The sequence below is a fragment of the Silene latifolia genome, chromosome 11 (assembly GCF_048544455.1).
Source record: "Silene latifolia isolate original U9 population chromosome 11, ASM4854445v1, whole genome shotgun sequence".
In the NCBI taxonomy this organism is placed as follows: Eukaryota; Viridiplantae; Streptophyta; class Magnoliopsida; order Caryophyllales; family Caryophyllaceae; genus Silene; species Silene latifolia.
In genome coordinates, this window is record NC_133536.1 from 80,896,355 (window position 1) to 80,968,443 (window position 72,089).

General features: G+C 37.8%; 1 protein-coding gene and 1 non-coding gene across 2 annotated transcripts; one reads left to right on the forward strand and one right to left on the reverse strand.

The window, feature by feature from the left end:
- Positions 1–26,013: 26,013 nt before the first annotated feature.
- Positions 26,014–26,120, reverse strand: LOC141616494 (small nucleolar RNA R71). Its single transcript, XR_012530839.1, has one exon. It is a non-coding gene; the product is annotated as a small nucleolar RNA R71 (small nucleolar RNA).
- An 8,269-nt stretch (positions 26,121–34,389) lies between these two features.
- Positions 34,390–35,532, forward strand: LOC141613587 (uncharacterized). Its single transcript, XM_074432329.1, has one exon. The coding sequence runs from the start codon at positions 34,390–34,392 to the stop codon at positions 35,530–35,532; it is 1,143 nt and encodes a 380-aa protein (XP_074288430.1).
- Positions 35,533–72,089: the final 36,557 nt, after the last annotated feature.

Below are 72,089 nucleotides of genomic sequence, written 5' to 3' on the forward strand. Positions count from 1 at the left end.
GGATTTGTATTGGTATAATTATTCCTCTTTAATTTCTTAATCGTATTTACTATTATTTTGCTATCTCTCTTTTATTGTTTCATCATTACTCTATTTCAATCATCATTAGTTTTGTTATCATGTTGAATTCTTATTATTTATATGTCGTTGTTGTTGATTCAATAATGATGCATAGCTAATTCCCTTCTGCTAAGACTAAAGGGGATCCATGATTGTGAAGGGATAGTAATCGATTTATTAGGTTAATGCTGGTGTAGTCCTTGTTGTTAACTGCTGCATTTATATGTATCTGTTTAATTGAGTCGACACAATTAGGCATTTTTATCACAGTAAACCTTGACCTGGACCGAAAGGTTGGAAAGGGTGAGACTTGTAGCGAACAATAGGGCACTATAGTGAGGGCGAAAGCTAAGCTATTTGTGCTTTAGGGCGAATTGAGACCGAAAGGAGATATTCACTGCTCCTTAGACCATACTTGCATTGACCTGAGACCTAGATTACTTGACCGAATGATTATGGTAAACCGTCTGTCTTAGCTGCTTTCTCTACTTGGTTAATCTTTATTCTCTTGTTCTTTCTTCTCTATCCTTATCATTAGCTTAGAACAATACAATTAAAACCCCCCAATTTGGTTACCGTGACGAACTTAGACAAAGCTGACATTTTCCCATCTCCCTGTGGAGATCGATCCGACTTCCCTAGCTATATTAGTTAGAGCCAGTTGGTTATTTTTGATAGGTATACGACTGCCCTGTCAGAAACCATGAATTAGTGCTGCTAGCATCAAAGGAATCAGCTCAAAATCATGACGTCTGGCATCAAATTCAGAACCCATAAATCTCTCAAGCTCAAATGAATAAGGGGTTTCCCACAAATCGAATTGTGAATTAGTTCTCCGTCACCACAGACTCGCACAACCAAGCCGTGACCACCATGGCTCCGTATTTCAACCGTCACCACCAGTTCAGGTGAACCCATATACGCAACCACCATCAAATAACCCAACCCATTATTCGAATGTGGTACCTAAACCCAATACCGATAGACAACCTCAATCTCGTCCACCAAGGGCGATTTAATTGACCTGATTAATGAACACAACACTTTCAACGAAAACGCAAATGGGCGATTTAATTGACAACGAAGGCGATTTAATTGTTCTTCAGGGGCCATTTGGAATGGATTCAATAATCATTGTAGTTTTGTTTTGTCTTTATGAGGAAGTGGTAGAGTTGTATTTAGTTTATTAGTTTATGAGAGAAATAAGAGGGAAAGGTAAGCATATGAGGGGAAAGGCAAGGAACTTAACGCCGTTATAACAGAAAAATAAATAAGGGTAGATGGTGCACTAAACTGAAAGTTCAGGGGCACCATGTGCACATTCTTAAAGGCAGGGGTACCACGTGAATTAAGCCAAACCTCAAGGGCACCACGTGAATTATCCCTTTTTTTTCTACTTTTTCGTGTCTTTTATAATACTATATTATTTAATAATCATTACTTTTGTTTTGATTATTCAAATGCATTCGCGATCACTGTGTACATACATACTCGTTGTTAGGGATAAAAATTAATATTTTTTATCACCTGTGACGTGGCCGGCATTGATTGGAGGAAAACAATTAAAGAGGACTGGTGACGTGGCGCGACAAGAGCCATAGGATTAAGATGGGAGAGAAACACAAGTGGGGGATTACTTTGTCAAAGCCCACGTGAAAAATCAACAACATCTCCTATTCTTGTGGGGTTGACCAAGTATCTAGGAGCAGAAGCAGGGAGGAAGTTCTTGACTCTAGACCTGACTTCGACAACTATATAAAGCAAAGGAGGAGTAAAGCAAAGGGCATCACACAATACTTCAACGCATTCAACACTCTACTACTCAACATTCCGTCTACACTTAGCAATATCTCACTAGCAAAATAAGTATTGTATTTCCTTACTCGCGTAATACCGTCTTGATTATAGTGCCAAATTGGTGGGATTCCGACTCCCTCCGCGGTTGTTCCCACATCGGGTTTTCCGCGTCACCAAAACTTCTCGTGTCAACATTTTATTTCATCGTTCATCCGTTCATTAAATTCGTCATATATATATATATATATATATATATATATATATATATATATATATATATATATATATATATATATATATATATATATAGCTTAGGCCGTAGATTAATCACTATCATCCATTAATTAAAATTAATAGTCGGTAAATTTTTATCAAAACAGATTGACGCCCACCGTGGGGCATAGTGATCATTTTCTATAGCCAAATCTCGCAAGATCGAACCAGCCGTCACCATGTCCGGAACCAGCCAGAATCCTTCCAGCAGCCAGAGTATGCCAGCTCTGTCCTCTGGAGCAAGACTCTCCCCTGCTTCTGCAGGATTAGTAAGCGCTCCTCCAACATCCAGCCAGATGGTTCCCGTCAGCATATCACCCATAACCATGCCTCTGCCTCTGCCTCTGAAACCGCCACATATATCCAAGGCGGTAGGTGATACCTGTCGATGTGAGTACCAAAGATAAATTTATAATCCAAACTACTACTATAGATAGCGGCAGTCAGGGTCGAACCACAGAGAGGCGATGCAATTAATAGTTGTCTAATTTTAGTCCAAAGTAACAAATGTATGGGGGTTTGTTTTGAATAGTTCTATAACTAATGTAAATAAATGAGCAGTAGATAAAAATAGATGGAAGCAAATATTAAAGGGATGCTAAGATGGTCGGTTCACTGTAGTTTCGACGGCGACAACTCTAGGTAAACTGTCTTAAACATGTTAGACGGGAAAATAAAAAGTCCTCTCGGTCCAATTTAACAGGTAGCAACCTTTCGGCCTAAGCTACGGGTCCCTAATCTCACTAATCTAACTTTCATTCTTGATTAATGAAACTCAAAATCTAAATTAACTTATCTCTCGATCTTATTAATTTAGTCGTCTTAATTAAGTAGTCTATTTTCCTCCCCATCTTTCGATCTTGTCGGGTCGGTCAATTCCTAAGCATTCAACTAGTCGCGTGCACTCGATTCGTCAAATATAGCAATTAAATTAATTAAGTCGAAGCAAATCTAACACGCTCTGGTCGATCGACCATGTATGTCAGTCGAAGCCGTCTAACCTACAGATCCCCTACATCTTAGCACAAAAGATTTAGCTACTCATGATGGTGATAATAAAAGCAATAAAATTAACTAACAAAGCAAACGAATTCATACTTAAATTAACTAAATAAATGACTAACATGAAACGATAATTTGGCTTTTGGGAAATCTAAACTAGCAATTCTAATCTATGAACGAATTAAAGCAACAAACTGAACTAAGGAACAGAAGAATACCGTAAGAAGAATTGAACAGAAAAGATCAAACCCAATGCGGAAAGTAAACTTTATTGACGGAGAATTAAACTAAACTAATTAAAAGTTCAAACTTTGTGTGATGAACCCTAATTGTTTCCCTAAAAATTGATGATTATCTTCTGAAACCTAAAGTTACATTATATAGATAGTCTTACATAACTTTTATTCCTAAAACCTAATTACATTGGGCTTTTCTCATTTCCCAAATTTGTGTCAGATTCACGGTTTGGTCGATCGACCACAAAGACCAGTCGATCGACTGAACCTCACTGATCAGTAGCTTCTGATAATCGTACTCTGGTCGATCGACCATGAGCACCAGTCTATCGACCACTCCAACAGGTACTTGGCTCCAAAAGTTTCGCAAATTCGTCTTTCAGGCCTCGATACGCGCACCAAGTTTGCTTCCCGAGTCTTTACTCCATGTCAATTGCAATGCTAAGTACTCGGGGACGGATTTGGCTCATTTCCCGCTGGATTCTTCACATTTCTGCAATATTACACAAAAACACAAAAGTAGACGGAAATAGGGAAAATAGTAGCATAAACTACATAATTGAGCTCTGAAATGCGTGTAAAACAGGGTGTAAAACATCATATAAATGACACGCATCAAACTTCCCCAAACCAAACCCTTGCTTGTCCCCTAGCAAGAACTAGACTCGATCCTAAGACCTAATGGAACGAGTTCAATCTCAGAGCGAAATGCAACCTGCAAAGCCTAAACCAATTTAATGCTACAATTAATAATCAATTAGCAATATGAATCATGCAAACGAGTTATTTAGTCGTTAAAAACTGCTGAACCGTCGACCTTGCAAGACCTTTAAAATTGGACTCTCACGGGTCACTCTTCTCTCATGAAGCAAAGGGGTAAGCATATATATGTAAGAGAGGAAGAGAAATAGCCGCTCACTTAGACTACGACTCACATAAACATGCATGCAACTAATATGATAGACAATTCCAACCAAACAAGGTCCTGTCACAGCCGAGGGCTTACAAAAATATGATAAAGTGAGGCAATGGGTGAGAAAAGGCAAAACATTTATGGAAATGTGGAGGTATAGGCGGCCAAGCTAGTACCTAAACAAAATCATATGACAACATCCATTTCCAACTCACTTATAGGATTAAGCACATGCGCCCTTCATTTGGCACAAAACTCACCAAACCGAACTGAAAATACTCCTTAATAAATGTAAATAAAGCATAGGAGTGAAACCGTCTACAAACAACATATTTTCCTTTCACGGTTTCTTTCTTTCATCATTGTTCTCTTTTTTTCTTCGAAATTCTTCAACTTTTTTTTTTCTTTTTCACGTTTTTTTTCATTTTCCAATTCTTTCCTTTTCATCCTCCTTCTTTCTTTTCTACCATCTCCAAATAACGCAATACAGACCAAACTTGGCACAATAAATTATATACCGCAAAAGCATACATTATACTAGCTTGACAAGGCAGGCTAAATTTGGATGTAGCTAAGGGTCAACAGGCAAATTTGGCTAATGTGGAGTTCAATTGGTAAAATGAAATAAAGGGGAAATTGTAAGCACCTCCCTGTATGTGACACCAACCACTAACCCGAATGTATGCAGGCAAAAAGCAATTGAATTTCATAAATGTGCAAATTAATGATACATGATATGCAAGGAGTAACTACTCACAATTCTACATGAAACCGGTCACAAATGACACCAGTTATATGAGCTCTAATCCTTAGAAATTATAAGTAGGTTGCCAAAATTCAGGTCAAGTCTATAATCCAGCAAATATTTTAACAAAAACTCGTAGGTATGCATATGTGATTCTACTAATAACATGTCAATTAAGCACGGCTTAGGCATAAATGGCTGAAAATGCAATGTCATCATTGAAATACTACCGTTCCGACTCGACCTATATGCAAAAGTAAACGTGAAATTTTTTTGAATTTTTGAAATTTTTCAATTGTTTTTGAATTTTCTATATATATAAGAAAAAATGAAATAACAAATGCAAACTGAAGTGCAATAAACGTGAAACAGAAATGCAATAAAACATGTGAATGCAATGCAAAACCCTTCCCCAAACCAAATCACACAATGTCCTCATTGTGCAAAATCATGTAATGAAATAAAAGGGAAACGGGAATTTGCGTTACTATAACTAAAATTGACATAAAAGAAAGACTCGGAAACTCACAAGACTTTAAGCGCAGCAGGAAACCTCCCCAAACCAGCGTGAGCTAGGAGGTTTCACTAGCCAGCAATGCTACCATAGGTACCTGGAAAGAAACAAAAGTACCACGCGTAATTCCGAAAAAATAATTTACGAAACGCAAAATTATGTGCAAAATAAGAAAACGGAAGAAAACAGAAATGAATCGGAGAATAAAGTGGAGAAAAGACTCCCTCAACTCCGCAAATCGACCAAACACAGCAGGGGAATAGTCGTGAACAGGTTGATGTGACCATAATTAGAGCACATTTAGTCCCCGAATTAGCCTTGTTCCCATGCTTTTTAGTGCATATTTGGGTCATTTATTGTCTTTAGTTCTTTGTTTTGCATATTCTATGAGGTTTTGTGTCCTTGGTAGGAAAGGAGTGCAAACCTTGCATTTTCATGGCAAAATGAGACTAAATTGATTGAATTCAATGACCAAGCATCAAGGAGAGACAATATTAGAAGGCCTTTGTACATACTATAGTAGATGGGCAATGATGAGAAAAGATCCTTGCATCCCCGGGGAAATCCCCAAGGATTTTATGAAGAAAAAGGAAGAAAAGAAGAAGAAAGCGGATGGCGCAAACAATCCGTGCGTCTTCACCAGAAGACGCCCGTCTCCCTCACCACAATCCGTGCGTCTTCACACCAAGACGCCCGGGCAGCAGCTCCAGAAGACGCCCGTCTTCACCCCAAGACGCCCGGGCAGAGACCACAGAATCCGCCCGTTCCGTGCTAAAGACGCCCGGATCCCAAGGCAGACCAATTTCGTTTCTTCAAGCTTCAAGAAAGATGCCCATCCTTCCAAAAAGACCGACGTTTCCTTAAGTAGGGACTTAATCGTCATTTAAGCCCTTAGTTAACCCTAATTCATCCACCTAATCCCCACTATAAATACCCCATTAGTCTAATTAGAAGAGCATGTTCTTCTTAGCAATCTTTAGTGTAGTTAATATCAATCAAATCTCTCTTTAATCTTGTAATCAACAATTAATCAAGTTTTAATACAAGTTTTATTTCCTTAATCTCTCTTGTTCATCCTTTATTTTGGGTAATTGAAGATTATTTGGGTTATTATTGGGAGATTGACAACCTCTCAATCAAGCATCAAGTACTTCTTTTATTCTTTGCTTTATTATTGGAATCATTAGTAGGTATAATTCTCTTAATCCCTTTTTAATTATTGTTAATTACTTTCATTTATTCATCATGTTTCACTTTGTTGGTATGATTGACAACCTTGCTAGCATGTTCAACATGATAATGAGTGAGTAGTCACTTAGCTAGGGTTAATGGGTAATTAGGGGAAACCAACATGAGGAATGATTCATGCTTAAATTAATAGGCTTTTATGGTTTATTTGCTTGCTTGTTATGATCTCAACTCATGCACATGTTATGTTTGATGAAATGCGAGCCTATGAATCCTTGCATTTTTTACCCATCACCTATCTTTTCAATGAGACTTGTAAGACATAAACCAACTCGAGTCTCATTAGACCATGCATGTTGTTGAGTAGGGAAGACTAAGTCGACTTGTAGGTGTTATACAATCTAATCGATTCGGCTCCGGGACCCAAACTTTCCTAGGATTGTAAGATATAAACCAACTCGATCCATCATAACAATAATTGCTTGCTTATAATTTGAGAACATGTTTGTATGATCAATTCCCATGAATCTATGACCCCATGACACCCTAGTGCCTTTTATCAATTGTTTACATCCCTTTGAATTCATCTTGCTTGTTTACTTTCCTTGCTATTGTTGGAATATGTGTCCTCCGACAATAATGCGATCACGACTGTTGATCATGATGATCACATGTTTAAGTCTCATTAAAATGAATACAATTGGGAAGTAATTTTGTTACTGTCAACTGGTCAACATATATCGGTAATGATTGGCTTACTAGAGTTTGACATTCGTCGTGTGTGACGGTGGTGATCGTTGACCCCTAGGTCATACCTAAAGGGCAACCCTCTTAATTGATTATTTAATTAATCGTATAATGTTACGAGTTAATTAAATTACTTGAAAATTGACGGACGATTTTGGAAGTAAAATTTACGTATCATATTGAAATGTGATTAAATAAGATACGGTATGAGTAATTAAATTGTATAATTACTCGGATGAAATAAATTGTTTAATGTAACAATTAAATTTGAATGAATTGTTATAAATACAATATGTTGTAATTTATAATTGGTAAAATTTTTGGCACAAGTAATTATGAAATTACTAAGTCGATTTTTGTATGTGACGTATTTTTATTAATACGTTGATTTTTAATATGTTAAAAATACATAACAAATATATGTGACATATGACATGTAACATATAGACAATTGACAAAAATAATATGGATTCCATATTACCAAATGGGCCGAAAAATAGAGGGACTTAAGCTAATTATATGTTGTTTATAATTAGTGGGAAAACACAATGATTAAAGGCAACCCTAGCCTTGCATACCTATTGTTCCTTGTGAAGAACAATTTCTTCATGCATTGGCTCCCTTTATGTCCTCTCTTACACGGTTTTGGAGAAGAACAATTCATCATTGTTTTTCTTATAATTTTACCTAATAATACTCTAAAATGTTTTAGATTATATTCATTCATTCAACTCATCCAAAATATAAGTTTTCTAGAGAAATAAAATCCTCTCTTTATCTCTCATCAAAACCGAAAATACTTAAGTGTTTATAAATATTTTTGGTTCAATTTTCTACTATAATTAATATTATAACTAGTATTTATAATATTGATTTAATTAAGAGGAGCCTTGGGTATAAAGCATAGGGAGAGATCTTACACTTAGATCTTCATTCTTCCATTGGAATAAGCTCAAGAACAAAAGAGAAAGGTGATCTCTTTTGTGCCCAAATATCCGAAATTAAATATGTAAGGACATAATTTCTCCTCTATTCATTTTATTGTTTGCATGCATAAGTTCCGTTATTAATTTTATGACAAATTATTAGACATATAAGAGTATGTTATAATGTATATGATTCTACATTTCTTTCAATTGGTATCAGAGCCACGGTTGTTTGCATGCAAATTGGTTAAAAGTTTTTCCGAGTTATATGAATAACAAAATAAAACTTGTAAAATTTGTGTTATTATGATATATCACGAAATAATTACATGCATGTTAATATTTCTGGTCCTAAAGTGTTTTAGGATTTTTGGGTTAATTTTTCGGATTTTTATTGTTCATATATAATAATAATGACATTTAAATGTGATTTTATGAGTAAAAATGTCATTTTTGGTCGAAAATTAGCTATACTTCGAATTTTAAGTTGATCTTTGGATATGTTATCACATATATTATTTTGAGATAACCTGTAATTTTTCATAATTTTTACACTTGTTATGCTCGAAAAATGAATTTTTCATTATTAAATATGAATTTAAGAGAAAAATAGGTTAATATGAGTTAAATTTCGAATCTGGTCATAGAAAATTTATATGTTGTCACATGCAATTTTACAAGATGTGTGTAAAATAATTGGCTATAAAGAAGTCTTTTAGCATGATTTATGAATTTTTGAAGAAAAATGGCATAAATAGTGACATTATTAGTTGAAAATTAATAAAACATAACCTATGACTAAGGAAAAACGTCTAATGTTGCATTTTATTATATTTTTCAGATCTAAAATTGAAAAGTTAATGAAAATAATTTTTTCCATGTTTTTATGATTATTTTATTAAATATCGATAAACCGCAACATTGTTTTTCCGGAAAAATTTAGAAATTTTTAACCTAAGATTTTGAACATTATGAGTGTCATGGAATTTTTCCAGAATGTTCATGAATTTAAATTTCAAATTTTGAATTTATTTGAAATTTTTGGATTTATTTGAAGTTTAATGGCTTATTTTTGTAATTTTTGGTCCATTTATGAACAATTTTATAAATAAAGGTTAATTATGGTCAAATTATTAGTGAAGACTATATTTTGAGTCCTAAGAGGTTAGGGTAATTAACTTATGCATAAATATGAGTTTATGTATTTTTGTGATTATAAAATGTTGAAATCACGCAAATCCGTAAAAACCGAGTAATATACGATATTGGCTAATTAAAAGGCGATTTAGCATAAAAATTGAGCATGTTTATACATATTATAATGCTGCATTTTCTTATGATTGTCATAATTTTAATTTATGTAATTTTGAATTATGTAATTTTACTTAGTATGGCCTTAGATTTTAATTGGTATTTCCCGAAATGTATGGGAATATCGATTCGGTTGTAATTTTTATTGTGATCTCGTATCACCGTTTTGTAATATTTAATAGATTTATTTTATTTTAGTTACAAATGTATAATAGGAAATTATGTAATTTATTATGTAATTTTATTCATTAGGAGTTCCAAAAGACGGATTTCTTCAAGAATGACGATACATAAAGACGGTGTTACCTCGAGATGCGTGCCACAACCGAAGTTCAAGGGACCAATGGAGTTGGTTTCCGAATATGTAATAGATTAATAGTTTTTCTATTTTAGGAAAGGCCATACTAGGATTTATTTATCTTTATGCTTGCATTTTATTTTATGTCACATGCATCGCTAAATCGCCATAACTAAACATGCATTGTCTTATTTTATCGAGTTTATCGACCGTGTCAATTCGAATTATCGTAGTTCACCGCTTTAGTTCACTTAAAACGTGATAGATAATAAATTGACATGACCTCTCGCTAAAACAAACAATTGAGACATAGCCTTACCAAATAGTAGAAACCATGAAAACCTATTTCGCGAGGGAGTGCTCTCGGCCCTACCGGGGTACAAACCTTGTTACGTAGGGGAAGTGGGTGATGAATGTTAATCCACCGAATTCATGTTGATAAGGGATGTATCGGCCCTACCGTGCCCAAGTTGATATGGATTTGGATCATGGACACATTTATTCGAAATTTGGATTGACCTCAACAAAAGTTTTTGATAAGGGATGTATCGGCCCTACCGTGCCCTTGTCAAATGTGTTTTGGGCTAAAGATAAATGTTAATGTAATATTATCGACCAAGAATTCTAAAAGTAGAATCGATTAAGCGTTAATCCACCGAGTTATATTGATAAAGGATGAATCGGCCCTACCGTGCCTAAGTCGATATAAATTTGGGTCTTGGAATCATTTATTCTAGTTGGGTAGAGGTCACTAGAAAAATGCTTATAACTTGTTTAAATCATACATTTTTACGAGTATTATTAAAACGACAATTGTTTTACTCCTTATATTTTGTTTTGTAGACCACTTCTTTTTCATAACAAATGGCAACACCAACTCCTAATGCTACACCACTCGCTACTTCATCTTGGCTCCGATCCTTCATGGATCGATGTAAACTTGAAAAGAATGGGTCAAATTTCTCCGAGTGGGATGCCCAACTCAAATTAGCCGCCGAAGGTGACGACAAGCTTCGTTACCTTACCGAGGCCTCTCCACCCGAGCCCACCACTAGGTCCACCGCGGCCACTAGGGAAGCCTATGAGGCTTACCAAAAGGAGTCCGCCGCAATGAAAAATGTCTTAATATTTGCGATGGAGGCGGAACTCCAAAGGAGAGCCTTCAAAATGGGCAATGCTAATGAGATTTACTCCAAACTTGTGACCATGTTTTCACAAACTCCGCGGATCGTCCAATATGAGGCGGCGCGGCATTCTTTGATCTCGACTTCAAAGAGGGCCAAAAGGTTAGCCCTCATGTGCTCAAACTCATGGAGCTTGTCGAGACCTTGAAAATTCAAAAAGTTGAAATCCCCAAAGAACTCATCGTAGATAGGATTCTACACTCCTTGTCTAAAGTTAAGGCATATGTGCAATTCCGGGTGAATTTCAACATGCAAGACAAGGATGTGTCTCTTGAGGAGTTGCACAAGTTACTTGTGCAAGCCGAGAGGGACATGGGGTTAAATGTGAACCCTCCCAAGGATGTGCTTAATATAAGCGCAAAGAGTAAGGGGAAGTTCAAGAAGAGTGGAAGAAAGGGTAAAAAGCAAGCTCCCACATTCACCAAAGCAAGTCTTGTGAAGCTAGCACCTCCAAAGTCAAGAAGGGTCCTCTTGACAAATGCCATTATTGTAATGGCATGGGACATTGGAAGAGAAATTGTTCCAAATATCTTGGTGATATCAAAACTGGAAAGATCACTCCAGTAGGTAAATGACTAACCTTCTTTTGTGTTTCAAAATTCAACTATGGTATTATGATGCAAAGTTGTGATAATGTATCTCCCTTTTTATTGTAAATAGGGCCGCCACCAAGCAAAGACAAAAGAAAAGAAAAGCAAGCATAAGAAACCATGAAGAAGCTAAGGATAGCTTTTATGGAGCTTTGTTTTTCATTGTCTTATTTTAAGTTATGATTTGAATTTTAGAACTTTAAGTTTCCGTGTTCGACATGGAAAGGTATTTTGGATAATGGTTTGTATTTTGGATGATAGTGACTTGGTTTGCAACCCAAGTCACACGTTTTATCATTTATCCTTTATGTTCTAAAATTTCATCTTTAAATTGCTTGCGTTTTGAAACATAAAATTATTCACTTAAAGTGATCTAATAGACAAATATAATGACCGGTTTCATTATATGTCCACATGCTTAAGGCTTGTGTATGATCATTAATGAAGTGATTTTGAGTCTATGAACTCTCTTAAAGGTATGTCAACCACCAAGTACACATATGAAATCTATAACAATTAGTCAACCTATGAAGTAGTCCTCCTTATACTTCAACATCATTAATTTGTGTCTCATATGCTATCTTTGAATGTTTAGTGTATTCATTCTAAAGATAGAGTGGGAGAAAAATGAGGACACAACACACAAGGCAAGATATAATTGTGTACTTGTGTAAATGAAGATCTACGCAAGAAAGAATGATTTGAATGAAGGTATATCTATTTACATAGTATACCAAATAGATGAGATCTATAGTCTCAAGTTAGTTCTAAATGACTTAAGAGACCAAGTGGAATAATCATAAGAGTTTATTCTCAAGATAACTACACGAGGAGACCAAAAGAAGTTTTGGAAGAATAATGACTAATGTAAAGTCTTAACAAGCTTTTGACTAAGGTTATGAATCATTTGACCAATAGTTTCAATCATGAGTTTTACTTAAGAGCCTAAATGAATCATAGTAACATACTAGTTATGATCAAGTTGCAAAGATTGATATTCCGATATCTTCAATAGCCAACGTTTTAACCGCAAATGTCATTGTTTAACCTCCCTATGAAATGGTTAAACCTCCTTCCGAAAGGGTATTCCGAAGGACCTATTCTAAATATTATTTGTATTTGAATAATGACATTGCTACACATCATTATGACATGAGTGTGTTAGAGATTTAAAATCTCTTTCCGTAAGGTTGAGATGAGACCACTTCAAAATAGGCATTTTTGAAAGGATATGATGGGAACATATATGGTTTTATCCTAGTAACTTGGCAAAGCAATTTATATTTATATTCTTGACAAATTTCGATTAAGAAGTCATCTCGAAATATGTAGAATTGAGTGGGAGTTAGGAAATTCTCATGTGAAGACATAGAATTTAGTGGGAGCTATCATCCTTGAATGTATAAAACTCATTACTCATTAAAGAATGACGAGCTAATATCTTCTTTCATAAAGAAGCTTTTGAGTTTTCAATTCGGGATGAAAATGGACAATGATGAATCCAATTACATCATGGGATGTTGGATTAGTATTAAGAGATACACATCACATCAACATACACGTAGGTTATTCGTATGAATGAAAATGGGATTACCATTAGCAGTCATGGTAGTTCATTGAACCTATGAACGGTTGATCTCATGATTATTAGTAACTAATGTTTCCGCCATTAGAATAATCATGTACATGTCCAATTATGAATCATATGCATAAGAGCATGATGATTGACTTGGTGAGCCATAATAGAAGCGTCATGAATTCTCGAGTAGAATCCGATGAGCGATTTCGATGATTGACGGATGTTCTATTGTGTGTCAAGAGTTTGCACATATTGTAGAAAATCCGAGCACATATGAGGATTTATGAGAATCCCAAATCTTTCAAGCCCAGAAAGAGAAATGAGGAGTTTTGGAAAGATACTTGGTTAAATAAGAGGTTATTCAAAACAATCTTTCCTAATAAAGCTAGGACTTGTGAGAAGTACTAAGCTAATAATCTTGTCAATTGTTACAAGATTCTACAAAACATATACCTAGTGCATTGTGTGTGGATGGAATACTTGATCGGTACAAGTTGTATTATTCATCACAAATTCGTTCATTATGAGATGATCGATAAGAAAGTTCTTTCAAGTTAAAGAACCAAAACCAAGGTCGAGAACCTTGATGTATGCTTGGTAAAATTCATGGTATGAGAACATGAATGTGAAGGAAATTGCAAGTGTAAGAAGTTTGAACACGTGGACACATGGGATGTTAAACTTCTATTGCAATCGATAAGTGTTTACACTTATGATAAACATCACAAGGTTGTAATATGATATTGACTACCCGAGTGTGATGTCGACATTTGTCGTTTGAGTTATTATTAACTCACTTGGTACATTGTTATATCCAAACGGGTTGTGGAGACAATTGAACCCCGTTAAAGTGAACATGGATTAACATTGTTTATGCCCATAGTTACTTATATGAGGTGACGTCTCGAAGTGACTAGAGTGTGATGCGATTGATGGCAAGTTCAAGTGCCATAGAGTCATGTGTGATGACTAGTCGATCACATAGGCGGATTGTTAGGAACATTTTGTCGGGCCTTATGACCGCTTATAGAGTTCTGGCAAATTTATATAGCCTGGTCGTGGCGAGAGCTGCCATAGTATTCAAATGAGTCGATTCTTTTGACTAAAGACTATTCGCCTAAGATGGCACAGTTTCAGATTAACTTTGATTTGTGTTACTACGACCTTCGTAAATGGGGTCAAATGGGCATATTTTGGGTTATGATGGCTGTGGCTAGTCGAAGGGAATGAGTGCGATAGGAATTGTCCACCCCTAGTCAGGGTTATAACAATATCTCAGGGCCACTCGAGGAGTAATGAACTGGAAATGCGTGGCCACGCTCGGATGGCATCCAGAGTGGATAAATCCGGTCAATCAGTTATTCTCCAGATCGAGGAAACCACTCTCGATATGTGTTGGGGTTGGTGTCCTTAACAGTTAGTGCAAGGACTAATAAACCTCTAAAAGGATCAAAGGGCATACTTTGGTATTATTATCAGTTGATCCACGTTTATCAATAACGGTTGGCTTGCTAGATAAGTTTGACGTTATTGTCATACAGATGGCGGTGATCAACTGGTCCCTAAAAGTCACACCTATAGGATACGTTCGAGAGATGTGACGGTATGAAAATACTGTCATATAGATGCCAAAATTGACTAACCAGTTAGTCCGAGTTATTTGACTAGTAATTAGTCAAATATGTGATGTTGAGATATTATATTTAATACGGATTAAATATCATGGGCTAAGGCGAATTAACCAGTTAATTCGTAAAATTAAATATACGTGATTTATATTTAATTAAATGTATATTAAAAATAATTATACAATCTTTTTTGTTTTGTCGGACACGTATTAATAATTCAGCTAACCCGTATTATTAGCTGATGCCTTAATTTCCGATAACCGATAACAGTTTATAATATAAACCCGTCATATACACTTAGCGAGTGATGGACCAGACCGCGAGTTTAAGTGAAGAGAAAATGAAAAGCCCATACGGGCTTCTCTCACTCGGTTTGGCCGAGAGCCATCCAAGACAAAAGGAGAGCTTTCTCCTCTTGTCTAAGGGAATTCATTATTGCGAAAATTAGGGTTTCGAGAGAGCATTTTTCTCTGTAGAAACCGAGATCTCACATCTCAAGCAAAACTCACATCAGTTCTCCCTATATTGCAAGGCAATCGGAGAACACTGTTCTAGCACAAGGGCATATCTCGGACAAAGTCTTGGGTGTAACGATTAGGAGGAAATCTGCTTTGATTTACATTCTTTCTTTACGCCGCAATTTAAAGGACCCGAGGTTATTTCTTGTTCCTTATCGTTTCTATTGTTTTTATGTTTTATGACGATATTCGCATGTATAAATTTACGTTATAGTCCTGCAATTTAAGGGGTAGTATACGGATATTAACCCACAAGTGGTATCAGAGCGAGGCCACGTAAATTTTTCTATGTGTTTTTCATAAAACGTTTTTGAAACGATGTTTTTGTGCTTGAAAACCCGTGCCCAGTATACACGGCAGAATTTGTTTGAAACCGTGTCATGTATTACACGGCAATTTCATCTTTTTCGTTTTGTTTTGTTGAAACCGTGTCATGTATTACACGGTTTTATCATCTTTCTCGTTTTGGTTTTATGCATGTTGTTGTTTTATACAGAGATTATAACAATATGTCATGTTTTATCAATTATCAAATTTGTTTTGATGCGTTTTGATCAAAATTTTAATTGATTTTATCTCGAAAATCAGTTTTCACGAGGGTTTTGGTTTTTCCGAGGTTTTCACCACTTTTGCATTCGATCGAGCGTATTTCTACTCGATCGAGTCTTGTTTTTGTCTTGTTTTTGATCGATCGAGTCCCTGTTGTACTCGATCGACCCACATCTCAAAACCTTTTGCTCGATCGAGTCCTTCTTTGTACTCGATCGACACATTTTCAAAACCCCTCGCTCGATCGAGTTGTCCTCGTACTCGATCGAGTAGTGTTCTTGATATAGGTACTCGATCGACCACCAGTTTAGTCGATCGAGCACCTCCTGATTAGCATTCCTCTCGATCAACTTGCGTTGATCGATCGAGCTCCCACATCCCTCGATCGAGCACTTATGTCCCTGGATCGAGGGATTTCGTCTTTAACAGCTTTGAAAATTTGTTTCTTTTGATTTAAATTTTCTTTTGGCTTCAATATGTACTTTATACGGATATAGTACACTCGCTTAATAGTGAATCGGTTCACTCACGTACCATATAGTTGTTTTAAAGCGTCTTTAAAATGACGGATTATAATGGATTAAAATTAAATGATAGAAGCGGTTTTATCACATGAATTTTGATCATTAAAAGGTGGTTTGGATAAATTTAACATAATTACGGAATTATGTCACGAATGAATTTGTTTTTAGTTGATGCATTTTTATTTATCGTTATTTTATGAATGCCGTGAATGCCTTTTAATTACGTATTTAATTTTACAAGCGGTTGTAACTTAGTGTGGCCTTAGTAGAACGTGTTACCGTAATGATGGAACACGGTCTTGGTTGTATTTTGAGATCTCGTATCTCCGTTTTGGATTTTTCACTTGTAATTACAGTTTTAATTAGAATGTAAATAGGTTTATATTTGTAATTTTAATTGTAATTTTTGAGAAGACCAAAGATGGAGACCGGATGCTCACTCCCGCTACTTGGATCAAGATGGAACATCAAGACAAGCTTTTCGGGTCCAACGGTGGATTCCAAAGTTGTATTATGTTCTTTTTTCTAGGATAGGCCACACTAGGAAATTTTTTTTATTTACGTATTGCATTCCTTTATTTATTTATCGTTACGATAATATGCATCATTTTCCGCCTAAAAACCAAACCACCTAATTATTGCATGAAAACTGACACATATAGAGGTCACGAGTTAGTTTTCATTGACATTCTCATGTCACACGTTAAAAGCCATCATCTAAATTAATTCGTTCACGACAGACGCTAGTTATTCGTTCACTTAAAATGAATTAAAACTTAGTTGATGGGATCTTCCTCGTATAAACTAAAATTGAGAACAGTCTTTATAGGTCAAACTCCAATGAGTCCCTTCTTCGTCGGTAGGCATACTATGACCCCTTCTACGTCGGGTAAGTTGGAACCGATTGACCTATTTTATCTCAACACCATGGTCACTCGTACGATCCTGTGACTATGGTGGACTATAGATAGGATTTACAGAAATCTATCGACCAAGAGTTCTTCCGGAAGAATTAGCTAAACAGTTGGCTTATCAATTTACAGAAATTGAGTCTTGGGATCACTTGTATCTTTCTTGAGGGAGATCAATTATGCAAGTGCAAGAGTCTACATGTTTAAAATGATTTTTAAAATAGACTTAAATCACCTCGATGAGTTGCTTATTTCGTTTTGTTTTTCTTTCTTTTTCGGTGTAGATCACGTTTTAAATCGCTAAACAACAAATGGCTGGTTCAAGTGATAACCCAATGCCAAGTGCCACATTGGACCGTGAGTCCTGGCTTAGGATCTTCATGAATCGGATGAATCGGTCTACTCGATCGAAGAATGATGGATCCAACCGCGGATCGGGAGGCAAAGATTACGGAATCTGCCGCTGCGACGGAAAGCTCAAATATCTACTTGAGCCCATGCCGCCACACCCAGTTCCCACGGCTGGAGCTAACGAGATCGCTACTTATAACGATTTCGTCATGGAAGCGGGTGCGATTAAAAACGTGCTCATTTTTGCAATGGAACCCAATTTGCAGAAACGCTTCATAGCCCAAGGTGCAAACAAGATTTTCACCACGCTCACTAAGGAATTCTCGAAAGCACCGAGAATCGTGACCTATGAGCATACCACTCGCTTCTTTGATGCAAGACTCCGAAGGGCCAACCCGTTAGCCCACACATTCTCAGCATGATTGAGAATGTCGAGAAACGGAGACCTTTAAGCGTAACATCAGCGAGAATATTGTTATCGACCGTATTCTTCATTCACTCCACGATGGTTATTCGCAATTTGGAGCGAATTACTATATGAATGATTTGAAGAAAACTCCCCATGAACTGCACTCCCTCCTCGTACAGACCGAGAAGGACATGAAGTGCGGTGGGAGTTCGAAACAGGATGTCCTCGTTGTGTCAAACAAAGGGAAAGGTAAGGGCAAAGCTCCGGCAAACCTAACAGTAGGTAAGGCGAAGTTCAAGAAGTCGGGTTCAGGTAAGAGTGGTCCTGGTGAGGCGAGCAACTCATCAGGCATGACAAAGAGCAAGAGTGAAAACATGGAATGCCACCATTGCCACATGACTGGGCATTGGAGACGCACATGTCCTGTTTATCATGAGGACTTAAAAAGGCGGGTCGTGTTAAACCTGTTGGTATGTCTTCTCTCTCTTCTACTTTTATTCATATGATTGAGATTAACCACGCAAGTTACGGAACTTGGGTACTTGATCCTGGTTGTGGTTCTCATCTGTGTAATCATGTGCGGGGGCTCCGAAACATCGAACCCCTCGTAAAGGGTGAGGTGGACTGCGTGTCGGGAATGGAGCACGAGTAGCTGCCATCTCCAAGGGGACATATGTGATCCGACTTCCAAGCGGATTTGAGTTGTCATTATATGACTGCTATTATGTACCTAGTCTTTCCAAAAACATTATTTCAGTTTCTGCGCTTGATAAACTTGGTTTTTCATTTGTAATAGAGAATAATTCTTGCATTTTCTCATTACACGATATGATTCTGACAAGGCGGTTTCCATGAACGGAATTTATGTTTTAGATCGGACCTCGGAAATATTACACGTAATGAATAAAAAGTTAAAGGTTGGTGACAAAGATCAAACGTATCTATGGCACTGCCGTATGGGACACATTAATGAGAAACGCGTAAAACAGCTCATCAAACATGGAGCTATCTCGGCCTTTGATTTTCAATCATTTGGCACGTGTGAATCATGTCTCATCGGTAAGATGACTCGGATTTCCTTCAAAGGTGTTGGAATGCGCGGCTGCGACCTATTAGGGCTCATACACACGGATGTATGTGGTCCTATGTCAATCACCGCACGAGAAGGCTATAGATATTTCATCACTTTCACGGACGATTTGAGTAGATATGGCTATGTCTACTCAATGAAGCACAAAAGTGAATCCTTTGAGAAATTCAAGGAATACCAAAATAGGGTACAGAACCTGTTGGGTAGAAAGATAATAACACTGCGTTCGGATCGTGGTGGCGAGTATCTTTCTCACGAGTTTGATCAACACTGAAGGATTGTGGGATTGCCCTACGATTAACTCCACCTGGAACACCTCGGTTGAACGGTGTGTCGAACGGAGAAATCGAACACTACTTGATATGGTTCGATCCATGATGAGTCACACGGTTTTACTTGATTCATTGTGGGGTTATGCTCTTATGTCAGCCGCTCTAATACTTAACCGAAGTCCGTCTAAAGTGTTGACAAGACTCCATATGAACTATGGAAGGGAACGGTCCCTAACTTGTCCTTTATACGGGTTTGGGGCTGCGAGGCTTATGTCAAGTGGAGACACGAAGATAAGCTCGGCCCGCGATCGGTCAAGACATACTTTATAGGTTATCCTAAAGGAACACGTGGTCATTACTTCTATTCGCCAACCGAACAACGCGTTTTTGTTGCGGCTAGTGCGACATTCTTAGAGAAGGAATTTCTCGAGAATGCAAAGAGTGATAGAACCTTCGACCTGTCGGAGATTCCAGAACCAAATACCGAGCAACTATTGGAGGAACCAATTCCTACAACCCCGGCTGCGGTCAATATTCCTGAGGAACCTAGGAGGTCGGGAAGAGTCTCTATTCCTCCGGACAGATACATCGGTATGGTCGAGGAACATGACATAGATGACGTTCTACTCTTAACGAGTAGTGAACCCGCAACCTATAAAGGTGCCATGACCAGTTCTGACTCAAAGCTATGGCTTGAGGCCATGCAATCCGAGATGGACTCCATGTATGAGAACAACGTGTGGGATCTTGTTGACTTACCTGCTAAGGTTCGTCCCCTTCAATGCAAATGGCTTTACAAGATAAAGCATTCTGTGAAAGGTCAACAAGATATCTACAAAGCACGACTAGTTGCTAAAGGTTTCACCCAAGTGCCAGGTTTGCACTACGATGAGATTTTTGCACCCGTAGTTATGCTGCGTTCCATTCGGATTATCTTAGCGATCGCCGCTTTTCATGACTATGAAATTTGGCAAATGGATGTGAAAACCGCCTTCTTAAACGGCTTTTTGGAGGAAGAGTTGTACATGGTACAACCCGAAGGTTTCATCGATCCAGTACATCCTAAGAAAGTGTGCAAGCTTAAGCGTTCCATTTATGGACTTAAGCAAGCATCAAGGAGTTGGAATCATCGCTTCGACCAAGTGATAAAAGAAAATGGATTTACTCGATCTGTCGAGGAACCATGTCTATATATCAAGTCGAGTGGGAGCAAGATTGTCTTCCTAATATTGTATGTTGACGACATACTCCTGATTGGGAATGACATACCTCTCTTAACTTCGGTGAAAGTATGGTTGAAAAACCATTTCCAGATGAAAGATCTGGGAGAGGCACAAAGAATTCTAGGCATCCGTATCTATCGAGATAGATCACGACGGATGTTATCTCTCGATCAGAGTCTTACATAGACAAAGTCCTAGAGAGATTCAGCATGACTAACTCCAAGAAGGGGTTCCTTCCCATGTCCCTGGGGGTGCATTTGAGCAAGTCTCGGGCACAGAGACACCGGAAGAGAAAGAGCGCATGACACGGATTCCTTATGCTTCGGCAATAGGATCAATCATGTATGCCATGATATGCACACGTCCGGACGTGGCATATGCATTGAGTATGACAAGTCGATTCCAACAGCAACCAGGTGAACCACATTGGTTGGCTGTCAAGAACATTCTTAAGTACCTCCGGAGGACTAAAGATTGGGCATTGACTTATGGAGGCTCTCAAAAGCTATGCGCAACCGGATTCTGCAGATGCTAGCTTCCAAACGGATCGAGATGACTCGAAATCTCGGTCTGGATTCGTTTTTACTCTTAATGGCGCTGCGATCATTTGGAAGAGTTCGAAACAAACATTCTACAGATTCTACGACCGAGTCCGAGTACTATGCCGCGTCGAAGCAACAAAGGAAGCGATATGGATGCGTCAATTCTTACATGGACTATCTGTAGTGCCTAGTTCGAATGACCCGATCACCATCTATTGCGACAATAGTGGTGCCATCTTCCAAGCTAAGGAGCCAAAGTCTAGTAACAAGTCTAGACATGTACAACGGAAAGCTCATCTAATCCGGGATTACGTGGAGCAAAAGGAAGTAGTGATAGAAAAGATTGCTACTGCGATAATAACATATGTGAGATCCTCTCACTAAAGCATTACGACAAGATAAGCATGAAGGGCACGTAAATTCCATGGGAATCAAACGTGTTCTTGAGTTGTAGTACTCTTTTATGGATTCGATTCATTCTCTTTTGTACTCTATACGACATCATCGTTTTGATATTTTATATATATATATATTTTGTTTTTCATGTGGAATTGTACGACAATTTTGAACACCACAAAGTGAACTGAACAAACATCATATCTTGTTAGTCCTTAATTGCCCACATGAGTGATAACTCGGCAATTATTTCGTGACGTTGGTTGATGGTGGGTTCAACGAGCCATAAGTCAACAGGTTGACTGACCAATCACGGAGGCGATTTATACGGATATTTCGTAGGACACAATTGTGACATCGACGTGGAGTCCTAAATGTTTTATAACATTCGTTGCCGGGTCGTGGATAGGACTTCCATGGTGATCCTAAGAGTCGATTCTTTTGACTATCGATTGTCTCTTGAGACTACGGCAGATTTTGGGTGACTTTGGTTTCTTTCTCACGGTCATCCGTAACAGGGGGCCAAGTAGATTTTTTTTCGGGTCATTTCATGCGTGTGCTTAGATCGGAAGGAGTCGAGTTGAAGGAAATATTCAGCCTTTATCGGGTACTCGATATTTCTCAGGGCCACTCGAGGAGTCAGAATCGAAATGCATGGCCATGCTCGGATACGGATTCGTTTTATCGGTTAAGTTACTCTCTAGTCGGGGAAACCACTCTAGATACAGATCGATTGTAAAATACGACCTTTGTGGATCCGGATCAGCAAATTGTTTTACATTGAGTGGGAGAGATTTTAAATGAATATGAGAATCGGTTATCGCACCTACACTTGTTCGGACAAGTGGGAGTTTGTTGGAGCTTGTGTCCTCCGGTTAGTGCGGATAACGTCATTGCACATACACTTGTACGGACAAGTGGGAGCTTGTTGGGGTTGGTGTCCTTAACAATTAGTGCAAGGACTCATAAACCTCTAAAAGGATCAAAGGGCATACTTTGGTATTATTATCAGTTGATCCACGTTTATCAATAACGGTTGGCTTGCTAGATAAGTTTGACGTTATTGTCATACAGATGGCGGTGATCAACTGGTCCCTAAAAGTCACACCTATAGGATACGTTCGAGAGATGTGACGGTATGAAAATACTGTCATATAGATGCCAAAATTGACTAACCAGTTAGTCCGAGTTATTTGACTAGTAATTAGTCAAATATGTGATGTTGAGATATTATATTTAATACGGATTAAATATCATGGGCTAAAGCGAATTAACTTGATTAATTCGTAAAATTAAATATACGTGATTTATATTTAATTAAATGTATATTAAAAATAATTATACAATCTTTGTTTTGTCGGACACGTATTAATAATTCAGCTAACCCGTATTATTAGCTGATGCCTTAATTTCCGATAACCGATAACAGTTTATAATATAAACCCGTCATATACACTTAGCGAGTGATGGACCAGACCGCGAGTTTAAGTGAAGAGAAAATGAAAAGCCCATACGGGCTTCTCTCACTCGGTTTGGCCGAGAGCCATCCAAGACAAAAGGAGAGCTTTCTCCTCTTGTCTAAGGGAATTCATTATTGCGAAAATTAGGGTTTCGAGAGAGCATTTTTCTCTGTAGAAACCGAGATCTCACATCTCAAGCAAAACTCACATCAGTTCTCCCTATATTGCAAGGCAATCGGAGAACACTGTTCTAGCACAAGGGCATATCTCGGACAAAGTCTTGGGTGTAACGATTAGGAGGAAATCTGCTTTGATTTCTGTTCTTTACGCCGCAATTTAAAGGACCCGAGGTTATTTCTTGTTCCTTATCGTTTCTATTGTTTTTATGTTTTATGACGATATTCGCATGTATAAATTTACGTTATAGTCCTGCAATTTAAGGGGTAGTATACGGATATTAACCCACAATATGATCACTTGCAAGTACGACCTGAAAGACACCTTGCATTGAGTGGGAGATAGTAATAGGACAAGAGAATTGGTGACGCACACTTGTCGAGGACAAGTGGGAGATTGTTGGAATATGTGTCCTCCGACAATAATGCGATCACGACTGTTGATCATGATGATCACATGTTTAAGTCTCATTAAAATGAATACAATTGGGAAGTAATTTTGTTCTTGTCAATGGTCAACATATATCGGTAATGATTGGCTTACTAGAGTTTGACATTCTTTTGTCGTGTGTGACGGTGGTGATCGATTGACCCCTAGGTCATACCTAAAGGGCAACCCTCTTAATTGATTATTTAATTAATCGTATAATGTTACGAGTTAATTAAATTACTTGAAAATTGACGGACGATTTTGGAAGTAAAATTTACGTATCATATTGAAATGTGATTAAATAAGATACGGTATGAGTAATTAAATTGTATAATTACTCGGATGAAATAAATTGTTTAATGTAACAATTAAATTTGAATGAATTGTTATAAATACAATATGTTGTAATTTATAATTGGTAAAATTTTTGGCACAAGTAATTATGAAATTACTAAGTCGATTTTTGTATGTGACGTATTTTTATTAATACGTTGATTTTTAATATGTTAAAAATACATAACAAATATATGTGACATATGACATGTAACATATAGACAATTGACAAAAATAATATGGATTCCATATTACCAAATGGGCCGAAAAATAGAGGGACTTAAGCTAATTATATGTTGTTTATAATTAGTGGGAAAACACAATGATTAAAGGCAACCCTAGCCTTGCATACCTATTGTTCCTTGTGAAGAACAATTTCTTCATGCATTGGCTCCCTTTATGTCCTCTCTTACACGGTTTTGGAGAAGAACAATTCATCATTGTTTTTCTTATAATTTTACCTAATAATACTCTAAAATGTTTTAGATTATATTCATTCATTCAACTCATCCAAAATATAAGTTTTCTAGAGAAATAAAATCCTCTCTTTATCTCTCATCAAAACCGAAAATACTTAAGTGTTTATAAATATTTTTGGTTCAATTTTCTACTATAATTAATATTATAACTAGTATTTATAATATTGATTTAATTAAGAGGAGCCTTGGGTATAAAGCATAGGGAGAGATCTTACATTTAGATCTTCATTCTTCCATTGGAATAAGCTCAAGAACAAAAGAGAAAGGTGATCTCTTTTGTGCCCAAATATCCGAAATTAAATATGTAAGGACATAATTTCTCCTCTATTCATTTTATTGTTTGCATGCATAAGTTCCGTTATTAATTTTATGACAAATTATTAGACATATAAGAGTATGTTATAATGTATATGATTCTACATTTCTTTCAGCTATTTAGTTTAGTGATCTTCTATTCAAACCCCAATTGTGACACCCCTAAGACACCACTAGTTGCAATAGAAATCTCATCTCAATTCCCGTCCCTTGGGATCCGACCTTTACTTGCCTCTTTACTAATTGTAGAGTTGGTTGTGAAGTTATAAATTGTGTTTTGGTCTAGGTACTCCTAACGACAAGTAACCGAAAAGATTTATCGTCCCGACCAAAAATGGCGCCGTTGCCGGGGACGGTGTTAACTTGATTTAGATTTTCTTATATTGTTATTAGTTGTGTCTTTCTTTGCCTTGGGGAAGTAAAACTCCTCAAGGTTTGTTCTAATTGTTTTCGAGTTGTTTGATATTTTGCATGTCTAGAAGGTCACAAGGTGACTTGTTACCCTTTGATCGTGAAATTGAAAGAACTTTGACAACCAATAGAAGACTTACTAGGAGAACTTTGAGAGGTGTTAGTGAGGTTATTCAACCAAATACTATTGAGTTCATCAACCCTTTTGCAAGAGAAGGTGAGGAGAACCCAACACAAAATCCAACACAAAATCAACCCACAATGCCTAAGTTTTCATCACATTCCGTACCCACCGAGGAGAACCTACCCAATGGTACTCCCACACCACAACATCTAACCGGAAATTTTATTGCCAAATCCGCATTTATCTAATTAGTCGAAAGAAGCCAATTTGGGGGGATGCCTAGTGAAGACCCTCATTCTCATATGGAGGCTTTTTGCGATTATTGTGATGCGATTTCTCAAACCGGTGTAACTCAAGACCAAATTTGATGGGTCTTATTTCCTTTTTCTCTAATTGGCACCGCGAAACAATGGTTGAAAAGCCTTGATAAGGCTACTCTCGGAATTGATTCTTGGAAGAAATTGGCTCTAGCTTTCTACAAAAAGTTCTATCCACCGGAAAAGACTAACATGCTAAGAGCTCAAATTACGGGTTTTAAGCAAAGGGATGAAGAATCTTTGTATGAAGCTTGGGAGCGATTCAAAGGAATTTGTCGCTCATGTCCTCACCATGGACTTAGCGAGTGGTTCTTGGTACAACAATTTTGGAACGGTCTATATGAAGATTCAAGGAACATTCTCAACATGGGATCAAATAGAATATTCACCGAAGTTGATGACAATCAAACTTGGAACAAAATTGAGGAAATGGCGGTCCATAACTCACAATATAGTAGACCTCGCAAGGCTACTAGAGGAGGAAAGCATGAAGTGGACTCCGTTACTCAATTGGGTGCTCAACTTAGTGCTCACATTGATACCATCAATTTGAAGTTCGAAAAAGCTATGGCTAAACTAGAAGAAGCCTCAAAATCACCAAAGCATCATGTTAATGCCATGACGGCATCTTCATCAATCCCAAGTGGGATATGTGAGAATTGTGGAACTTTGGGACATGACCAAAGTGAATGTAGGGGAACAAATGAACAAGTGAATGCTTTCCAAGCATACAAGAGTGGTACCCCTTATTCCAACTATTACAATGAAAACACCAAATTCCATCCAAATCTCTCATACAAAAGCCAAAATGTTCAAAACCCTCAAACAACATACACCCCACGTCCCATGAGAAACCAAAATCAAAGACCCTTTTACAACCAAAACCAAGGTTACCAAAATCAATCTCCATACAATCAACAAAATGACCAAGGTTTTGATGTTCAAAAAGCGGTCCTCCAAATGCAAAATTAAACAAGAATTTTTCACTCAAATGCAAAAGGATAGTCAAGCAAAGGAAATCACCATCAACAACATTCTAGCTCACACCAAAATGTTGGAAACCCAATTGACTCAACTAGCATCTTCAAGCTCACAAAGACAAAAGGGGCAATTACCACCTCAAAGTAATCCCCCAAGACATGAAACGGTTAGTGCCATTCACTTGAGAAGTGGTACAAGGTATGAAGCACCGAAGAAGCAAGTTGAGGATGATGTTGTGAAAGCTAGTGACAAAGAAGAAATTGTGCAAAACTCCAAGGATGGGGAACCATCAAAAGAAGAAATTTCAAAGAAAAATGAAGACAAGGTCAAGGAGAAGGAGCCCATTGTGATTAGACTTCCTTTTCCAAGTCGTCAAGCCAAGCCCAAATTTGATGACCAACTTGGAAAATTTATGGAAATTGTGAAGAATTTGGAAGTCTCAATTCCTTTCACGGAATTAATCAATCACGTGCCGGCCTATGCAAAATACATGAAAGACATCCTCACAAAGAAGAAGTCGATCCGGAAGTTTAAGACTATCGCCTTCACTAAGGTTAGTAGTGCAATACTTCAAGGGAGTTCACCTCCAAAACTCAAAGATCCGGGAAGCTTCTCAATACCGTGTACCATTGGCGACACCACGATCAACAAAGCCTTATGTGATCTAGGGGCTAATGTGAGTGTTATGCCGTACTCGGTGAGTAAAAGGTTGGGGATGGGAGAGCTTAAATACACCAATATCACACTCCAAATGGCCGATAGATCGACGAAGACACCATTAGGGATATGGGAAGATGTTCCCGTGAGGATTGGGAAATTTTTCATCCCGGTGGACTTTGTCATTGTTGACATGGAAGAAGACTCCAACATTCCAATCATTCTAGGAAGACCTTTCTTACACACCGTGGGAGCGGTGATTGATGTGAAGCATGGAGAGCTCACTCTAGAAGTGGGAGATGAGAGCATAACTTTCAATCTTGACAAGACCATGAGAGCTCCCCGTTTGCATGAACCATGTTTTATGGTTGATCATTATAGCCGGAAGGATGATAGGAAGAAGTCGGAACTCCAATGGAAGAAGAAAATTGAAGATGCTCCATTCAAAGAGCAAATGAATTATGACAAAGAGAGCTTGCAAAGCTCACCAAAGTCAAGCAATGAAGAGGATGGCCTCATTGGCCAAGACAAAAAAGTGGGAGAGTTGTCTCCATCAACTCAAGAGATCTTTAGTGATCAAGTAGATGAAGTTTGTGGTCTTTGGGACGATGAGTTTGAAGGGATTTTCAATCCCTATATTGGTAATGCTATCGATCAAGACCGACAACAAGGGCAAAGGTCTATTGAAGATCTTTATCATGATAATGAACAAGCTTTTGATTACTTCTTCAAGGTGTTGAGCAACATCAACAACACCTTGGCCATGCCCCCATGACATCTCACTAAGGATGAGAGTTTGGTGGAGTCCTCCCTAAACCACCATTTGTAAATATTTCTAACTCCCTAACTCGCATTTTAATTCTTACATTGCATTTTTGTCATTTTTGGATTTTTATACTTTGATCAAAATAATTATCATTTTTGAGAGAAGTGAGGGAGGGACTAATGATTCAATTGATGTGTAGTGCTTTAGCTTAGTGTGGGGATAGCAATTGCCTAGGCTATTCATGCCTTAGTAGTGCCCCCACAATGAAGAACACGGGATTTGAAGATGAAAAATGACACGGGATATGCAAGTACACGGATGGAACTGAATCCGGGTAAAAGGGGCAGAATCCGAGCGTCTTTGTGGGAATCCGCCCGTCTTTAGGCAATCCGGGCTTATTGGTCAGAATCCGCCCGTCCTTCTGAGCTGAATTTTTGAAATTTTGGGACTGTTGATAAATCCGAGCGTCCTGCACGAGAATCCGCCCGTCTCCAGAAAGACGCCCGTCCTGGAAGAAAAGACGCCCGTGTTTTTGGCTGAGAAAAACAAGAAAATTCACTGGAAAGAAATCCGCCCGTCTTCAGCGAAAGACGCCCGTCCCGCAGCTGACAAATCCGAGCGTCTTTGCTGAAAGACGCCCGTCTTTAGGCGAGATTCCTGAGACCAAAACAGGCAGAATCCGAGCGTCCCGACGGAAAGACGCCCGTCTTCCCCCTGCAATTCAAATTTTTCGGGTCTTTTATAAACCTCCTCCCACATTCATTTCTTCATTCCTTCATTCAAAACACTACCCATAAACCCCAAAACTCAAAACCCTCATCCTCTCCATCACCAAAATAAGATTTCCTCAACCAAATTCAACAAAACCAAATCAAAACTTCCTTTTAACAACAATTAATCACTCCTCTTCCAACAAAAATCAAACCAAGCACCAAAATCTTCAACCTTTGAGTCGATTTTTGAACTTATAAAGGCAAAGCCTTTCACCTTAAAATCGATTTGGGTATACTTGGAAATTGAATATTTTCACTCTTTTCTTGGTTTAATCATCAATGGCAAGGACAAAAGGAGCAACAACGGCACCTAAGGCAAAGGCACTCTCAACAAGGCAAAAGAGTCTTCAAGCAAAGAAAGCCTCATTGGCTATGGTGGTAGCTAGTTCAAACTTGGAAATGCAACAACAACAACCTCCCTTGGAAGCAACAACATCAACAACTCCGGAAATTGCTCAACTTTCGAACTATCCGGAGGTAATTTTCATTTCTAACTCCCATAGGGGCTGTAAGAAGCAACTTAGCCCTCTCCTCTAAGTCTCTCATACCGGCGTCAGTGGACTTAGGCTGAAAATCCACTACTTTGTCCTTGTTGTAGCTCGAACCTTCTTCAGACCGTCTCAGGAATGAACCATTAACCGTCATAGGGTCATACTTTGGAACCGGAACTGACCCATCAGCATTTGGATCTTGCCTCAATAATTTCGGAGTCGTCGTACCCCGAAATAAGTGGTCCCTCAAGTTATCGGGCATTGGAGGACGAAAAGGTTCAACATCAGCAGCGTCTTCAGTCGATCGACCATGTAGGTCAGTCGATCGATTGACTTCCTCGAGACCGGAAGTCGATCATCTTATTACGCGGGTGGTCGATCGACCAGGTGTGTCAGTCGATCGACTGACATACCTGCTGATCGTCTTTTTCTTGCTACTGTTCACTCCGGCTTTTTTCTTGCTCGGTTCTGCCTCATCTTTTGCGATAGCATCTTCGACTATAGCGGGCCCATCAAGGGTAGACCCACTCCTCAAAGTGATCGCATTTAAGGTCTCTTTTTTATCCGGCTGCGACGGTAAATGCCCTGGAGCTCTAGTTGCACTTTTACTTGCCAGTTGGGCAATTTACTCTCCAACATTTTTGTAGAAGTCTCTCTAGCTAGAGACTCCTTTTGCAGCAAACCCGACAAATTTTGAACCATGTTTTTCAACTCAGAAATGTCAGAACCTTGAAATTGCTGCTGCTGAGGCACATAGGGAGGCTTTTGATACTGCTGCTGCTTATGAGGGGGCACATAATTCTGCTGCTGCTGCTGCTGTGGACCCGGATTAAGGACGTTTTGGTTAGTCCACCTCAAATTGGGGTGGACATTAGAAGGATCGGGATAAGTACCAGTCTGCCTATAATGTTGAAAGGCAGCACATGTTTCATTCGAACTAGTACAAAATTCCGAAACATATCCCTCTCCTCCACATCTTTTGCATGTAAAGGGACCGTCTGACACTGCATTAACTTTATATATCCCTCCTTTTTGGGATCCCCCAAAATCTATCTTGTCGAATCTCGCAGTAAGGGCCTCTATTGCAGCTACAGCAGGAGATTCAGCTGATCTTCTCTGATTTCCTCTAGAATTTCCATGCTCAGCTTTATGGGTGGCCAGGTCATCGATGATTTTCCACCCCTTTGTCTCACCGCTATTTTCTTGAAATCTCCCATTAGCTGCAACATCTAGGATAGCTCTCTGATCATCATAAAGACCGTTATAGAATTGGTTGCAAAGAAACCATTTCTCAAACCCATGGTGCGGAATAGCTCGCACCAGTCTCTTGAAACGGACTCATGCCTCATGAAAATCTTCATCAGGGCCCTGTTTAAAGCTTGTGATCTGAGCTCTAATCGCATTGGTCTTCGAGGCAGAGAAATATTTCTTGTAAAATGCTAGGGCCAGCGAATTCCAATCAGTAATCCCATTAGCAGCTCGATCCAGATCTCGGTACCACTCCCTAGCAGCATCACGAAGCGAGAATATGAACATCGTCTCCTTCACCTGGTCCTGGGTCACACCTGCTGGTGGGGATATGGAACAACAGTAGTCAATGAATGTCTCCATATGTTTAGCCGCATCTTCATTTGCAGCTCCCCCAAATTGGTTTCTCTCAACCAAGTTAATGTAAGACGGTTTTGGTTCGAATTTCCTTTCCGTCCCGGCTGGCAATGCGAATCCCTTATAGAGATTTTCGGCTTTTGGCTCGGAGTGACTGGCTATACTCGCTTCTTCAGCCATATCTGGAGATGTAACGGTCTCAGCTGAAGAAGTATAAATAGGAGATGAAGGTGGATCCTCCTCAAATAGCTCGTTCTCGTAGTAACTGGACAGAGTACTCAGCTCTTCCTCTGTCGGCAATACTCTAGATGATCGTCTTAACTCACGCAAAGTCCTTTCGATCTCAGGATCTAATGGTCTCAATTCACCACCCTGTGACCTGCGCATAAGAGGAAACTACAAGTAGAATATGAGAAGAGTTTAAGGAACAGATGTCCCTTAAACTAAGAAAAAGACTAAAATAAAAACAACTAAAAATTAAACAATTGCCTCCCCGGCAACGGCGCCAAAATTTGATACATGTCGATGTGAGTACCAAAGATAAATTTATAATCCAAACTACTACTATAGATAGCGGCAGTTAGGGTCGAACCACAGAGAGGCGATGCAATTAATAGTTGTCTAATTTTAGTCCAAAGTAACAAATGTGTGGGGGTTTGTTTTGAATAGTTCTATAACTAATGTAAATAAATGAGCAGTAGATAAAAATAGATGGAAGCAAATATTAAAGGAATACTAAGATGGTCGGTTCACTGTAGTTTCGACGGCGGCAACTCTAGGTAAACTGTCTTAAACATGTTAGACGGGAAAATAAAAAGTCATGTCGGTCCAATTTAACAGGTAGCAACCTTTCGGCCTAAGCTACGGGTCCCTAATCTCACTAATACTAACTTTCGTTCTTGATTAATGAAACTCAAAATCTAAATTAACTTATCTCTTGATCTTATTAATTTAGTCGTCTTAATTAAGTAGTCTATTTTCCTCCCCATCTTTCGATCTTGTCGGGTCGGTCAATTCCTAAGCATTCAACTAGTCGTGTGCACTCGATTCGTCAAATATAGCAATTAAATTAATTAAGTCGAACCAAATCTAACACGCTCTGGTCGATCGACCATGTATGTCAGTCGAAGCCGTCTAACCTACAGATCCCCTATATCTTAGCACAAAAGATTTAGCTACTCATGATGGTGATAATAACAGCAATAAAATTAACTAACAAAGCAAACGAATTCATACTTAAATTAACTAAATAAATGACTAACATGAAACGATAATTTGGCTTTTGGGAAATCTAAACTAGCAATTCTAATCTATGAATGAAATAAAGCAACAAACTGAACTAAGGAACAGAAGAATACCGTAAGAAGAATTGAACAGAAAAGATCAAACCCAATGCGGAAAGTAAACTTTATTGACGGAGAATTAAACTAAACTAATTAAAAGTTCAAACTTTGTGTGATGAACCCTAATTGTTTCCCTAAAAATCGATGATTATCTTCTGAAACCTAAAGTTACATTATATAGATAGTCTTACGTAACTTTTATTCCTAAAACCTAATTACATTGGGCTTTTCTCGTTTCCCAAATTTGCGTCAGATTCACGGTTTGGTCGATCGACCACAAAGACCAGTCGATCGACCGAACCTCACTGATCAGTAGCTTCTGATAATCGTACTCTGGTCGATCGACCATGAGCACCAGTATATCGACCACTCCAACAGGTACTTGGCTCCAAAAGCTTCGCAAATTCGTCTTTCGGGCCTCGATACGCGCACCAAGTTTGCTTCCCGAGTCTTTACTCCATGTCAATTGCAATGCTAAGTACTCGGGGACGGATTTGGCTCATTTCTCGCTGGATTCTTCACATTTCTGCAATATTACACAAAAACACAAAAGTAGACGGAAATAGGGAAAATAGTAGCATAAACTACATAATTGAGCTCTGAAATGCGAGTAAAACAGGGTGTAAAACATCATATAAATGACACGCATCAGCAGGCGTGCCCAGCAAGCCCAAATCCAGCGGGGAAAGCAGTCCCAGCAGAGGAGAAGCTGCGTCCAGAGCCTCGACCCAGGAGGGATCAGGTGCAGATGTTCTCAGAAGCAGAGGACCTCCAGTGCTTGACCCGATGCAGGTGATGATTCAGGGGATGGATACTCTGCGTCAGGCCGTTGAGGATCTCAGGAAAGACAACCAGAACCTGATCGCTCAGATCGTAACCGTAGTCCAGCCCAAACCAGCGTCAGCACCCGAGGCCCTGAACCTGACCAGCGGTGGAGGATCACGTCGACCAATTCCGTCAGAACTAGTCACCAGACTAGACCTTGCAGGAGTAGCACCCAGTGAACCAGTCGAGCCTAGAGGATTGGGATGTTTGTCATTTGACAACCCACCCAGCCTGCAGCAGACACCAGGTAATGCACCGCTTAGCACTCCGTCAGGGTCTGACTATCCACCTTTTGCAGGAACACCCATGCACCAGACATCCGGATGGCAATCTGGAGCTGTCATCAACACAACAATTCCATCACTCAATTCACTAGTGGAGCCTGGATCGGAGGCCTGCAGCAGACACCAGGATGGCGGCCAGGATCTATAATCAGTGCAACACCAGTGACAAGTCATCTAACGTCTGGCCAATTTCCTGGAGGGCCCTGGTTAGGAGGTACACTTGTTGGTTCCTTCCCGCCTGTTTCTAACCCCCTTGCAGGAGCAGGTAGTTCGCTGGAGCAGCAATACCAGGAGCTGAGGGACCTAATGTACAGGATACCAGGCGTAGCACGTCCATTAAAGAAAGCGGCACAAGATATCTATGTAGACTCACCTTTCGTGGACGACATAGCCCTCGTCGGCGTTCCTAAGGGATGTGTACCACCAGCTATAACGCTCTACGACGGAACCACAGATCCACTTGATCACGTCAACCACTACAAGCAGAAAATGATGGTGATAACCGCGACCGGGCCCTTAAAGGAAGCTTGTATGTGCAAAGGATTCAGATCAACCTTGTCTGGAGCAGCCCTGCAGTGGTTCGTCGGCCTGCCCAACAAAAATATAGCCAACTTCGCCGACCTAGTTAATGCATTCAACCAGCAATTCGCCAGCAGCATAAAGCCAGAGAAGCAGACCAACGACCTCTATCGGATAGTGCAAGGGTTTGAGGAATCTACTCGTGATTACTTGAACAGGTTTAATAAGGAGAAGGTGGCAATTCCGAGGTGAGATATAGCAACCGCTATACAAGCGTTCCGTCGAGGACTGCACTAGGATTCAGATCTATACAAGAACCTGACCATGCATCCATGCACTACCTTTGAGGAAGTACAATCAAAGGCGATTGCTGTCATGAGGCTGGAGGAAGACTCTGATCCCATAAGAGGCACTTATGATTCGGACCCAGTATCCAGAAAAGCCCCGGTGGAAAAGAGGAGCGAAAGATATAAACCCTACAGCAGGAGCGTGAACAAAGTTTCTGGAACTTTTGAAGGAAAGGGCGAGGCAGATCTGCTTCCAAAGGTAAGCGAGTATGGTTTCACCACTAATCTTGCAGGATTGTTCAAAGCCCTGCAGGAGCTGGGTCGCAGAGTCAGATGGCCCAAGCCTCCAGCAGAGGGATACTCCAATAGCAGAACGGATACTGGCAAAAAGTGTGAGTTCCATGGCAGCAACACCCACGACACCGACGAATGCCATTCTCTCAGGAAGGAAGTCAAGTACCATTATGATCAAGGAAACCTGGATCACCTCCTACCCATAGGCATAACCAGAGTGAACTCTGCAGATGAGGTTCTGCCATCTCCCCCTCCTCAATGCACTAGAACGGTGAATGTTATTACAGGTGGCTCGGAGCTATGCGGATTGACGTACTCAGCAGCAAAGAGGCGTGCCACTGAAGCAAAGGGAGATAAGCCAGAATATTCCTGCAGAATCAGTCGCCAGAACCTGCCATCAGTCACCTTTGACGAAACAGATGCTCAGTCTGCTCCAGAACAACACCACGATGCTTTAATCATCACGCTCCCCATAGAAAATTGCGAGGTGAGAAAGATCCTGGTGGATACCAGAAGCTCCATCAACTTAATCATGCTAGAGACGCTCAAAGGAATGGGATTCAGTGAAAAAGATATAGCAAAGAAGGCGGTCCCCTTGGTTGGTTTCAGTGGCGAAACAAAGCACTCCCCAGGAGAGATCGTCATCCCAACTTATGCCGGAGGAGTTAATAAGCAGGTAAGGTATCTGGTTATTGATGGACCCTCTACTTACAATGTGATCCTTGGCAGGCCCTGGATCCACAAGATGAAGGCAATACCCTCAACGTACCATCAGTGTCTGAAGTTTCCAACGCCTTGGGGTATGCAAGAGATACGTAGGGACCAGGAAGAAGCTAAGGATTGCTATAAAGTGGCTCTGAAGTCAACAACCAGCCCATCTGCATAGCAATTACAGAGTCAGTGCATCCAGGACGAATATATTGAGCCCCAGCAGGCAGAACTAGACGAGGTTATCCTGGACACGCTGCATCTAGAACAAACCATGCTAATCGGATCAGAATGTACAAGTAACATTCGCGAAGAACTCGTTCGGTTGTTGAAAACTAACATGGACTGTTTTGCTTGGTCACATAATGATATGATAGGGATAGACCCAAGTGTGATAACCCACAAGCTAAGTGTGGATCCAAGCCATAAACCTGTGCAGCAGAAAAGAAGGAAGTTTGCTTCTGAAAGGAACCAGGTCATAAACCAGGAAGTAGATAACCTGCTTGCTGCAGGAAAGATTCGAGAGGTGAAATATCCAGAATGGTTGTCTAATGTTGTGGTGGTTCCAAAGAAAAATGGCAAGTGGAGGGCCTGCGTCGATTTTACAGATTTAAACAAAGCTTGCCCAAAAGCTCTGTTTCCGCTACCACATATAGACGCCATGGTGGATGCCACTGCAGTGTTGGAGCTTGTGTCCTCCACAAATTAGTGTGATAACATTTGTAAATCTCTTACAGGTTCACAAGGGTATACTTCGTATATTTAATCAGTTGATTAACGTTTACCTAATAACGGTTGGCTTGCTAGAAAGTTTGACGTTATTATCATACAGATGGCGGTGATCAACTGATCCCTAAATGTCACACCTATAGGATGTGTTTGAGAAATGTGGTTATAGAAATATAATCACATTGATGCCCAAAATGACTAAAAAGTTAGTCGATGTGTTGATGAGATAATTATTTAATGAAAATTAAATAATATTAGTTGAGACGAATTAACTGTCAATTCGTAAATTAAATATAATAAGTTATATCTAATTAAATATATGTAATGTTAGCTTGGACGAATTAATCTGTTAATTCGTAATTAAATATAATCAGTTGTATTTAATATCAACAAGTTGAATGTGTCATAGTGGTAATAGTGAGGGTACTCAAGCCAAGAGGTCATGGGTTCGATCCTCACTAGATGACAATTTAACAAACTTTATATATTTTTGGAAAGACCAAAAATAAGGAGCTTATAGTCCTTATTTCGGTCTGTTTGTCCGAAAATTAGGAAGAATTTTTCTTTCCTAATTGACTCCAAATTTCGGTCTGTATAAAAAGAAAGGTAGAGAATTATTTCTACCCTAATGTTTTTCTTGACCTTGCCTCTTCTCTCTCATCACAAAACACAAAAACAACTAAATTTTACAGAAAATTTTAGATCGATTTCTAGCATAATCAAAGGGCATATCTCATATCGTCTTGGATGCAACTAATAGGCGAATATCAATTTTGATATTGTTCTTAGGCCAATTGTGCTAGGACCGAAGGTTAGTTCTAAATCCTTTATACTTTGTTTATGTATTTTGTTTATGACCATTGATCATCATTGTTAAATTCGTTATAATCCTTCTAGTTTAAGGGAAGTATACAGATTTTTTCCCACAAGTGGTATCAGAGCACTAGGCCACGTTTTTGATTTTGATGATTTTCATAAAAATTGTATGTAAACAATAACATAATTCTCGAAAAAAAAAAATTAGGGATTCGATTTTTTTTTCGGCTGAAAATTTTTGGCCGAGTTTTTTTATCTTTCGGCCTGTTTTTTTTCTTCTTTCGTTTTTCCTTTTGTTTGATGATTTATATCCAATTTCTTTAGATCATATCATTGTTTTAATCGGTTAAAATTATCATATGAGAATTGGTAGATTTTGATTTAATGCAGATTAAGTTAAAATACATATAGTATCATCATGTCATTGATGTAAGAATTTGTTTTTGCTATATAGTTTTAGCATATACGATTAATCATGTTTGTTAATGCATTTGCTAAATCATGTCCTAATAGCAACTTAAACATTTTCTTCATAAAATCTTTGAATTAGGGCATATTGCCGCAAAAGGGATATTTTTTTTGACGGCCCAATTTTTAGGGTTTGCCGTTGGAAAGGAAAAAAAATGGTTTTTAAGAATTTTTTTTTTATTTACCGAATCAGAAAAAGAAAAGGAAAGTTTTCTTTTATTGCCGGATAAATAATAAAAAAAAAAATTTTTTTGGCTGTTTTCTTTTTCCAGCCGAGAGCTGGGATTTTAATAAAAAAAAAAAAATTTCTTTTATTTGGTTCTGCCGAGACCAAACAAGAAAAAAAAGGGTGTTTTTTATTTTATTTTGGCCAATTAGTTATTGTGAATCGGTTCACAATTTAAAGATACCGAGTTATTTTAAAGCAGTTTAAAATTTTGGCGGATAGAATTCATATTACAAGTTTAATATGGATTAAGAAAGAAATTAATGTGATTAATTGCGGAATTGTCACTTAATTTAATTTAAATAGGTGGTTTGGATAAATTAATCAACATAATTAAGGAATTGTGTTATGTATGTTTAATTTATTTTTAGTTGATGCTTTTAATTTTGTTGAATGAATCGAATGAATGAATTTTATTTACGTATTTAATTTTGCAATCGGTTGTAATTTGTAATACTTAGTGTGGCCTTAGTCAAATTATGTTTTCGTAATGAAGGAAACATGATTTTTTATGTAATTATGAGATCTCGAATCTCCTTATTTTATTTTAGTTTTGGTTTTGAAATTAGAATGTAATAAATAGGTCAATTATGTAATTTTTTATTATTGTAATTTCAAAGAAGACTAAAGATGGAGATTGGAGCTCACTCCCGCTACATGGATCAAGATGGAACATCAAGACAAGCTTCTCGGGTCCAAGGATGGATTCCAAACTTGTATTTATTGATTATTTTGATAGGATAGGCCACACTAGGACTTTTACTGTTTTTACGTTTTTTTCATTCTTATTGCTTTTCTTTCACATGTTAGTTTTATGCATCATATTCCGCCTAAAACCAAACCACCTACTACTAAAATGCATGAAAATTGACTCATATAGGTTGTATGTTAGTTTTCATGGACATGCAGATGTCACAGTCTTTAAGCCATCACCTTAGTTTAATTATTCTCGCATGCTAGATTATAGTTCACTTAAAATGAATTAAAATTAAGTTGGATCTTCCTCTAAAACGGAAATTGAGATTAGTCTTTATAAGGGCAAACATCTATGAATCCCTTCTTCGTCGGTAGGCCTAATATGACCCCTTCTACGTTGGGTAAGTAGTTGTGTTGACTTAGTTTACCTCAACATCATAGTCCGAAGAGTTTCTCGTGATTATGATGGACTATAGATAGAATTTACAGAAATTTATCGACCAAGAATTCTAACGGTAGAATTAGCTAAAAGGTTAGCTTATCAATTTACAGAGAATTGAGTCTTGGGGTCATTTATATAATTCTTGAGGAAGGTCAATTGTATAAATGTTTTTGAGTCTTCGCGTTATGACATTAGATCATTAGACTTAAAATAAAAACGATGCACATGCTTATTATTTTATTCTTCTTTTTCGATGTAGAACACGTTTATTATCGATAATATCTTTGTTACAACAAATTGCTGGAAATAACGCAATCCCAATGCCTAGTGCCACACTAGATCGTTCGTCCTGGCTTAAGATGTTCATGGACCAAATGAATCAGTCCACTCGATCGAAGAATGATGGGTCCGATTTTGATGGATCGGGAGGCGTCACTACGAAATGTCGCCGCTGCGACGGTAAGCTCAGGTATTTAACTGAGCCAATACCGGTCAACCCAGGCCCAAATGCAGGAGCCGACGAGTCATTCGCTTATAGTGACTTCGTTATGGAAGCAGGTGCGATAAAGAACGTACTCATCTTAGCAATGGAAACCAATTTGCAGAGACGCTTCATTGCCCAAGGTGCAAACAAGATTTTCACCACGCTCACTAAAGAGTTCTCAAAGGCACCGAGAATCGTTACATATGAGCATACCTGTCGCTTCTTTGATGCGAAACTCCAGAAGGGCTAACCGGTTAGCCCACACATTCTTCACATGATTGAGAATGTCGAGAAGCTGGAGGCACTGAATTGTAAAATCAGTGAGAGCATTGTCATTGACCGAATGCTTCATTCTCTTCACGATGGTTTTGCCCTTTTCAGGGCGAACTACTATATGAATGACTTGAAAAGGAGTCCTCATGAGCTACACTCCCTTCTCGTATAGACAGAGAAGGATATGAAATTAAGTGGGAGCGTGAAGCAGGATGTTCTCACGATTTACAAAGGTAAAGGTAAGGGCAAAGCTCATGGCGACCTAGCTGTAGGTAAGCCAAAGTTTAAGAAGCCAGGAAACGGTAAGAGTGCGCCTGGTGAGACTAGTGGCTCACAGGGCAAGACAAAGAGCAAGGGCGGTGACATAGAGTGCCATCATTGTCACAAGACTGGACATTGGAGGAGGAACTATCCCGTCTACCGTGAGGACATCAAGGTAGGCCGCGTCGTTCCTGTTGGTATGTCATCTTATATTCATATGATTGAGATTAACCATACAAGTTTCGGAACTTGGGTACTAGATACTGGTTGTGGTTCTCATCTGTGTAATCATTTGCAGGGCCTAAAGAACATCACACCTCTCGAAAAAGGTGATGTGGACCTGCGAGTCGGGAATGGAGCACGAGTTGCTGCTGCCTCGAAGGGGACATATGTAATCCAACTCCCTAGTGGTTTTGAGTTATCTTTAAATAACTGTTACTATGTACCCAGTTTATATAAGAACATTATTTCTGTTTCCGTACTTGCTAAAGACGGTTTTGCATTTTCAATAAAGGATAATAGTTGTATTTTCTCTTTTAATGAAATGATTTATGGCAAAGCAGTTTCCATGAATGGAATTTATATCTTAGATCAAACCACGGAAATATTACACATGAATAATAAGAAATTAAAGGTTGGTGACAAAGATCAAACCTATCTATGGCATTGTCGAATGGGACACATAAATGAGAAACGCGTGAAGAAACTCGTCGATAATGGGACTATTCCCGCATTCGGATTTTCTACATATGGCACGTGTGAATCATGTCTCATAGGCAAGATGACTCGAATTTCCTTCAAAGGTGTTGGAATGCGCGCTAGTGACCTATTAGGACTCATACATACGGACGTATGTGGACCTATGTCCATTACCGCTAGAGATGGCTATAGATATTTTATCACTTTCACGGACGATTTGAGTAGATACGGATATGTCTACTTAATGAAGCATAAAAGTGAGTCTTTTGAGAAATTCAAGGAATACCAGAATAGGGTACATAACCAACTGGGCAGAAAGATAAAACCACTCCGTTCAGAACGGGGTGGCGAGTATCTTTCAAATGAGTTTGATCAACACCTTAAAGACTGTGGAATCGCTCTACAGTTAACTCCACCTGGAACACCTCAATTGAATGGTGTGTCCGAACGGAGAAATCGAACCTTACTTGATATGGTTCGATCCATGATGAGTCACACCGTAGTGCCTGATTCATTATGGGGTTATGCTCTTTTGTCAGCTGCTCTTATACATAACCGAAGTCTGTCTAAAGCTGTCGACAAGACTCCATATGAAATGTGGAAGGGAACGGTACCTAACTTGTCCTTTATTCGGGTTTGGGGCTGCGAGGCTTATGTCAAGTGGAGACATGAGGATAAGCTCGGCCTGCGATCGGTCAAGACATACTTTATAGGTTATCCAAAAGGAACATTTGGTCATTACTTCTATTCACCTACCGAACATCGAGTTTTTGTTGCGGCTAGTGCGACGTTCTTAGAGAAAGAATTTCTCGAGAACAAGACGAGTAATAGAACCTTCGAGTGTCGGAGATTCGGAACCAACAACCGAGGAACAGATGGAGGAAGTCTGTACCTCCAAGCGATGATACGGTTAATATTCCGAGGAACCTAGGAGGTCGGTAGAGACTCTCATCCTCCGGACAGATACATTGGTATGGTCGAGGAGAATGACGTTTTACTTACGGAAAGTAATGAACCCGCAACCTATAAAGGTGCTATGGCCACATTCCGACTCAAAGCTATGGCTTGAAGCCATGCAATCCGAGATGGACTCCATGTATGAGAATAACGTATGGGATCTAGTTGATTTACCTAATAAGGTAAAACCTCTACAGTGCAAATGGCTTTACAAAATAAAGCGTTCTGTAGACGCGCAACCAGATATCTATAAGGCATGACTTATGGCAAAAGGTTTTACTCAAGTGCAAGGATTGCATTATGATGAGATTTTTGCACCTGTAGTCATGCTACGTTCCATTCGGATAATCTTAGCGATTGCCGCATTTCATGATTATGAAATTTGGCAAATGGATGTGAAAACCGCCTTCTTAAACGGTTATTTGGAGGAAGAGTTGTACATGGTGCAACCCGAAGGTTTCATAGATCCTAAGCATCCTAAGAAAGTATGCAAGCTTAAGCGTTTCATTTATGGACTTAAGCAAGCTTCTCGGAGTTGGAATCATCGTTTCGACCAAGTGATAAAAGAGTATGGTTTCACTCGATCGGTCGAAGAACCATGCTTATATATCAAGTTGAGTGGGAGCAAGATTGTATTCTTGATATTGTATGTCGATGACATACTCTTGATTGGGAATGACATTCCTCTCCTGTTTTCGGTTAAAGAATGGTTGAAGAACCATTTCCAGATGAAAGATCTGGGTGAGGCACAACGTATTTTGGGAATCCGTATCTACCGAGATAGATCACGACGGACGTTATCACTTAGTCAGGAGTCTTATTTGGATAAGGTTCTTGAGAGGTTCAGCATGACCAACTCCAAGAAGGGGAACCTTCCTATGACGATTGAGATGCAGTTGAGCAAGTCTCAGTCACCCACGACGCCTGAAGGGATTGAGCGCATGAGTCGTGTTCCTTATGCATCTGCAATAGGATCGATCATGTATGCCATGATATGCACACGTCCAGACGTGGCATATGCATTGAGTATGACGAGTCGGTACCAAAAGACTCAGGTGAAACACCTTTGAATAGCGATCAAAAATATCCTCAAGTACCTACGGAGGACTAAGGATTGGGTATTGACTTATGGAGGCGATACTAAGCTATGCGCAACCGGTTACGCAGATGCTAGCTTCCAAACGGATTGAGATGATTCAAAATCTCAGTCCGGGTTCGTCTTCACTCTTAATGGTGCTGCGGTCAGCTGGAAGAGTTCCAAACAGAGTGTTGTAGCAAATTCTACTACTGAATCCGAGTACTATTGTAATACTCCGTATTTATAAGTCTTGGGGTACTCTATCGAGTAGCCCTTACTCTGTCGAGTAAGGGCAAGTTGCGGAATAAAACAGTTTCTGACTGTTGGGTACTCGATCCGAGTAGTGGGGCACTCGATCGAGTAGGGGTACTCGATCGAGTACCTTGGGTACTCGATCGAGTGTCCGGTTTTACGGGGGAGTTTTCTCGGGTTTTGTTAATTACGCGATTAAGGTATTTAAACATATTCGTAATTGTTTTAAATCACTTTTTACAAAACCTAAAACCTGTTTAAGAGAGAAAGCAACTAGTCTTCTTCCTAATCGCGTTCTTGACAATTCCCGGAGTTCAGACGGTCAGTTCGTATCGTAGTTCGCGTCGTTGGATTCCTTGCGTCGAGGGTAAGCTTTTAATATAATTTATATAATGTTTTGTTAAGATTGATGAAACCCTAATTTAGGAATTGGGGGTTTTTATGAGTAGTATTTGAATGGTAGCATCTATGTGTTGTATGGTAGGAGGAGAATTCGTAGAGGAGCCGTTTTGATACAATTTGTAGATACCGTCTGCGTGTTGTGCTTTCCGGGTAGGATTTTCTACTCGTATTAGTCCCATAATGGGATATTGGTGATGTCTTGTAGTTAGTTGTTTAATATGATGATTGTGATTGTGATTGTGATTGTGATTGTGATTGTGATTGGTTTCTATGGCTCTCGAGATGCGTTCTCTACCGAGTGGGGTCACTTGCGGGAGTGATCTCACGCCCTAGTTTCGCCCTTCGTGGAACCCGCCACGAAAGGGGATGTGCACATTAATGGACGGGGTTATCGCTCGTACGATGAGCGGGGCTTAGGTGGGAACGGCTGCGGTCCCCCATCGCTGGGTGGTCGGGTCCCGGTGGACGGTCGGTATTGAGATGATGGGAGTTGGTGGTGTGTGTGTGTGTGACGGTTCATTTGGTTGTTTGTCTTGTTATTGCTGTTTATATTGATTGTGTGATTAGTACTGACCCCGGTGTTGTTTTGTAAAACCTGCGGTGATCCATTCGGGGATGGTGAGCAGATATTGAGCAGGTATAGAGATGAGTACTGGGATAGCTGGGATGGCCACGACATGACGATAGAGTCTTCCGCTGTAGTTTAGCATTTATTTACATTTCGATTGAGAAAGATAGTTTGGAATAATGTATTGTACTTTCAGTTTGGTTTCGAGGATTGTACTTATTCATTAAACTATTTACAATAAATGTTGTTTCTGTTTTGTCTATTTGATTATCATACCTCGGGCGACCGAGATGGTGATGTCTTCATACCTGAGTGGTCCTGGTAAGGCACTCGGAGTATGGGGGTGTTACAACTATGCCACTTCGGAGGCAGCAAAGGAAGCGATATGGATGCGTCAATTCTTACAAGGGTTTTCGGTAGTTCCTAGTTCGAATAACCCGATCACCATCTATTGTGACAATAGAGGTGCCATCTTCCAGGCTAAGGAGCCAAAGTCTAGCAACAAATCTAGACATGTACTTCGGAAAGCTCACCTGATACGTGATTACGTGGAGCAAGAAGAGATTGTGATTGACAAGATTGCGACGGATGATAACATCGCGGATCCTCTCACCAAACCATTGAATTATGATAAGCATGTAGGGCATGTTAATTCCATGGGAATTAAACATGTTCCTGAGTTATAGTACTTGATTATGGATTTGATACATTATCTTTTTCATATATTATTTATAACTTCATCGTTTTATATATATAATATTTTGTTTTTCATGTGGATTGTACTGACAACATTGAACGCCACAAAGTGAACTGAATTACATTATATTTGTTTTGGTCCGTAATCGCCAATGTGAGCTGATAACTCCGGCTATTATATTGTGCAGTCGATTGATGGTGGGTTCAACGAGCCATAAAGTCAAACGGTTGACTGATCGATCACAGATACGAGATTATGACGATACCTCATAGGACAACTTTTTGTGACAACGTAATGGAGTCCTAAATGTTTCATAACATTCGGTGCCAGGTCGTGGATAGGACGTCCATTGTGTTCCTAGAGTCGATTCTTTTGACTATCGACTGTCTCTTGAGATTAAGGCAGTTTTTGGGTGACTTTGGTTTCTTTCTCACGGTCTACCCGAATCGGGGCTAAGTAGTTTTTTTCTGGGTCATTTCATACTTGTGCTTACATCTGCAGGATTCGAGTTGAGGAAAATATCCAACCCTTATCGGTATAGTTATTTCTCGGGGCCACTCGAGGAGTCAGAATCGAAATGCATGGCCATGCTCGAATGTTGATTCGTTTATCAGTTAAGTTACTCTCTAGTCGGGGAAACCACTCTTGATATTGATCGCTTGTAAAATACGACCTTTGTGAATTCGGATTTGCAAATTGTTTTACATTGAGTGGGAGAAATTTTATAGGATATGAGAATCGGTTATCGCACATACACTTGTGAGAACAAGTGAGAGTTTGTTGGAGCTTGTGTCCTCCACAAATTAGTGTGATAACATTTGTAAATCTCTTACAGGTTCACAAGGGTATCGTATATTTAATCAGTTGATTAACGTTTCCCTAATAACGGTTGGCTTGCTAGAAAGTTTGACGTTATTATCATACAGATGGCGGTGATCAACTGGTCCCTAAAGGTCACACCTATAGGATGTGTTTGAGAAATGTGGTTATAGAAATATAATCATATTGATGCCCAAAACGACTAAAAAGTTAGTCGATGTGTTGATGAGATAATTATTTAATGAAAATTAAATAATATTAGTTGAGACGAATTAACTGTCAATTCGTAAATTAAATATAATAAGTTATATCTAATTAAATATATGTAATGTTAGCTTGGAGGAATTAATCTGTTAATTCGTAATTAAATATAATCAGTTGTATTTAATATCAACAAGTTGAATGTGTCATAGTGGTAATAGTGAGGGTACACAAGCCAAGAGGTCATGGGTTCGATCCTCACTAGATGACAATTTAACAAACTTTATATATTTTTGGAAAGACAAAAAATAAGGAGCTTATAGTCCTTATTTGAGACGGAAATTAGAGAGGAAGGAGTAATGATGAAGGAGGTGGGGAAGTAAAGAGGAGTTGGGATACCAAGGGGTAAAAATAAAGGAAGGAGTTTGTGGGCAAGTGGGATGTGAAGTGGCGGTTGAGGAGATATTAATTGGGAAAGTTACAAAATCGAGGTAACTGCCAAACTTCGTCGGCTCTCGACATCGCAAACAGAAATTCCCGCCTAAAATACTTTGAGACGGAAATTTGGGGGCAATTGTTAGGGATAAAAATTAATATTTTTATCACCTGTAACGTGGCCGACATTGATTGGAGGAAAACAATTAAAGAGGACCGGTTACGTGGCGTAACAAGAGCCATATGATTAAGATGGGAGAGAAACACAAGTGGGGGATTACTTTGTTAAAGCCCACGTGAAAAATCAACAACATCTCCTATTCTTGTGGGGTTGACCAAGTATCTAGGAGCATAAGCAGGGAGGAAGTTCTTGACTCTAGACCTGACTTCGACAACTATATAAAGCAAAGGAGGAGTAAAGCAAAGGGCATCACACAATACTTCAGCGCATTCAACACTCTACTACTCAACATTCCGTCTACACTTAGCAATATCTCACTAGCAAAATAAGTCTTGTATTTCCTTACTCGCGTAATACCGTCTTGATTATAGTGCCAAATTGGTGGGATTCCGACTCCCCTCGCGGTTGTTCCCACATCGGGTTTTCCGCGTCACCAAAACTTCTCGTGTCAACCTTTTATTTCATCGTTCATCCGTTCATTAAATTCGTCGTATATATATCGTCTTAGGCCGTAGATTAATCACTATCATCCATTAATTAAAATTAATAGTCGGTAAATTTTTACAAAACACTCGTACACATACTCGTTATCACATTATTTAAACCTATCAAAATCTCATATGTATCCAATTTTTCGCAATATAATTTTTTTCATTCCCACATAAAAACTTGACTTTGATTTTAAAACCTATAAGTTTACCTTGACTTTGTATTATGTTTCACTCTCCCTTTTGTTTTTTATTTTTCCCTTTTATATATTTTTCGCATTTGGAGGTGTGCGTTCACCCATAGACGGTTCTAAAGAATGATTCATGTTAGCCAACCCCAAATCATTTTGGGATTAAGGCTATGACGTTGTTGTTGTTATTGTTGTTGCCACATAAAAACTTATCTCTTAGTAATTTTTTTTAAGTTATGTTTTTAAGAAATACAATGACTCTTCCAAATATATTTTTCTTAGGATTTAATTGACTCTTCCAAATATATTTTTCTTAGGATTTAATGGTCTAAGTTTTATAACTTTCTCAAAATGTCTTTTTACGTAAACATAAAATATTATGAGACACTCACTTTAATCATCACTGCAAATCAAAATATTTCAATAAATATAATGAAAATTATACTCAATTTAAAGCATTTTTCGCAATAAACGTAATTATTTACATTTTAGAATTTTTATCAAAATAATTTTTTAATAAATTTAGAATCAAATCACCGTAATTAATTAATTTAATTTTATAATAAAATTTATTAAGCTGTAATTAATATTTTGTTGAGATTTATACACCATTTATTATGTTTATATTGAATGTTCAGCTGTAATTAATTCTTGTATTTAAAGCTAGGTTGACACCTGGCGCATCCACAACGCTTCAACCCAGTTATATATATATATAGAGTCGGGATCCGGTGAGAACTCCTAAATATTTGAGGATTGAGGATTAGTGAATACAATATCACATGTTCTTCAATACAATATCACGAAAAATTTGACCTTTGCCAAAAATTTTTTTTTTTTTTGAAAAAAAAAATTATAATTTTTTTTTTCACAGGTGTTTTTTTGGTGTGATATTTTATCGAATAACATGTGATATTGTATTGAACAACCTGTGATATTGTAACGAAATCCTCAATCCTCAAAAAGATAGTGTATCCTCACATGATCCCATTCCTATATATATATATATATATATATATATATATATATATATATATATATATATATATATATATAGGCTCGAGAATCCGTGAGAACCACTAACATAATGAGAACCGCGAGAACCCTTACTAAATCATCATCAAATCTTGTTCTGAAAGTTTTGATAGGTCATTTACTTTTTGTTTAGTTTATTCAAACACATTTTTAGTATAGGTAAACAAATATTTTTTATTTTATTAACAAAATATAAACTTAGTGTACGAAAGTACAACTACGTATACTAAAATAGCTATAGATGCACGAAAACGAATAATAGGTGCATGAAAATTGTTACATGCATGAAAATGATTACTAGGTGCATGCAAATAGCATGCTCTAGGTGCACGAAAATGAGTTCTAGGTGCATGAAAATTGTTAGATACATGAAAATGAATAGTAGTTGCATGAAAATTAATAAAATGTTTCTCATCTCGATTTTCGTCAATAATTTATACTTTTTGGACCAAGAAATATGTTATCTAGCCATAAAATTCTATGCCGAATCCAAATATGTCATTATTTTTTAGAAAAAATATCCGTAAGGTGGAGTTCTCACGGTTCTCATTATGTAGGTGGCTCTCACTGGATCCCAAATCTATATATATATATATATATATATATATATATATATATATATATATATATATATATATATATATATATATATATTATCTTTTTCAAAGCTTAATATTTGTATATTATTGTTGTAGTTGACGCGTAACGTTAATATCGGAATTACTTTTTTATATACGAGTTTTACTCTTTCACATACATTTTTTCATTAAGTTTCCTTCTAATACCCTTCTTACCTAAACTAGAAAATTAACTCTTCTTTGAGCTTTTCCTTCTAAAACTTAATCTAATTACTCCAAGGATATCAATAATAGATCATAATTCGCTAATTTTCTTATTTATCAATCATTAGTGTTATTTGTTGAATTTTATTTAATTAATAAAAGTTTATTTTTAGATGATTAAATTAGGCTTTACACATATTCGAAGCTTCTTCACATAATATATTTGTTTGTTGAATTTCTGATGCCATGCGATGAAATGCATCTTTTGCATCATCAAACATTGCATTTTGGGATATTCAGCAATCGTAGCATTCCAAGTTACTTTACTCCATTGAAGAAGACAATCGGTAATCTAACATCTCACTTTTCGCATAGGCATTTAAAATAGCCGGAGGATGAGTATATTGCAAACCTTGTACAATATGATGTGGTAAAATTTCAGGAGTCGTATGGCTGATAACTGGTTTTGGAATTTGAACAACCGAAAGTTTAATACTCCGTATTTAATTATTATATAATAATAATATTTTATTTATACGAGTTATGTTTAGACGGAATAATATGATTATAATAAATAATAATAATAATAATAATAAAAATACATTATACATGTATATACTCCCACCATACATATACATACTACCCTTATCCCTTAATCTTATCCATTTGTAATCTACCATCAAACTAGAGAGAGGAAAGAAGAGAAAAATAGAGAAAGAAAAGGAAGAGAATAGAGATCGTCTTTTGTCCCTCCGCCTTGAGATCGTAAGGTAAACCGTCTTATACTAGCCTTTATGTTATTATTTTTATACCTTTGACCCGTCCCGACCTTGACCCATCTTTGACCCGCATTGGACTACCAATGGACGACCGTTGACCACCCAAAACAGACCTTGACCGAGTAGAAAAATGGGTTTTGGTGGGGGTTTGTGTGTCGCGGGTTAGGGCTTCGGTTTTGGGGGTGCTACGGGTTGGTTTGGGTCTGGTTCTGGGTAGGCTTAGGTCGAGGGTGGTGAGAGGAGTAGGGTGATGGTTGTGGGTGGCCGTGAGGGTGGCTAGAGGTGGCGGGTTAAAGGGAAAAAGAAGGGGTGTCGAGTTGTTGTTTGTTGTTGTTGTTGCTTGTTGTGTTTATTGTTGTGGTTGTTAATGTCGGCTTTGGTGCGACCGCCAGGTGGTTGTGGGCTGGTGGTAGGGTCCACCGTGGTCAGAGGGAGGCCACGTTGGTGGTGGCAGACACAACTTTTGGTGGCAGGGTGAGTGGTGTTGATAGTGTGGGTTGTTGTTGGTGTTGAGGGTGGCCATTGGTGGTGGTCGTGGGCTGCTGCTGGCTAGGGCAGAGCATGGATCGGATATCCAATCCGAATCCGAATTTCGGATCGGATATCCGATCCAAAAATTCAAAATTTCATTATCCGATATCCGATCCGAATCACTTCGGATATCCGATTTTAAGATCCGAAAATAACGGATCGGATATCCAAACATCCGGTATCCGATCCGAATTATTAGAAATTTGGGCTTGGTTTAACGGAGACTTTACTCTGGTGTGTTAGTATCATTTTTTGACATCTTTGCCTAACTTTTCGTCCTTGGTTCTCCAAAAGCAAGATGTTTAGGGTGTGAATCATGTTTCCAATAAGTTAAAATAAGATCTCATGTTCAACTATCAGTTTCAACAATACACCAAAATAGTAAATAGAAGAACTTTAATCAAAAATTGATACAGACAAATCTAACAATGAAATGTTAAACGTAAAAATCTTAGTAATCTAAGTATTTCAGATGCACCGTTAACTAAACTCGAGTGAAGAAGAAATCTTGTACACAGTAGATCCGTCCATGGCCAATACAAACGGTGACGTACTGACGTGCATAGATTTGGCACACAAAAAATTAGCAAAATAAAGACTAAAATCGAAAAATGATGAAGATAATCATTTGAATTGGTGAAGATGAAGATAAGATATGAGTTCTTGACTTCTCGGTATAATTTAATGGGAGAGTGAGAGAGAGAGAGAGTCAGAAAAGTGAGGTAAAAAAAGGATTGGAGACGGCAGAAATAAAGGAATATTCTAGGTTTTGAGTGGAAATTTTACTTTATATATGAAATGATGGGAAAGTATGGTATGGGCCAACGAAGTCCAAAGTTCAGAAATCCAAAAAAAACACATTTGTAATTTTCGGATCGGATACGGATATCCGATTTTTCAAATTCTAATATCCGATATCGGATCCGTATCCGAAATTTGTAATCTAAGTATTTCAGATGCACCGTTAACTAACCGAAAAAGACATTTATATGTATTAGATTAATATGTTTATACGTATTTGTATACGTATTTGTATGATTAGATTGGTATATTTATACATATTTGTATTATTATCGTATTTTAGGAAATGTGTTTTGTGAGACGGTTTTACGAGACGTGCCTAGCTTGTGTGACAGTTTGCTTATGCGGATTTATTATGAGGTATGTTTATCCTACTCAGTTTCATTGTTGCATTTATTTATAAAATGAGTCTTTTATCATTCAATTGCATTTAGTGAGTTGGTAATTGGCATGTTATGTGGTATATCGTATTTGTTGTGCTGTCTTGTATATCGGAGGACATGGTGGTTTGATTGGTTACTTGTTTTGGAGACGTATGACGGTTGGGAGACCGTCTTGCGCTTAAGTCGCCTCTTGGAGCTTCCCACTCCAAGAGGGATATGTACATTAATGGCTTGAGTTACGGAGGGACTCGTGTGGTTGAGACACGACGTCTGACAGGGGATCCGTTTGGCTTCTAGACCCAGTACGTCTGGGCGTGTCCCGGTACCTGTTTGTGCTTATCAGTATGTCTGGGCGTGTCCCGGTACCAGTGTGGTGATCGGTATGTCTGGGCGTGTCGCGGTACCAGTGTGGTTGTCGGTATATTTGGGCGTGTTTCGGTACCGTGGTGGTGGTTATTGATGGTGGTTCATTCATATCATGGTCGTGTTGCATGTTCACATACTCGAGTCGAGTCACACTTTATTTATTTAATGAAACTGACGTTTGTGTGTCGGTGTCTTTGATGTCTTTGTCACCTATCTATTTTGGGGTGACCTGTATCGATCCATATGATATCCTTTTGTCATATGGGGAGCAGGTTAAGTACAGGTGGTTTGGATAGTACGCGGGAGATGGGACGAGCTTGATGATATCACGAAACGAGTCTAGTTGGCTAGAAGAGTATAGATGTCATGACTTGTGCTTTATTCATTTGTCTATGTTTATGTAAATCATTAAACTTTACACTAATTAAATGTTCTTTGATTGGAGTTTTAAAACACTACCTCGGTAAACCGAGATGGTAACGCTCCAATTATCTTGGCCGGATAGTTGGGGTGTTACAAAGTGGTATCAGAGCGACGATTTTGGAACCTAAAACCAATGAACCAAAAATGAATCTAGGAGAGTCTAAGTAAAATGAACCTGAATTGAGTACGATAGGAGATCGGTTTTGGATGAGTGGGCGCCCTCATGGCAAAGCTAGTGCCTATTGTCTCAGTTGGTCACTACGTGGTGGTTACGAGTCGGGAAACGTGATGTGATATGCTACATGATGATATGCATGATATGAATTTTGTTTAGAATCTTATATGATTTACTTACTCAAATGAAATGTTGTGTGATTACATATAGTCTTGATCGTGGTTAAGTACCTTGCATGATATCTTGGTCCATTTGATGCATGATAATATGTAAAATGAGGTGTGAATACGTGTGTTGTTACTTGTTATATATTATCGTATGATAGAATCGTTCATGTAGAATTTTATAACATGCGATTGATGGATGAATGAACTAATGTGAGTAGTATCATAGATATGATTAGTGTGTTTGATATGAGGGACGGTAGTCCCGAATCTTGGCATGTAGATATCATGTGCGTATTTGAGCTTGCTAGTGTCGTTGTTAGAGTATAAATGATGATAGTTAGTGGTAGAATAGTTATGATTTTTGGAATAATGTACTAAAGATAGTGAGTGTGAGACCAAAACCAATCGAGTAGAGTAGTACTCGAGTGTGTTGACCAGTCACTCGACCGAGTGGATGAGTCACTCGACCGAGTGGACAGTTCACTCGACCGAGTGGACAGTTCACTCGACCGAGTGGGCAAAATTAAAAAATTGGAAAACTTCTGGAAAGGTTTCCACTCGATCGAGTAATCTGTCACTAGACCGAGTGGAGTTGCACTCGACCGAGTGGGCCTGTTGAGCTGAGAAATTCATGTAAAATTTGCTTTTCTACCTTATATTTTATTTCTACCTCGAATCTCGCGACTTCGGCATCGATTTGTCTTAAAATAATTCAAAGTTTTCATATTGTAATTTGTTGTTTGAATTACAATTTGCTACCACACTTTTCTTTAGTTGTCTTCTCAAGTCTCGACCATGTAGTGAGTCATCTTCTTCATTTTGCAAGTTGAAATGGTTTTATATGTACACATGTTTATTCAAGTTTTATCAAATAATTGCATGACTTTGTTCAGTTTCATAGTAGTGGTTGATTTTCTATATCATTAGAGTGGTCAAAAATCAGATTTTTACGATAATTTTTTTTTTCCACCATGGATGAACTTGAAACTTGTGCTTTTGAGTCGATAACCGGATTTTCTTGTTTGATGATTGGGTCATATTGAACAAGAAAAGCTTAACACTTTTTGTTAATGTCGGATTTTTACCTTGTATGCGAAAATTTCAATTTAAAAGTTTTGACTTACTTTTCATTTTCATGAGGGAACTTGTTTTAATCGTCTTACAAAGACTATCGTTATCCCTAGTAGTGTGGTATATTGTCTTGGAAATGAAGATTTCATTGCAAATTTTAGTCTAAAATTTTGAACCAAGTGAGGAATATGAACAATTTTTATTTGAAACCAATTATGGTTTAATAATATTGTAAAACTATAATATTATTTTTGAAATTTTGTAATAAAAAGGTGTGAATCAAAATTTTTCCGTCTTAAAGGTTGACAAATTTCCCGATAATGTTGTGAAAATATAAATAAGCTTTGATTTTTTGCTCGTGCGCACTTCGTTTATTCCTTATTATTCTAATCTTTGATTTCGACGTTTCGTGAAGTCGTGCATAAGAAGTTTCTCCGTCTTAAAAATGTATTTTCGAAAAAGAATGGTATACCTACCCGAATTTTGACTTTTCTACGTTATATTTTGCACCAATCGAATAGTAATGCTTTGAATTTGGCCCATAGTGACATGTATCATCCTATGGCGGATTACTCCGTATTAAGGTTTTCGAGAAATTTGAAACAATTGACCTTTATGTTAAAGTTTTAATATAGCATTTCGCATCTGAGTCATGTTTGAGTAAAATTTGCATTAGAGTTGAGTTTTGAAATTGCATCATTTTACAAAATTCATCATGTTTCAAGTGTGCTATTAGGGCAATTCTAAGGTGTCAGTCATGGATTTCCTACCCCCTCCACCTTATGTGATTCCCTATCCTTTCCATATCCGTTTTGGGTTATTTTAATTTTCCTCACCCTATCCGTTGAGTTAACCCGAGATTTACGAGTATAGAGTTGTGTGTAAGCCCGAAGAAGTGTTTTCTTACCCTAGCTGTAGGCATATGTTTTCGACAAGCTGAGCGATTTTGGACATAGTCATCAAGTTTGATAATTTGGGAACACTAGGACGCTAGTTGGCCATATAATGCTTTGAGTATGGTGAATTGATCGGGAGAGACAACTAGGACAGTAGTGGAGTGCAATCAAAAATTGGATACTTAGCGATTGTGTGGACTCATAGATAGTGAAAGCCATTTGAGGATATGTGAGGATGACCTTTTAGGACCTTTTAGCACAACTCAGATATTTTGGTTAACATGTAGTCGAGTTAGAATTTGTAAAATGGTGAGGGAATAATTGAGGAACTAGGGGTAAGAGAGAGCGATGGCATAAGTTGATAGAAGTTGTGGAGAACATGAGATGTGACTTGAGTAATGGTGTGAGTTGAATATATGTTGACAAAATCTAGGAATCTAGAATACTAGATAGAGAGTACGAGAGCGACAGATGAGTTGGAGATTTTGCAAGTGATAACCCATCATTTAGTGAGGAATTGGTTGTGAGTTTCAAGCGAACCCGTGTGAGAAAGTATAATCGTGGATGAGTTAAGTTTTAGTAATCGGGATATATGTAATTGTGGATTTGGTATCACCAAGTTTGGTTTTGGGGTCATGAGAGTAAGAGTGGGGGCATTTAATGCTTAAGGATTCAATCTTGTAGTTAATGAGTTTGATCATTTGTGATACATAATGTGACCGTTAACCTAAGTACATAGGAATGATGTGTGAAAGTGGTTGTGTCGGATTTCGACCCTGAGAGTGGTAGTATAGATGATGCTTGTAAAATTGCCTCCCAAGCCTTATTGTGAAACGCCAACGGTGTATAGCGTAATTTGGTTGTAGTGCTTGAGTGAGTGATGATGTTGTTGCTATTCCTTAAGTGTGATGAGTGATTAGGTCGTGCCCCTGAGTTAGAGTAAGGTGTTGTGTTTATCGTCGTGACTAAAGTGTCGCACTACGGTGCAGTTTTTGGAGATGAAATAGTATGGTTGTGTTGGTAGTATGCCTTGGATGTTTTGTTTAAGCTGTGTAGTAATGACGGCCATAAGGCCGATAGCTGTCTTTGAATTTGTTGTTTAATGGTATATGAGTCACCATCGGGATTTATTAGCATTTGTGTGACGAAATAGGGAGTTTGGAACCGAGTTGAGAATGAAAACATTATGTCCCAGGTGACACTCGACCGAGTGTACCATGCACTCGACCGAGTGGCCGCCTACTCGGCCGAGTGACCTCCTACACTCGACCGAGTGGTCTGCTTTGACCCTTGTTTTGTTGACATTTGACCAAATATTGAGCATGTACCCTCATTTCGCGGTTTATATTAGTTGACTTTTGTTGGATGACCATGATTGACCTTACATGTGTGATATGTGTGAATTGTTTACGCTTGATCATATGGTGTAGAATTTTACAAGTAATGAAAATCGTTGATTCGACATGAGTTGGTTGATGACAGAATTGATATGAAAACCTTGTTTGATGTGTGTTAATCGACGTGAGTTCATTTCGTTGCATAAAAGTAAGATGAAAAATGCAAGTTATGTGTTGCATAGTGGTCATTTGCATGATTGTGTATATGGTCTTCCGTATGAACGAAAATGTTGGTAATAGACGGGAATTGATGTTGAAAACACATGTGTGATCATGTGCTGGATTTGACGTGGTAAATGCATGGCATAGTATCCGGAAAATGGGAATGTGACCATAGTTGAGTCACATGACGAGTGACGTTGCATCATTTGGTTGTTTCATAGAGTCTGCATGTTTATGATTGATTTGCATACAGGTGCATGTATGAGATTAGATGTGATTTATATGTGTATAGTAATGATCGAGTTATACCCCGAGACGTATGCGTAGACTTAGAATCAATTGAGTTGGGTGTTGTTTGGGATTAAGGTTTCGAACCGTGGGCGGGACCTTGTACCTTGACGTTTGGGAGGCTCGTAGAGTAGGGTTATATCATGGCATTAGAACTATGTGTGATTCATTTATGGATTTGCAATAAGTAGGAGAGAGTGTTGAACATGGAACATTGTCATTGTGGAATTTAGTAATGAGTGTATGAGACCGTATGTTGAGGTTGATAGTTGAACTTCGGGACGAAGTTCTCTTTTAGGGGGAGTGAATGTAACAATTCATAAGTTTAGGAAAAAGGAAGTGCGGAATGTGAGGAAATAGTGAGAATGGAACACCGAACTTTGGGAAGAGAGTACATATGAGATCTGAGGGAATAGTCGGAAAGGGAAGAGTGAGGTGAAACTTCGAGGACAAAGTTTATTTTAAGGGGGGAAGATTGTAATACTCCGTATTTAATAAATATATAATAATATTTTATTTATACGAGTTATGTTTAGACGGAATAATAATGATTATAATAATAATAAATAATAATAATACATTATACATGTATATACTCCCACCATACATATACATACTACCCTTATCCCTTAACCTTATCCATTTGTAATCCACCATAATCTACCATCAAACTAGAGAGAGGAAAGAAGAGAGAAAAAGAGAAAGAAAAGGAAGAGAATAGAGATCGTCTTTTGTCCCTCCGCCTTGAGATCGTAAGGTAAACCGTCTTATACTAGCCTTTATGTTATTATTTTTATACCTTTGACCCGTCCCGACCTTGACCCATATTTGACATGCCTTGGACCACCAATGGACGACCGTTGACCACCCAAAACAAACCTTGACCAAGTAGAAAAATGGGTTTTGGGGGGGGGGTTTGTGTGTCGCGGGTTAGGGCTTTGGTTTTGGGGGTACTACGGGTTGGTTTGGATCTGGTTCTGGGTAGGCTTAGGTCGAGGGTGGTGAGAGGAGTAGGGTGATAGTTGTGGGTGGTCGTAAGGGTGGCTGGAGGTGGCGGGTTCAAGGAAAAAAGAAGGGGTGTCGAGTTGTTGTTTGTTGTTGTTGTTGTTGCTTGTTGTGGTTGTTGATGTCGGCTTTGGTGCGGCTTCCAGGTGGTTGTGGGCTGGTGGTAGGGTCCACCGTGTTTAGAGGGAGGCCACGGTGGTGATGGCAGACGCGACTTACGGTGGCGGGGTGAGTGGTGTTGATAGTGTGGGTTGTTGTTGGTGTCGAGGGTGGCCACTGGTGGTGGTCGTGGCCTGCTGCTGGCCGTGGCCACCATGGCTAGTGGTGGTGGCCCACGGTGGCAGCGGAGGTAGTGTTGTGGTGGTTGGGTGAGTCGGGTTTTTGGGTAATTGTATAAGACGGGTTTAATTTGTGTATACATATTCAATTAGTATAATTATATGTATTGGTATAAATAGATTAGTATATTTATACGTATTTGTATACGTATTAGATTAGTATGTTTATACGTATTTGTATATGTATTTGTATGATTAGATTGGTATATTTATACGTATTTGTATTATTATCGTATTTTAGAAAATGTGTTTTGTGAGACGGTTTTACGAGACGGGCCTAGCTTGTGTGACGGTTTGCTTATGCGGATTTGTTGTGAGGTAGGTTTATCCTACTCAGTTTCATTGTTGCATTTATTTATAAAATGAGTCTTTTATCATTCATTTGCATTTAGTGAGTCGGTAATTGGCATGTTGTAACACCCCGGCCCAAACCGGGCCGGGAGCGGTTACTTATGATAGCTCATTAGGCTGTGTACATGACCCACAGATCAATACAGGTCCTTTATAGCTCATTTTGTCCTCACTCATGCGCATCCCGGGAACCTTCCCAGGAGGTCAGCCATCCTAAGACTACTCCCAGCCAAGCACGCTTAACTTTGGAGTTCTTTTGTATGGATGACCATAAAAGAAAATGCCCTTTGTTGATATGAGTAGTACTTTCAATCCCTTTAAGCACTAGTCATTTAAGCCTATCAATGGACCTCTTCAATTACCGTGGGGTGTTACAATGTTATGTGATATATCGTATTTGTTGTGCTGTCTTGTATGTCGGAGGACATGGTGGTTTGATTGGTTACTTGTTTTGGAGACGTAAGACGATTGGGAGACCGTCTTGCGTTAATGGCTTGAGTTACGGAGGGACTCGTGTGGTTGAGACACGATGTCTGGCAGAGGATCCGGTTGGCTTCCGGACCCGGTTCGTCTCGGCGTGTCCCGGTACCTGTTTGTGGTTATCGGTATGTCTGGGCGTGTCCCGGTGTAATACTACGGTTTTATGAGTCTCTGGATACTCTATCGAGTGGGCCTTACTCTATTGAGTAAGGGTGTGTTGCGTTTTTAAATAGTTTCTGACCTGTTGGGTACTCGATCGAGTAGCCTTGGCACTCGATCGAGTAGGGGGCACTCGATCGAGTACCTCAGTTACTCGATCGAGTAGCCGGTTTACGGGGGAGAGATTTGTCGGGTTTTGTTAATAATGCGATTTGGTATATAATTACTTCCGTCACTTTCTTTAAACACTTTTATAAACCTAATCAATTTCAAAGAGAAAACAAACTACGTTCTTCGCATCAATCGCGTTGTTGGCAAATCCCGGAGCTTGGAAGGTCGGATTTTACCTTTCTTTATACCTTTGTGATCCTTGCGTCGAGGGTAAGATCTACGTACCGTTTTTATAGTATTTCGTTAAAGTTGGTTAAACCCTAATATTGGGATTTGGGGGTTTTGTTGTGTTTATTGATTGGTAGTGGTTATATGATTGTATGTTAGGAGGAGAATTCGTAGAAGAAGCCTTTTGATATCAGCTGTTGAGACCGTCTGACTGTGTTGCTTTCCAGGTAGGGTTTCCCTACTCAGTATTAATCCCATGATGCTTTGTTGGTGTTTTGTGATTGTTGAATATTATCGTATTCGTATTGTGACGGTCGTTGGTTTTAATTGCTGGTTAATGGTTGTGATTGTTTGTCTGTGGTTCTCAAGATGCGTTCTCGGCTGAGTGGAGTCACTTGCGGGAGTAGCTTCACGCCCTAGTTTCGCCCTCCGTGGAACCCGCCACGGGAGGGGATGTGCACATTAATGAGACAGGGTTATCGCTCGGTATGATGAGCGGGGATTTGGTGGGTACGGCTGCGGTCCCCCACTGGCAGGGCTGGTCCAGTGGACAGTCGATGACGAAGATTGATTGGAGTGGGTGTGATTGTGTGTGTGACCGTTTGAGCTGTGTTGTTTGTTGTGTTGTTGGATTATATAAATTGTGTGATTAATCTTGACCCGTTTAAATGTTTTAAAAGCGTGGTGATCCATTCGGGGGTGGTGAGCAGTTATTGAGCAGGTATGAGACGATGCGTATGGGATAGCTGGGATGAGTCACCACGTTGCAGTTTAGAAGTCTTCCGCTGTGTCTGACGCTTGATAGTATTTTGATAGTAGATAGTTTTGAGAACTTGTAATTCCTTTTATCAGTTTTGGGTTTTGAACATGTAATCATTTAAACAATAATTACTTTTAAAGTACGTTTCTTTATTGTCTTATGATATTCATTGCCTCGGGTAACCGAGATGGTAACATCTTTATACCTGAGTGGTCCTGGTAAGGCACTTGGAGTATTGGGGTGTTACAAAATGGTATCAGAGCGACGATCCTGAAACCTGTAACCAATGAATCTAATGAATATAGGGAGTCAATTAAAATGAACCCGGGGTAAAGGTTGTAGGAGCTAATGCAAAGGCTTGGGAGACGTCCTAATGTCGCGAACTCGCCCTACAATTTTGAACCGGTCACCATGGGATATGAGTCGGGATCGCTATGTGTTTATCTTGTGAATTGTGTACCTATATGGTGATGTGTGGCATGAATCAGTGGATGTATGTATGTGGAGAATGGGGAATGTGTAGAAAAGATGGTGATGATGTGATTTCGTAAGCTATTGATTGAAAGCATGATAGTTGGTTTACAATGTTGTTTTGAATTGTAGGAAAAGTATATGAGAATGATGAATGATGTGGTAGAAAAAGGAAGTAGTTCATATGTGATAATATGTGATGAATGATGATGTTACAGGATGGATGATTCATAATGTGGCATAATAATAACATGTGAATAGGAATGTTGTGTCGTATACGTATATTTTGTTTGCATAAAGTTGTATGATAAGTTTATGTACTTGTCCACTATTGTTCATGTGTATATGTGGTAAGAAGTGTGTAGCTGTAATGGATGAATTGGTTGGAACAGATTAAGTAAGTAATTGCATAAGAATATGAAATTCATGTGTGGAACATGTTTATGTGGGTAATGGATTTTATAATGTTGCAATGTTAGTAACATGTGAATAGGGGATTTTATGTCGTATATTATGTTATTGTGTACGTAAAGTTATAAAATAAAAGCATGTGGGTAAATCGTGATTGACAAGTTAAATAATCTATGTGCATGATGAATGTTGTTGCTTGGCTTTTGAAAATAGTAACATATGATTAGGAATACTGGTTTTATGAGTTTTGGATTTGTTTTGTTTGCTTGGTTGTTGTTTAAGCCGTTTGGAAGTAAAAATCAAATAGTTATGTCGTCTGATTACAGCAAAGTTGTCTTTAAACTGTTATAACTTGAGATGAATAAATGATTTTGATGTGATTCCAATTGGAGGTGATAGCTTGTCCTTTTACGATTCTAACGATAGGTCACACGCCCAAAACGACCAAGTAATGAGTGAGTTATGACTGTTTTACGAAAACTGGACAATGCTGAGAATTGCGTAGGGTACTCGATCGAGTAGCCTTGGTACTCGATCGAGTAGGCGGCACTCGATCGAGTACGTTAGTTACTCGATCGAGTAGCCCTGGTGATTTATTTTACGTGCTTCTGACCTTCACCTACTCGATCGAGTAAGTCCCTTACTCGATCGAGTGGCCAGTACTCGATCTAGTGACCCATGATTCGGGTCATATGCTTATCTTTGGACTTCGTTGCGTATTATGTTTAATTCAAAGTTGTTATTTTGCTTCTTTATGCATTGTTTTACATGTATGTTGGTCTTGATACGTAAGTTACCCAATCTTATGAGGTGGTGAGTGGCACCTTATGGTGAGTATGAGTTTGGTGGGAGGAGATGAGCTATATGTGATTGTGATGAGAAGTGGAAAAAGAAAAAGAACATTGATGAGCTGATTGAGGCATGGTGCAAGTTTTGGTGAGACGTGGTGAGTGGTATATTCGCGAATTTGAGTGATGTAAAGGCAAGTGGATATGAGTAAGGAGTGATGTAAGTGTAAGGAATGCGAGACTAAAGGGTTGACAGGAAGGATGTGGATAGTAGCAACTTGAGATGTGTAAGAATTATGGAGGGAGATGGTTAGATTGTGTTGGTTAAGAATATCTGTAATGAAAGGTCGTTGTAGAGAGATGGAGAATGGTGGTCTATAGTGAACTGAGATGGAGACATGCCGCGAGGTGGACTTGTAGACAATGAGTGAGTTTGGGAGATTTGGTTTATTAAGAGGTGAAACTAATGTGTGATTTCCTTGGGCAATTAATGGCATGAAATGAAGTTGTTTGAACAGTGAACATTGATTTTATGGATAGGTTAGTGGCAAGTGTGAGCGATAGCATAATAAGAGAAGATCCATGGTAAGAAAGAGTGAGATGATATCGACATGAAATAATGGGATTTGAGCTTTGGCGCAATGAGAAGGTAACCGGAGCACTAAAGAATTAGATAGAAGTAATAAGGAGTTGAGCTATTAAATGGTATTGTTGAATGTGAAGAGAAAAGAAGAGTAAAAAGTAAGCTAAGAAAAGTGTTAACCGGAGTTATGTGATAAAGAAATAAGGAATCGTCGAGATGTGTGATATTATCATGAGGATGTTAGTTAATGGTTATATGGGAGCTTTAGGACAACATGATTAATAATGAGTTTCGAGGAATTAAAGGAGTAAGAAGTTGGTGGAGTATTTACACGATACGAGATATTTGGTGGAGAGTTGGATGACAATACAATTAAGATAGTATTGGGAATAATGTTGAGGTAATTTTGTTGATGGGTTTGATGTTCGTTATTTGGGGATGTTAACCAAAGATAGGAGAAAAACCGTGTTGTTTTGATATGAGTGTAAGAGGTTTGGTATACGAGCAGTGGTGGTATTGTGGTGTTGTCACTAATGGTTAAGGGTGATGATAGATAAGAAAGACAGCAGTCCGAGAGAGGTTGATTTTGTAAAGGCCGGATTAATATGTATGGTTGTAAGGAAGTATAAGATGTGGTTATATGAGGCGAGCGCTAGTGGTTGAATATTAATGGTATGGCATGAGGTGATGGTTATGCGAATGGGAAAATATGTTATGAGGGGCATATGAGTTAAGCTCGGGCGACAAGTAACCTTTATCGAGTGGTAACTTACGTGATCAGGATTGACTAGTTGGATGTGATTATGGGTCTATGATGTGTATAAATGTTTGTGTGAGGTTCTGACCTCACGAGAAGCGGTATGGTGTGATAGTTATAAAGTTGTTATATGAATGTTTGTGATATATGTAGGGTACGACAATCTAATGGAATGAGGCTCAAAAGGTAATAATTTGATTGATTTGGCATGGCTAGTTATAATTTTATGTGTATTGATAACACATGTGTATTCCGTGAAATGGTAGAGATGATGTTCATGAGGTGCTTATCTGTTTATCCATATAATATGTTGCGTTGTGATTTAATAAAGTGGATTTGAGTAAGTTTTTCTTGTCTGAGAAGTTATGCTGAGTCAGTGTTTATGGGTTTGTGTAAGTTGTGATGTCTATCGGTGTGGTTGTGGTGCCTCGGGTGGTGATCCGGGCACGGTACTTCGTGTTGTGATGCGGGTATTTTTGCATGCTCTGTCTGGTGTTGGTGACGGTGTTGTGATGCCGTCACCGGTTGTGGTGGAGTAGGCGGGATGATTATGATACGAGTTTTCGAAAGTGCATACCAGTTATACATAGATTGTTGTTTTGTTTGTTGTTGTTCCTTGTGAGTTTTGGTTGAACATGTAGACTGTTGTTTTGTTTGTTGATGTTTCTTACCAGTTTCACCTTGGGTGTGAGGGTAGAGTATGATATGGGAGAGTTGTGTATGTTTTGTTGTTGTCATGGTATAGTGATTTTCTGTTGATAGGGCACAGTTGTAAGAGGTTGTTACAGTAATTTTGATCTTGTTTTAAGATGAGGCATCGGTAGACATAGTCATGGCAAGTGATTCGTAGAACATGTGTGGTAATGATCTGAAAGCTGCAGGTGGTTCATAATCTTTCGTTGAGACAGCGAGTGTAGGGTGTTGGGAGATGGTGTCATGTTGAGTTATGAATGAGTTTTACGGTAATGAAAGAAAGGAACTTGAGGATCTAGTGTGAGTGTACGTAACAAGTGTGGATCGGGAGCTATGCTTTTGGCGATAAGAGTTTCATATAGTTTATATAGAGAGGTGTGTCATGTTGCGGTAATGTGGAAGAGTTAGAGTGTCTGTTATGATCAGGATTTTGTGGTATTGGTTAGATGGAGTGCAGAATGAGTTGAGGAATGAGAACTGTTAAGTAAGAAAGCCATAGATATAGGATTGGTGAGTGTTCAGATTATAGGCGGCTATCTTTGACATGCAGTGGTGATGAGGATAATGGGAAGATATAACTAAGGATTTAGTATTAGTGAGTTACGAGGACGTAACATTAGTCTTAAGCGGAGTAGGATGCGATAAAGAAGAGTTTCAAGGATGTGCATGTTGTAGTATTTTTGGAAGTAGTGTGTTGGTGTAGCATAGAGGATGAATCTTTGTTGAGGTTGATAGTGTTAAAAGGTCATGGACGTGGTTGTAGTAGTTCGATGTTTAGGAATGGGAGAATATTTCAATAGTGTTGACAGTTGGATGATGATGTTATGAGTGTGAGTAAACTTCGAGGACGAAGATCCTTTTAAGGGTGGTAGAATGTAACATTCCGTTTGATGTTTATGAGTGTCTTGATAGTGGATTTTCTAGTGGATAATAGGTTAGTGAAACGGAGCTAGCAGCGTTAGTGGATGGTAGTTGGTAGTGTATGGAGTTAGTGTCGGGAGAGTCTATGATGTAGTTGATACGATATCGTGAGCCATGTTGTGGAGGTAGGAATAGTTGGTGGAGTTGGTGTTGAGAGTTCATGTTTTATAGGTTGGGGTTTTGTTTTGAGTTCTTGGTTGCGTTGTTGTGTCTTGATCGAGTCAGTATGTTTGTTTTTATGTATGGGTTGAACTTCGGGGACGAAGTTCTTTTTATGGAGGGAAGATTGTAATACTACGGTTTTATGAGTCTCTGGGTACTCTATCGAGTGGGCCTTACTCTGTCGAGTAAGGGTGTGTTGCGTTTTTAAAAAGTTTCTGACCTGTTGGGTACTCGATCGAGTAGCCTTGGCACTCGATCGAGTAGGGGGCACTCGATCGAGTACCTCAGTTACTCGATCGAGTAGCCGGTTTACGGGGGAGAGATTTGTCGGGTTTTGTTAATAATGCGATTTGGTATATAATTACTTCCTTCACTTTCTTTAAACACTTTTATAAACCTAATCACTTTCAAAGAGAAAACAAACTACGTTCTTCGCATCAATCGCATTATTGGCAAATCCCGGAGCTTGGAAGGTCGGATTTTATCTTTCTTTATACCTTTGTGATCCTTGCGTCGAGGGTAAGATCTACGTACCGTTTTTATAGTATTTCGTTAAAGTTGGTTAAACCCTAATATTGGGATTTGGGGGTTTTGTTGTGTTTATTGATTGGTAGTGGTTATATGATTGTATGTTAGGAGGAGAATTCGTAGAAGAAGCCTTTTGATATCAGCTGTTAAGACCGTCTGACTGTGTTGCTTTCCAGGTAGGGTTTCCCTACTCAGTATTAGTCCCATGATGCTTTGTTGGTGTTTTGTGATTGTTGAATATTATCGTATTCATATTGTGACGGTCGTTGGTTTTGATTGCTGGTTAATGGTTGTAATTGTTTGTCTGTGGTTCTCGAGATGCGTTCTCGGCTGAGTGGAGTCACTTGCGGGAGTGGCTTCACGCCCTAGTTTTGCCCTCCGTGGAACCCGCCACGGGAGGGGATGTGCACATTAATGGGACAGGGTTATCGCTCGGTATGATGAGCGGGGATTTGGTGGGTACTGTTTGTAGTCCCCCACTGGCGTGGTAGTCCAAAGTGGACGATCGGTGACGGAGATTGATTGGAGTGGGTGTGATTGTGTGTGTGACCGTTTGAGCTGTGTTGTTTGTTGTGTTGTTGGATTATATAAATTGTGTGATTAGTACTGACCCCGTTTAAATGTTTTAAAAACTGTGGTGATCCATTCGGGGTGGTGAGGCGGTTATTGAGCGGTATGAGACGATGCGTATGGGATAGCTGGGATGAGTCACCACGTTGCAGTTTAGAAGTCTTCCGCTGTGTCTGACGCTTGATAGTATTTTGATAGTAGATAGTTTTGAGAACTTGTAATTCCTTTTATCAGTTTTGGGTTTTGAACATGTAATCATTTAAACAATAATTACTTTTAAAGTACGTTTCTTTATTGTCTTATGATATTCATTGCCTCGGGTAACCGAGATGGTAACATCTTTATACCTGAGTGGTCCTGGTAAGGCACTTGGAGTATGGGGGTGTTACAACCGGTACCAGTGTGGTGATCGGTATGTCTTGGCGTGTCGCGGTACCAGTGTGGTTGTCTGTATGTCTGGGCGTGTCCCGGTACCGTGGTGATAGTTATTGATGGTGGTTCATTCATATCATGGTCGTGTTGCATGTTCACACACTCGAGTCGAGTCACACGTTATTTATTTAATGAAACTGACGTTTGTGTGTCAGTGTCTTTGTCACCTATCTCTTTTGGGGTGGTCTGTGTCGATCCATATGATATCCTTTGGTCATATGGGGAGCAGGTTAAGTACAGGTGGTTTGGATAGTACGTGGGAGATGGGACGAGCTTGATGATATCACAAGACGAGTCTAGTTGGCTAGAAGAGTATAGATGTTATGAGTTGTGCTTTATTCATTTGTCTATATTTATGTAAATCATTAAACTTTACATTAATAAAATGTTCTTTGATTGGAGTTTTGAAACACTACCTCGGGAAACCGAGATGGTAACGCTCCAATTATCTTGGCCGGATAGTCGGGGTGTTACAGAAAGTTGTGTTGCCATTTGGTTGTAACTCTTACAGACAATTATCGGCCGGAGCAAGGTCAGTCGGAGGGTAGGTTCGCCGGAGGGATGACCGTCGGTGGTGGAGGGAGGTGAAGGGAGAGGGTGAGTAAAATAAATTTGGTGAGGGAGATAAAAAAAATTGACAAAGATAAAATCGTAAAAATTGTATGTGAAGGAGTAAAATGCGTTTGTGAAAAAGAACAACCCGTTAATATAAACTCTTAATATTTGTATATTATTGTTGTAATTGACGCGTATCGTTAATATACTCTTATAAGAGCTCTCTAAGATAATACTTAAGACTTGAGAGACTCAAAAGATTTTGGATTGATACTAAGTTCAGATACTCTTATTTATAGCCATAAGATCACCACACCTGATGATAATCTTTTGATGTGGGACAATTCAACTATTTATACGTAGTATATTCATCACATCTATATTATTTTTAAATGTGAGACAAATAATATACTTAGAAGTACACCATATTTTTCGCACCTAATTCGACATCAAACCCTGTTTGATAATGAGCAAAATAGCAAATACTATAGTATCTATTAATATTCGTACGTTTTTTTTTTCAAATGTTTTTACCATAATTAAAATATGTGCAAATTTTATGGTTATACTCTAATGATAGCATTTTTTTTAAATAAACATATTATAATATCACTAATATATAATCCCATTTATAAATATTTATTTGTTTAATATTTGTATGTTACTGTTTGTATTATGACAATACTTGAAAGACTCAAAAGATTTTGTGTTGATACCTATGTTTCAAAGATGACTCTTACTTATAATCATAGGATCACCTCAGCTTATGATAATCTTTTGATGTGGGACAATTCACCTTATGACAAACTTTTGATGTGGGACAATTCAGCTATTTATTCGTAATATATTCATCACACGTACATTATTTTTCAACGTGTGACAAATAATATACTTAGGCCTTGTTCTTTTGGACTTAATTTCAATTCTTATAAGTTCAGTTCAGTTCAGTTCAACTCTATTAAGTTCAGTTCAGTTCAGCTCAGCTTCAATAAGTTCAGTTCAGTTCAAATCAGATCAGATAAGTTCAGTTCAGTTTAGTTCGGAGTAGTTTATTTCAACATTATTATTATTATTATTATTATTATTATTATTATTATTATTATTATTATTATTATTATTATTATTATTATTATTATTATTATTATTATTATTATTATTATTATTATTATTATTATTATTATTATTATTATTATTATTATTATTATTATTATTATTATTATTATTATTATTATTATTATTATTATTATTATTATTATTATTATTATTATTATTATTATTTTATATTCTTATTCTTATAATTATTATAATTATAATTATATTAATTTATTTACTATTGTTATTATTATTAATATATTATTATTATTATTTATTATATTACTATTATTATTGTTAATATTATTATATATGGGGCACTCTCAGCCGACCCGGACCGTATGCAACATGCAGTTCTCACGGGTTAAAGTGCTTGCCACCTCATACAAAATCGTACATTTGGACCTTTATAGATATCTTCCTTGGATCCATTCCAAATGGGACACGTGCAAGATTCATCTAAGAGATATCTCACCTAACAACTTTTTCTCTCTAGAAGTTAGATTACTCAAGCATTTAAGAGAGCTTCGGACCCATGCCTCAAGCGAGGTCCCTGTGTGTTGCCTGTGTAGGTACCTCCCGAGACAGCCGAGTATCAACCCATCATATATCCAAAAGGAGTGTGTTGACCCGACCCAGACTCGAGCAACGCTGACTTGATTGTTTTGACCCGAAAAAGTTATATTAATATATTATTATTAGACCTATTATTATTTTTATTATTGTTATTATTATTATTATTATTATTATTATTATTATTATTATTATTATTATTATTATTATTATTATTATTATTATTATTATTATTATTTTTATGATATTTATATTATTATTATAATATTATACTTATCATATTTATTTTTTAATAATAATAATAATTATTAATATATTATAATATATTATTATTAATAATGTTATCATTTATATTACTATTATTATTATTTTTATTATTATTGTTGTTGTTGTTGTTGTTGTTGTTGTTGTTGTTGTTGTTGTTGTTGTTGTTGTTGTTGTTGTTGTTGTTGTTGTTATTATTATTATTGTTATTATTATTATTATTATTATTATTATTATTATTATTATTATTATTATTATTATTATTATTATTATTATTATTATTATTATTATTATTATTATTACTATTATTATTATTATTATTACAATTATTTTTACTTTTATTACTATTATTATTACTACTACTACTATTACTATTACTATTATTACTATTACTATTATTACTATTATTACTATTACTATTACTACTATTACTATTACTATTATTACTATTATTACTATTACTATTATTACTATTACTATTACTATTACTATTACTATTACTATTACTATTACTATTACTATTACTATTACTATTACTATTACTATTACTATTACTATTACTATTACTATTACTATTACTATTACTATTACTATTACTATTACTATTACTATTATTATTATTAATGTAAATCCCGTGCATAAATGTTGGTTTTTTTTAGATCGGGATGTTAGAGAGTTTAGCAAGTAAACATGATAAATTTAAAGGGAATTTAAATATATACACACTATGGATAAGAGAGATTAAATTAAAGTGGAAGAATATATATTTATTCGTAAGTTTGTATGTAGTATTAGAAGCTAAAACTCTCTGTGAATATCTTCTTAGACAATGCCAATTAAAATTACGTAAAACATTTAGCGGAATATGAATTTTCATATTTATAAAATTTAGATTAAATATATTATTACAAAACGACCTATACGAAATATTATTAATTACGGAATAACAACTTGTTGTACTGCAATCATGTTTCATATGTAGACTAATACATGATATAATATTAATATCATATAAATCAGATGTAAGACTCAACTTTAGAATGATGACAAATTGACAATTAATATATAGAGCCCAACTCCTTACTAAAATAGTTGAGTGGAAAAACTTAGAGTAAGACTTATTGTTTTAGTTAAGGGAGATGAGAAAAAAAATGAACTTGAAAATTAATCAATAGAATTGAGTGAAGTCATGAAATGTGTATTATATTTTTTTTTACCACAAAATTAGTTATTTCAATTTATACATTTTATCAAATAATTTTATTGAATTTTTTTTATATGAAACTAATAATATTTTTATAGTTTTTTTTATACATGGTAATTATGTGTTAAGTCATTCTCTATTATATAATAATAACACTAATAAAATATTTAGGAATTTATAATTTTTAGATTTATATCAGTTTTGTTTTATTTTAATTAAATGATTACAATTGAATTAAAAAAGATTATATAATGATTAAAAGATCGGAAAATTCACGTGGTACCCTCGAACTTTGTCATTTTGCACGTGGTATCCAACTTTTTAAGTTTGTGCACAACATAGTATCTTTGTCATAGTCTCGAAAGATCTTATAATATACTTTCCTAAAATTAAAAAAGATGATGTGGACGCTCTAATATCGCTCGAAAAAAGCCTCTTTTATATATAGATATAGATTTACCTTTAACTTAGGTATAAAGAACGGGAAAGAAATAGAATTGTGGACCATTTATTATAGTTATTGATACTAGCACTGCGCCAAATCTGGCAATCAATAAGGAGCGTATCACAACGGTTTAATGCATTTAATAACGACACTTAAATTACCGTTTTCCAAATATTGGCGAAAACCTAGACCGCGATAATGAGAATAACGGTTTCCCACGAAAACCGTTGTTATTATAATGTGACAACGGCTACTTAACAAACCGTTATAAAAAACGTTTAACGATTTCCAAAAGCTCGTTATAAAATCTCTCTTATCAACGGTTGTTAGACAACCGTTACCAGTTTAAGAAAACGGCATTTCAAAAACCGTTACTAAATTAGCACCAACAACGGTTTGTGGTACCCGTTGTTATGTTATAGATACGGGTTTCTTGTAACCGTTATCATTTTCAATTATGCAAAAACGGTTTTTCAATTCAACCGTTGTCACTATTTGATTAGATTTCTCAGTTTGACCAGTGCATGCAAAACTTTATCAGAACTTTAATAAATATTCAATTTGACCAATAATATTCAATTTGACCAAAATAATTCTATAAATATTTCTTCATAATGTTTTAGGTCAAAATCTAAATTATCAAACATTTACTCTTTAATTTCTCTCTAAATTTCTCTCTAAAAAAATATGGCTGATGTATCGGAGCTACAATCACGTTATCGTTACGCACAACCTTTTACTTGCATTCTCCATAATCTCCCGGTTCGTTATGACGGGAATGGAAAGGGTTTAAACCCTAATTTTAGGTGGTTGACGCAAATGCTTCATGACTCCGGTTTCACTGCGGTTAAAAAAGTGTACCCTGTGTCTACAAACAAGCAAGGTTTTGTAGGCTTCGCTTTTATCGAGTTTGACGAAGCTAACTGCCATGATAGTTTTCGTCAGGCAAGAACATTAGGGGCTAGATTTGCGGGGAAAGATGTGGGAAAAGAGGACTTCTATTCGGATGCTAGACAAAAGGGCCCTTATCTATGGGTTGCGACCCATGTTGATCGTCATCTGCTGACACATTACAGGAGGTATCACATTCCTGCCACCGTGCCTATGTCATGGGAGAAAGAGGCCATTCCACCTGCGTTGCCCGCTGATGATGAAGAGTCGATCTACGACTTGATCTATGCCGAAATTGGGCATGAAGACTATCCTAATTCTTCATCAGATTCTAATTAGGCCTTTAATTATTATCTGACGTTATGAGTTATATTTTGATTATGGTGGTTATTTGAATTAAATTTTAATTATTTATGTTATTTGTTACGTTTTAATTAAGTCCTTACACTCAAAGGCAATCCACCAAATAAAATATTATAATGACTAACTTTCTACCTATAAAATAAAAAAGAATGGAAACGGAATAATAAGATAATAAGAATTGGAACCGATATAATAATAATAAGACAAAATGATAACGGTTCTTTGTTAAGCCGTTATCATATTACATATATCAACAACGGTTATTTTAAAGCCGTTGTCATATTACACCAATTAACAACGGTGTTTCTTAAAACCGTTGTAAAAACAGATCCGCTGTGAAAACTGAAAAGTTTGTGATTTTAGTTTACCAATGCATTCCTTATTATTATTGGTTATTTGACCATTATTCGACTCATGCATGCATGCACAATTACAACCGTTCTTATAAGAACCGTCTTAGATTATGCAACTCTAAAAATAAATGAAATTTCAAAGATATTAATAATAGAATGACTGATGGTGAACAAGTCATCTTTGCCTTCGTCCCCGTCATTAATCTTTATAGCTTAAAAAAGGTAATCTCATTTTCATAGCTACTGGCTTATATATGGGTCGTACTTGGATGATTGATGGTGAAATTGGTGATCCCATTTATAATGATGGAATTGCTGAATTTTACAATTTCGTTAGTGAAAATTTTCATCTCCACTCATCAATCCCCTGCCCTTGTAATAGATGTGGTAATATAGGGTTTTGCCTATCCTAGATGTCAAAATACACTTAGAAAAGAATAGTTTCAGTAGAGATTATAGGCGTTGGATTTTTCATGGAGAATTAGAGGATGAGGATGGGGAATTTGATGTAGAGGTAAATCATCATACACCTGAAGCTGCTGGTTTAGATATAGGGGATGGGGCATATGATGTGTGTGTAAACAATCGTTCACCTACACTAGAAGTTGTTTTAGGTGAGAAGTTTGCT

Bases quoted from the DNA above. Each gene is read 5' to 3' on its own strand.
- LOC141613587 (XM_074432329.1), top strand. From the start codon at position 34,390: ATGCATCCATGCACTACCTTTGAGGAAGTACAATCAAAGGCGATTGCT.